This window comes from Micromesistius poutassou (assembly GCF_964030765.1).
Source record: "Micromesistius poutassou genome assembly, chromosome: 19".
Classification (NCBI taxonomy): Eukaryota; Metazoa; Chordata; class Actinopteri; order Gadiformes; family Gadidae; genus Micromesistius; species Micromesistius poutassou.
The window spans coordinates 15,100,150-15,162,649 of record NC_140289.1 but is presented as its reverse complement, the minus strand read 5'-3'; the positions used below and the strand labels follow the sequence as shown (position 1 = coordinate 15,162,649).

Below are 62,500 nucleotides of genomic sequence, written 5' to 3'. Positions count from 1 at the left end.
CTAATAATCCGATCTTTTTTAACAATATCAATTAGTCTACATTTGCACTTCCGGGATCTGAAACACCACCCACAGCGTGACGTCTTTGAAGCTGAAAATGCGTGCATCCACCACGACACGGTTTGCGTGGCCATCTCACGGAATTTGGACTCATTGGCTTTCAGTGGAGACTGTTTCCGTGCTCCTTTTCACGTAATTTTAACACATTACGTGAAAGGAGCACGGAATCTGGTACTAGGTGTTCGTGGTCATTTCACGCATTTCTGTGAGATCAGGTTGGATTTTCAGAGCGAGAAAAGCATGTTTTGACCCACAATGTGTTTTTGACCCTGACACGTGAATTGTGCTCAAAACCAACGCTCTCCAGTTCCAAATGGTGCGCGATGGCATAAATAACCCTATTTAAGCTCAGTTACACGTTTGCATTGAAAGTGACTGAGTTATTCACTTTTCCAGTTTTTATGCGTGCAAAATGCTTTTCAGAGCGAGAGAATCACTTTTTGACCAAAAATGTGTTTTTGACCCTGACACGTGAATTGTGCTCAAAACCAATGCTCTCCACTTCCAAATGGTGCGCAATGGCATTAATAACCCTATTTAAGCTCAGTTACACGTTTGCATTGAAAGTGACTGAGTTATTCACTTTTCCAGTTTTTATGCGTGCAAAATGCTTTTCAGAGCGAGAAAAGCATGTTTTGACCCACAATGTGTTTTTGACCCTAACACGTGAATTATGCTCAAAACTAATGCTCTCCACTTCCAAATGGTGCGCTATGGCATAAATAACCCAATTTAAGCTCAGTTACACGTTTGCATTGAAAGGGACTGAGTTATCAACTTTTCCAGTTTTCATGCGTGCAAAATGCTTTTCAGAGCGAGAAAAGCATGTTTTGACCCACAATGTGTTTTTGACCCTAACACGTGAATTATGCTCAAAACCAACGCTCTCCACTTCCAAATGGTGCGCGATGGCATAAATAACCCTATTTAAGCTCAGTTACACGTTTGCATTGAAAGTGACTGAGTTATTCACTTTTCCAGTTTTTATGCGTGCAAAATGCTTTTCAGAGCGAGAAAAGCATGTTTTGACCCACAATGTGTTTTTGACCCTAACACGTGAATTATGCTCAAAACTAATGCTCTCCACTTCCAAATGGTGCGCGATGGCATAAATAACCCTATTTAAGCTCAGTTACACGTTTGCATTGAAAGTGACTGAGTTATCAACTTTTCCAGTTTTCATGCGTGCAAAATGCTTTTCAGAGCGAGAAAAGCATGTTTTGACCCACAATGTGTTTTTGACCCTAACACGTGAATTATGCTCAAAACCAACGCTCTCCACTTCCAAATGGTGCGCGATGGCATAAATAACCCTATTTAAGCTCAGTTACACGTTTGCATTGAAAGTGACTGAGTTATTCACTTTTCCAGTTTTTATGCGTGCAAAATGCTTTTCAGAGCGAGAAAAGCATGTTTTGACCCACAATGTGTTTTTGACCCTAACACGTGAATTATGCTCAAAACTAATGCTCTCCACTTCCAAATGGTGCGCGATGGCATAAATAACCCCATTTAAGCTCAGTTACACGTTTGCATTGAAAGGGACTGAGTTATCAACTTTTCCAGTTTTTATGCGTGCAAAATGCTTTTCAGAGCGTGAAAAGCATGTTTTGACCCACAATGTGTTTTTGACCCTAACACGTGAATTATGCTCAAAACCAACGCTCTCCACTTCCAAATGGTGCGCGATGGCATAAATAACCCTATTTAAGCTCAGTTACACGTTTGCATTGAAAGGGACTGAGTTATCAACTTTTCCAGTTTTTATGCGTGCAAAATGCTTTTCAGAGCGTGAAAAGCATGTTTTGACCCACAATGTGTTTTTGACCCTAACACGTGAATTATGCTCAAAACCAACGCTCTCCACTTCCAAATGGTGCGCGATGGCATAAATAACCCTATTTAAGCTCAGTTACACGTTTGCATTGAAAGTGACTGAGTTATTCACTTTTCCAGTTTTTATGCGTGCAAAATGCTTTTCAGAGCGAGAAAAGCATGTTTTGACCCACAATGTGTTTTTGACCCTAACACGTGAATTATGCTCAAAACTAATGCTCTCCACTTCCAAATGGTGCGCGATGGCATAAATAACCCCATTTAAGCTCAGTTACACGTTTGCATTGAAAGGGACTGAGTTATCAACTTTTCCAGTTTTTATGCGTGCAAAATGCTTTTCAGAGCGTGAAAAGCATGTTTTGACCCACAATGTGTTTTTGACCCTAACACGTGAATTATGCTCAAAACCAACGCTCTCCACTTCCAAATGGTGCGCGATGGCATAAATAACCCTATTTAAGCTCAGTTACACGTTTGCATTGAAAGGGACTGAGTTATCAACTTTTCCAGTTTTTATGCGTGCAAAATGCTTTTCAGAGCGTGAAAAGCATGTTTTGACCCACAATGTGTTTTTGACCCTAACACGTGAATTATGCTCAAAACCAACGCTCTCCACTTCCAAATGGTGCGCGATGGCATAAATAACCCTATTTAAGCTCAGTTACACGTTTGCATTGAAAGTGACTGAGTTATTCACTTTTCCAGTTTTTATGCGTGCAAAATGCTTTTCAGAGCGAGAGAATCACTTTTTGACCAAAAATGTGTTTTTGACCCTGACACGTGAATTTTGCTCAAAACAAATGCTCTCCACTTCCAAATGGTGCGCAATGGCATAAATAACCCTATTTAAGCTCAGTTACACGTTTGAATTGAAAGGGACTGAGTTATCAACTTTTCCAGTTTTTATGCGTGCAAAATGCTTTTCAGAGCGAGAAAAGCATGTTTTGACCCACAATGTGTTTTTGACCCTGACACGTGAATTGTGCTCAAAACAACTGCTCTTCACTTCCAAATGGTGCGCAATGGCATAAATAACCCTATTTAAGCTCAGTTACACGTTCGCATTGAAAGGGACTGAGTTATCAACTTTTCCAGTTTTTATGCGTGCAAAATGCTTTTCAGAGCGAGAAAAACACTTTTTGACCCACAATGTATTTTTGACCCTAACACATGAATTATGCTCAAAATCAATGCTCTCCACTTCCAAATGGTGTGCGATGGCATAAATAACCCTGTTTAAGCTTAGTTACACGTTCGCATTGAAAGGGATTGAGTTATCAACTTTTCCAGTTTTTATGCGTGCAAAATGCTTTTCAGAGCGAGAAAAACACTTTTTGACCCACAATGTGTTTTTGACCCTAACACGTGAATTATGCTCAAAACTAATGCTCTCCACTTCCAAATGGTGTGCAATGGCATAAATAACCCTATTTAAGCTTAGTTACACATTTGCATTGAAAGGGACTGAGTTATCAACTTTTCCAGTTTTTATGCGTGCAAAATGCTTTTCAGAGCGAGAAAAGCATGTTTTGACCCACAATGTGTTTTTGACCCTAACACGTGAATTATGCTCAAAACCAACGCTCTCCACTTCCAAATGGTGCGCAATGGCGTACATAACCCTATTTAAGCTGGCCCGGTTCTACGGGGGTGCATAAGCATGCATTGCACCCCCAATTAAATTGTGTGCACCCTCTATTGAAAAAAGGATAATGGATATCCGAAAATGGCTAAATAAGAACACTGCAGAATCAACGTCACACATTAACCAGAGCAGGAAGGATGGAGACAATTTGGATCACCGAACAGTTGACGTTACTGCGGCTTCTGTCAACTTCAACGTTAGGATCGCCGTTGTGGAGGCTAGCGAGGCTAGCGCTAGCAACACTAATTCACTCTGGTTTATTTTAGTAATTCATTAAAGCATTATGTTCATAGCACAGAAACAGAAGATTAACCCATATTTGCCAGTTGTGTCGTGATTGTATTTATTTACAATCTTGTGAAAGGCACCATTTATTACTGATTACTTTTTGTGAAAGTAACATTACTCATTGGGTTTTATCTGTCAGCATTAAAAGTTTGGGTAGCAGGAGTTGGAAAACTAAACCTAAAAATGCAAGACAGAAAGGCAGTACAATAAGCACTGACATTGACATTGAAGAGTATTGACATTTAGTGGTTCACATATATAAACACAGACAAATTCAAAGTTTGAAAGGGTTCTTTCCTTGTTCTTTCCTTGACTAATTTTAGTTTCATTTTTAAGATACAATGTGAATGAAAATGTAAAATTGTTTGCTATGTCAAATATCCTGCCACAATTTATTAAAAAGTGGGTTATTTTTGCATTGCAGTCACATGTGTTTTTTTTCAGGGTAGAATTCTGTTCTTTTTTATACCTCAGACATATCAAAAACCTTTCTCATATCCAAAGCTTGGATATCAATAAGCTAATGTTGCAACTGAAATGTTCTCCACATCACAAAGACATGATGTGTACCAGCTTTTAAGCACAGTAAATATTATTGTCCCAACATGTGAGTACAACTACCCAGAAGTGCTTGTCAATCTACTGGTAGAAAGGCCTAGTGTAAAAAGCGAAGTCTGAACTGAAGCTGGGTCGCTGGTTTTAGTATAGTACTGGTGCACCCCCTCTAATCTCAGATGCACCCCAAGTCATTTTGTTCTGGAACCAGGCATGCTTCTCCGCCACCTACAGAGTTTGTTATGTACGATAATTTAAAAACCCCATGTTATTTCCCATAGACAATTGACCGAGGGAACCGGAGCCTCGGAGGCGGGACTTATTCTTCAGAGGTCTATAGTAATTAGGGTGAGGGAGGGCCATCAGACCTGTCACTCAAACCTTGCGCCAATTGTAAGGGGGAGATTTCTTTCACAATGTATTAGTCGAGCTGGCATTGAATGGACATAGTTCTCCGGTTGATTTTCTTTGGGTAAAACATATTTCAAGACATATTTCAAAACATTTGATTAGCTTTTTTCTTAACGGTATTTACTTGTACTTTTACTTTCAGCATAATAATAGCATATAATATCAGAAAATTACCATTGTTATGTACAATTAATATCAGATACTTAAAGATTTTTACTCAAGGTCAGGGTCATTTTCTGGGAAGATATCTGTACTTTTACTCAAGTATGGCTTTCGGGTACTTCTTCCACCACCTGCTGTTGTTTGTGTGTCAAAGAGTGTGTGTCTGCCATTAAGTATAAGATATTCGTATACATCTATAAACAGACACAAGAGAACAAAGATTTCAGCAAACACAAATTTTTTTATTGTATTTACATGAATTGGGCGTTGAGCCCAGGTGAATTGAAACAAAGTATGTACGTCCAACATCTGATGGGACACAACTTAGTCCACATCGATGTGACATCCCACTGGAGTGAAACCACAGCTTGGTCCCAGCGCAGGTGAATTTAAACAAAGTAGTACACACCTCAGTGTGATCATCGATGAGGACTTGGTTGAGTCCCATCAGATGTTTGACTACTTTGTTTAAATTCACCCGAGCTCAGAAAAAGCTGGGGTTTCACTCCTGTGTGATGTCACATCGATATGGACTTGGTCGGGTGCCATCAGATGGTTGACATACATACTTTGTTTCAATTCACCCGGGCTCAGACAAAGTATGTACGTCAAACATCGGATGGGTCCAGACCAAGTCCACATCGATGTGACATCCCACTGGAGTGAAACCCCAGCTCTGTCCTAGACAAGGTGAATTCAAACAAAGTAGTACACACCTCAGTGTGATCATCGATGAGGACTTGGTTGAGTCCCATCAGATGTTTGACTACTTTGTTTGAATTCACCCGGGCTCAGACAGAGCTGGGGTTTCACTCCTGTGTGATGTCACATCGATATGGACTCGGTCGGATGCCATCAGATGTTTGACGTACATACTATGTCTTTACATTTTTTTTCAATGCACATCTGCCCCGCACCGGAACAGGGCAGACACCCTTGACAGGGGTCCCTTCATCCTGTTCAGCCACTTGTTGAAACGAGGCCTGAGGCCCTTCCCCTCAGCCTCCTGTGTGTCTTCCTCCTCAGCCTCAGTGACGTTCAGGGGGGCGTTGGCGGCCTCGGGTTCAGCCCAGGCTATCTTGCGTCTGAAGGGGTTGGGTGAAGGGGGGCCCAAAGGCTTCTCCCCCTCCTCATCCGGCCGGGCGATTGTTGCTGGCTGAACCCTCCGCTTCCTGAGTCTCCTCACCCAGACCCTCATGCTCACCATGACCTGGGCCAGGTCCTTTCTGGGAGGCCTGTCTGCTATCGGTGGCAGCCAGGCCTCGAAAGGGCCTGAGCCTTCCACCTGGTGTCCTGTCAGAAATGAACAACAAAACTGTATTTAATGATGAGTGATGACCATAGTGGCTGTTGTGTGTGTTTGTTGCTGTTGTGGGTTATATATCAGTGACTTTTAATGTGAGAGGCGGTCAGTAAATGTTTCGTGATCATGCTGGCATAGAAAACTCAAAAGATAAATGCAAACCACACACACACACACACACACACACACACACACACACACACACACACACACACTGCAGTGAGCTCACCAGGTTCATGGGAGGTCTGGCCTGGGTCCGGGGCGGTCTGGCCTGGGTCCAGGGCGGTCTGGCCTGGGTCCGGGGCGGTCTGGCCTGGGTCCGGGGCGGTCTGGCCTGGGTCCGGGGCGGTCTGGCCTGGGTCCGGGGCGGTCTGGCCTGGTTCCGGGGCGGTCTGGCCTGGGTCCGGGGCGGTGTGGTCCGGGTTTGGGACTAACAGATGCGGCTCACACGCCTCCTCAGTATGACACCATCTGGTCACCATCTAGGACACAACACACCACGTCAGGAGCTCACCGGGTTAACCATGAACCCACACTGAAGACCCAGGAGGGGAAACCAAAAGACGTCTCAGTCGGTCCGCGTTGGTGTCCTCTCCTTCCTCACCGTTCTCAGATGTTCATCCGCTGGCGGTGAGGTGGAGAGCGGATAGGAGGAGGTGGAGTCCTTAGAGGGGGAGGAGGAGTGGTCATCGGCGGAGGAGCAGGTGTCCGCATAGGAGGAGCAGGAGTCTGGATAGGGGGAGATGGTGTCCTCCTATAGAGGAGATCATCACCGTTAGGTTTCCTCACCCCTCTCTTGTCTCTCTTTGCTAACTTGGCTAACTGGCCGCTGTGCTCGCCCTCTGACCCCCAGGCGACGCTCCCCGCTCCCCTCTCTGACCCCCACTGAGCGCGGGGCTGAGGAGCGGTGACTTATAGAGAGGAGCGCGGCCCCCGTGATGTCAGAGGGCCGCCGGGTTCCGCTGGCCAGAGGCGTCGCGGCGACGTAGCCGCGGCGACCAGAGTGTTTGTGTACACATTCTTTTGAAAAAGGCTAAAATTTGCTGAAGCATAAGTCAATCATTTTGATGTTTTTCCAATTGAAAAAGTTAAAGAAAAACATGCATAAACATATTTATATATCTATTTAGCCTACTGATATTAAATGTGTTCAATTATGAACAACCACAGGTTTTTAAAGAATACAAATGTGCACACTTAGAGTGTGCGTGTGCGGTTGGTGTCCGTGTCCTCTCCTTCCTCACCTGTTCTTCCACACCCATAGTATACAGCGTAACCACAGTGTATGGGGGTTTATCCTGCTCTCCCTCCTGTCCCATATGGTTCACCATAGTGGATCTCTCTCTCTTTGCAAGGTAACTAAATGGTAAGATGCCACGTTAGTCGCTCTCTGATCACCACTGAGCACTGGACCGAGGAGCGGTGACTTATATAGAGGCATCGCTATGACATCACTGAGGCGGTGACGTCATAAAGGCCCGCCGGGTTCCGCTGGCCAGAGCTGTCGTGATTTGATTGGCGTTTGATTGCACTCTTAAGAATATGGCTAGAAATAAGCTCAAATGGAAACCACTGAAATAATAATATTACTTTAATGCAAAAAGTTGACAAAAACTTATATTTACAAAGTTACAATTTCAAATTGGTTCTCCCGTGTCCATAAGCTGTTTCCAAGTCTATATACGTTTTATACCCAAACATTTTAAACACACACTGTTAGTAGTCTGTCTTTGATGAAATCTATTGATATTCAAACACAAGTTTGAGAGTGTCATTCTTGTAGATCTACTGGAGCAGACACACACACACACACACACACACACACACACACACACCTTGTGTGGTCCCCAACCCATATGACAACCCTTGTTTATTATCAGGTTGTGCAAAGGTGTGAAGGGTCTGACTGTAGTATGCTATTAGCAGGGGCCCATGGTGCACCACAAGGGGTCCGTCATTGGCTCGCAGTGAGGAACCTGCCTTCTGTTGCCCCCTCGTGGTCAATCGAATCATGTCAGCATTTTGCCCTGACTCACTAAGGTAGACGTCTTATTGGTGTTAAAATATGGATATGGCAGTTGCATATTTTTATCAACACCCAGACTTTTTCATCTATGTGCCTCCCCTCTCTCTCTTGTCTCTGTCCTCTCTCTCTCTCTCTCATCTGTCTCTCTCCTGCTCTCACTCTGTCCCCTGTCTCTCTCCCGCTCTCACTCTGTCCCCTGTCTCTCTCCCGCTCTCACTCTGTCCCCTGTCTCTCTCTGTCCTCTCTCTCTCTCTCTTTCCTCTCTCTCTGTCTCTGTCTCTCTTGTCTCTGTCCTCTCTCGTCTCTGTCTCTGTCTCTCGCTCTCACTCTGTCCTGTCTCTGTCTCTCTCTTGTCTCTGTCCTCTCTCTCGTCTTTGTCTATTTCTGTGTCGGTCTGTCTCTCCCTCTCTCTTTGCCTCTCTGTCTGTGTGTGTGTGTGTGTGTGCGTGTGTGTCACTCTGTGCGTGAGCTAGAGCCATTGTCTGTGTATGACAGTGTGTGTCAATCAGTGTGTGTGTGTGTGCGTGTGTGCGAGTGCATGTCAGACAAGACAGTATCCCTGTTGCGTAATGCGTATGCCCTCGCACATTGTTTAAATCATATGCTGGATGCTTTATTCTTTCTATTTAGTTTTTAGTTAATGATCGGGCTATAATATGACTACGTTGGCTATGTAATCGCTGACCACAGGGAACATTTCATAGTGGTTGGTGGAAACCGGGACATTTTAGCGTCCCGACAGGCTTTTGTCGGGACTCAGGACACACAACTCAAAAAAAAACAAAAAAAAACGTCTGTGCCGGGTGGCTCTTGATGTACTGCCTCCTGCCTCAGTCCACTCCCTATGAAGCTCCCACACATTTCTGAATGGCCTTTACTTGACAATCCTCTCAGGGCAGCAGTTATCCCTGTTGCTTGTGCACCTTTTTCTACCACACTTTCTCCATCCACTCAACTTTCTATGAATATGCTTGGATACAGCACTCTGCGGACAGCCAGCGTCTTTAGCGATGACCTTTTGAGGCTTAACCTCCTTGTGGAGGGTGTCAATCACTGTCTTCTGCACAACTGTCAAGTCAGCAGTCGTCCCCATGGTTCTAAAGTCGACTGAAACAGACTGAGAGACCATTAAAAGTCTCAGGAAACATGTGGCACCTTGAGTCTACAATATGGACGTTTTTCACAATATTCACATCTTATGAGATACAGAAATTGGGGTTTGCATGAGCTGTAAACCAAAATCATCATGATAATTACAAATAAAGGCTTGAAATATTTACATATTAGTATTGCTAGATTGTTGTTGTTTTTAGAATATGTTTGTTTACACAATCACTGAATGTTTCTTTTGGACACCTTTTTATTGTTTTTAGTGTGGTTATCTTATACTTAAAGTACACACATGCATACATACATACATACATACATACATATATACAATTACCCCAAAAATATGATAATTTAGGTGTGTATTTGTGTCCTTATTTGTGTCTGTGTAAATTACTGGAACTACTAAACCAACAAGGCAAAGCTGGCTTATCAAGGGAGGAAATCCTCCATGTAGCCTCTGCATCGATGGCGAACCCTCAACTCCCACCTCCTCCGGATGCACTTCCCTCCCCATTGTCTGCTCCAGACGCCGCTGCCACCGCTGCCGCGGCCGCCACTGCTCATGCTGCTGCTGCTGCTGCTGCCACCGCGGCTAAAAGCAAAAAGTCTGGTAGGAAACGTACCACGACTCCTTCAACTCCCTCCCGGTCAAACGCACGAGAAGGAAAGCTGACGTTCCAGAACCCCGGCATCCGCAATCCACCGTCCCACAGGTCCTCATTTCGGATATGGTGCAGGTCCTTCAATCCCTCAGCGAGTCCGTCAAAAGCCTCGATACGAGAATGGGGGTTATCGAGAAACCACTCTCAACCCCAGGAAGACCACAAGCTCCCAACCACGGCGGCAGCAGGTGTCACGGCGCCCTCCCATCTCCTGCCCGAGCTCTACACAACTCCTCCACCATCACGGCCGACGCACCAGCCACGGGGACTGTCATCCGGCCTGCTGTTGCTTCCGCGGCAGCCGCCCCAGCTCCAATATCCTTTTCATTATCCTCAGCTATACCAGTCCAGTATCCGGGTAGGACATTTATTACGCCCGCCGCGGCAAACATTACCCAGCATACGAAAAAAACAATATTCTCCAGGGGAAAGACGTCAATTTAGCCGGGTTACTGCTACCTTTCCCCTGCTACCTTTCCCCCCGTCGAGCGCAAATGGGCTGATTGTGGTGACGTGTCTGTCCTCCTAAAGACTACTGATCCCAGGATCACGTGCAACCTGTCTTTCGGCGAGTTTGTTATTACGTTCGGTATCTACAGATACATTTTGTGCCAAGTTTACCCTGAAAGAAGGGTCGAACTGGATGCTTACCTCGCAATTATTGCAGAACTACACCAGTGCTATGGGGGAACGTTTTTTTACGAGTACCATAAAGCGTTTCGGGTGGGAGTCCTCTCTTCTTTGTCTTCCAATTATGTGGCTAAAAATCTCCAATCAGCTCTGGCGGAACCCAAAGTCGTGTCTGGTCTTCTGGCCAAAGAGGTCAATAAAAACTACGTTATTGGCCCATTTGATTCTCCTCCCTTCTCTTAGTTTCGCATTAATTCTTTAGGCGTTGCTACTCGGAAATATTCATGGAAAAAACGTCTAATTTTCGATATGTCCTCTCCACACTCTGACACCGTCGCTAGTGTCAACGAAAGTATCCCTCCGGCACCTTTTTCCCTGCATTACGCCACCATCAATCATGCAATCGCGCTGATAAAAAGTGCGAGGTAAGGGTGCTTGGCTTGCTAAAGCCGACATTATGGATGCTTTCAAAATCATGCCTATCCACCGTGCTGACTGGCTGCTGTTGGGAGTTAAATGGCAGCCCAAATTCTATTTCGCAGTCAGACTAACATTCGGATGTAGGAGCAGTCCCCACCTCTTTAACCTGCTATCTGAGGCTTTGTGCTGGATCTTGTTGAATGTGCTGGATGATTTTCTACTAATAGACTTCCCTACGGACCAAACCAGAGTTCTAGATACACTAAAAGGAGTTTTTCGTGATATCGGCGTTCCCCTATCCGAAGAGAAAACGGAGGGCCCAGTCACTTCACTCAAATTCCTAGGGATTCGCTTGGACTCTGGCAGGATGCAAGCATCCCTTCCCGACGAGAAATTGCAGAGAATCAGATACATTTCTGATTCTTTTCAGTCATCTGCTGGAGTCACTGGAGTCTGCTGGAGTCCTCTGCGCTGTTTGAACTTTACCCCATAGCGATCGCTAGTGTCTTGTGGGGCCAAGAATGGCGTTGTAAACGCATAACTATGTTCTGCGATAATGAAGCAGTGGTGGCAATAATTAATAAAAAGCGCTCGCCGTGCCCCACCATCATGTCCCTACTCAGATGTATAACATGGCAGTCCGTCACTCTCAATTTTATCTTTAATGCTGAACATATACCCGGTCACTTTAATGCTGCAGCTGACTCCCTCTCTCGTTTTCGTTTCCAGGAGTTCAGACGCCTATGCCCCGCAGCGAACTCGGACCCGTTATGCTGCCCACCATTCCACAAACTTCGGTTGGCCTAGGGAACAGTCTAAATTCTCTGTTAGACTCTGCTAGCATGTACATGTCAAAAGCCTTAGCACCTTCCACCCTTGAAGCCTATAGCTCCGCATGGTCTCGTTTTAATTTATTTTGCATTTCCCTGCATGTACCAGTTTTCCCAATGTCGATTCCCATCGTCTGTGCTTTCATCATCCACTGCTTTGAATCCCGCAGTCTTAAATTATCCTCCATCCGCAGAAATTTAGCCGGTATCCAATTTTATGCAAGGTGCCAGGATCCTGGTTTTCCAAGTCTATTTTCGACTGCCGCAATTCGTCTTTTACTGAAAGGTATTACTAAGTCTCTGCCAAAAGTTCCAGACAAACGCTCCCCCATCGATATCTTGGAGAGATTAGTGTGCTCTCTCAGAGCTGGGTTATTTTCTCCATATTTTAATGCTCTACTAGAAGCAGTGTTTCTCACAGCATTTTATGGTTTTATGCGCCATGGGGAATTCACGTCACCCACTCTAACTTTTTTACCTACACAGTGCCTGTCTTTCTCCGACATCTCCTTCTCTTCAAGACATTTTTCCATCTTCTTAAAACAGTCTAAAAGCGATAGCCTAGGGGCAGGTGTAACCATTATAATTTAGAGAATTAACAATTCACTCTGTCCTTATGCTTCTATGCTTCACTACCTTAAGCTTCGCCAATGCACGTCCCCTGATTCACCTCTGTTCACTTTGCCTAACAGCTTGCCAATGACAAAGGAGTGGTTCAGGATACATCTCGCCAAGGTGGCGGAGGGCTGTGGCCTACCATCTCCTCTCTACACGCGTCACTCCTTCCGGATAGGAGCAGCAACTACAGCCGTGGAGCGAGGGCTGTCCGACTCATCCATCAAACGATTGGGAAGGTGGTCTTCCACGGCATACGAATCGTACATCCGAGATTCTTTCGCCAAGCGCAAACAACGCTCTCCAAAGTTGGTTAAGTGGTCAAGGTATTTGTTATGTTTGCAACTACTGGTGGTGGTGGTTTTACTTAGGCTGCTCGATTTTTATGTAAGATCCGGCTTTATACCTATTTGAAAGGTATTACTGTTATTTATGTACGATTATTGACCACGTCGGTGGCTCAACACTTAACCACTCAAGGTTCGCTCGCAGCAACCCCGGAGAGTGCATAGACCACGTCGGTGGCTAATCAACTAAACACTCAAGGTTTGCTCGCAGCAACCCCAGTGCGTGCATTGACCATGTCGGTGGCTCAACACAAACACTCAAGGTTCACCTGCAGCAACCCCGGCGAGTGTACTAACTTCACTGATTATGCAGGTGGTTTTTAAACTTAACCGTATTTTCATGTGTAATATGATTGTTTCTAATTATGTGTTGTGCATTGGGCGCGCTGTTTATCTTCTAGGTGGGGTCCTTGCCCCTTCTCTACGGCGGGTATGTATTATCTAATTTCTTTTTTCTTTTCGTCTTATCCCACTTCTTTTGGGGTAGGCTCTGTCCCTGCCAGTCCTGGCAGGTCATGCCGAGTTATCACTTACTCTTAATGTTAATTCCCATGGGGTTATTTCCTCTCTTTGGGGAAGGCTCCGCCCCTGCCAGTCCTGGTAGGACACGTCAAGTCCACCAGGATCCATGACGGGGCTTACGCCAAAGATTCCTCATGCAAAGACTTTTTCTATCATGTCTTTGTAATAAATCATTATTTATATTTCTTGGTGAATGAGTCTTTATGGGAGAACATTGAAACTACACCCAGGGGTAGGCAACCTTTACATTTTTGTCCAGAGCCACAAAATGTATTTTTCAGAAGGGCCCTGCCTCGTGGAGTCTCTCTCTCTCTCTCTCTCTCTCTCTCTCTGTCTCTGTCTCTCTCTCTCTCTCGCTCTCTCTCTCTCTCTCTCTCTCTCTCTCTCTCTCTCTCTCTCTCTCTCTCTCTCTGTCTCTCTGTCTCTCTGTGTCTCTCTCTGTCTGTGTGTGTGTGTGGGGAGGTCGATTGACGGGCCTAGGAAAGGCCTGCCTAGTCTGTGCTCGAGGCTGCTTCTCTCCCCTTGGCGTTTTGACTTTTTGTTTGGTTTTACAGGACTGATCTTTGCACCACACTTTTGGTTCCCTTCCACTTACTGATTTACACCACGCTCCTGTTACTTTATATTCTTATGTATTGTTATTGTTAATCCTTATCATTTAATAAATATTATTTATTTTTATTGATTTCACTTTGTTTTTTGTTTTTTCATCTCTGTCCTCCATGTATACCTCCACAGTAGTCTAGTTCTCTCTAGAGGGTGGGGATTTCAACATGCAGCATTTATTGATGTATATTTGTAAAGGGAAATCTTGCACCTTTTTTATTGCAAATAAATGTCACTTTTACAATACAATAATTTGAATTATTACTTGTTTAAACTTGTTTATTATATTAGTAATATTCCTATTATAAAAGTATACATATATCTCATGTTGCCATTCTGTATGCTGAGTTTTAGTAGCCCATATATTGATTTAACATACAGTAAATACCTTGTGCACGTGTGTATTTATTGCACCTATCTGTTCTGTTTAATGTTAATTTCATATGAAAACCCATGGTTATAATTACATAAATACATCTCTGTACAGGGTGGGGATTTCAACATGCAGCATTTCTTGATATATTTATAAAGGGAATATTTGTAAAGGGAAATCTTGTACCTATTTTAGATTATTCTATTTTTTAGAACAGGGTTGGTAGGTTGAAAATTGAGCAAGTTATGGTTATTTAAAAAGTACATGTACCACTACCATCACAATGTTATGGGTGAGCAGGCTGACTGTGGCAAGATGGCCGCCAGTGCGGACGTTCGACTCCATTGGCCAGCAGCGCGGACAAGACATCTAGTGTTCTATATATATCTATGGGTTTTTCGCCCCGTTTCGATTTGACCCAATAACGTTAGTATTAAGGGGTGGGGGATGGGAACCTGTCCAATAGACCTCAGAAGAAGTCCCGCCTCCAAGGCTCCATGGGGAGCCTTGATGATCATACATAACAAACTCTGTAGGTGGAGGAGAAGTAAAAGCTGCATCACGTTTTGAACTACACACATTTTCCATCTAGTTTCGACTATGTTTTTGGATTGTCGGTACCGTTAAAAAACGATTATTAATGCTACTTTAACGGTGCCAAAAATACAAAAACCCAGTTGAAACTAGATGAAAACGGTTGAGGTTGAAAACGTGACGCAGCTTTTACTTCTCCGCCACCTACAGAGTTTGTTATGTACGATCATTCAAAAACCCCATGTTATTTCCCATAGACAATTGACCGAGGGAACCGGAGCCTTGGAGGCGGGACTTATTCTTCAGAGGTCTATAGTAATTAGGGCGAGGGAGGGCCATCAGACCTGTCACTCAAACCTTGCGCCAATTGTAAGGGGGAGATTTCTTTCACAATGTATTAGTCGAGCTGGCATTGAATGGACATAGTTCTCCGGTTGATTTTCTTTGGGTAAAACATATTTCAAGACATATTTCAAAACATTTGATTAGCTTTTTTCTTAACGGTATTTACTTGTACTTTTACTTTCAGCATAATAATAGCATATAATATCAGAAAATTACCATTGTTATGTACAATTAATATCAGATACTTAAAGATTTTTACTCAAGGTCAGGGTCATTTTCTGGGAAGATATCTGTACTTTTACTCAAGTATGGCTTTCGGGTACTTCTTCCACCACCTGCTGTTGTTTGTGTGTCAAAGAGTGTGTGTCTGCCATTAAGTATAAGATATTCGTATACATCTATAAACAGACACAAGAGAACAAAGATTTCAGCAAACACAAATTTTTTTTATTGTATTTACATGAATTGGGCGTTGAGCCCAGGTGAATTGAAACAAAGTATGTACGTCCAACATCTGATGGGACACAACTTAGTCCACATCGATGTGACATCCCACTGGAGTGAAACCACAGCTTGGTCCCAGCGCAGGTGAATTTAAACAAAGTAGTACACACCTCAGTGTGATCATCGATGAGGACTTGGTTGAGTCCCATCAGATGTTTGACTACTTTGTTTAAATTCACCCGAGCTCAGAAAAAGCTGGGGTTTCACTCCTGTGTGATGTCACATCGATATGGACTTGGTCGGGTGCCATCAGATGGTTGACATACATACTTTGTTTCAATTCACCCGGGCTCAGACAAAGTATGTACGTCAAACATCGGATGGGTCCAGACCAAGTCCACATCGATGTGACATCCCACTGGAGTGAAACCCCAGCTCTGTCCTAGACAAGGTGAATTCAAACAAAGTAGTACACACCTCAGTGTGATCATCGATGAGGACTTGGTTGAGTCCCATCAGATGTTTGACTACTTTGTTTGAATTCACCCGGGCTCAGACAGAGCTGGGGTTTCACTCCTGTGTGATGTCACATCGATATGGACTCGGTCGGATGCCATCAGATGTTTGACGTACATACTATGTCTTTACATTTTTTTTCAATGCACATCTGCCCCGCACCGGAACAGGGCAGACACCCTTGACAGGGGTCCCTTCATCCTGTTCAGCCACTTGTTGAAACGAGGCCTGAGGCCCTTCCCCTCAGCCTCCTGTGTGTCTTCCTCCTCAGCCTCAGTGACGTTCAGGGGGGCGTTGGCGGCCTCGGGTTCAGCCCAGGCTATCTTGCGTCTGAAGGGGTTGGGTGAAGGGGGGCCCAAAGGCTTCTCCCCCTCCTCATCCGGCCGGGCGATTGTTGCTGGCTGAACCCTCCGCTTCCTGAGTCTCCTCACCCAGACCCTCATGCTCACCATGACCTGGGCCAGGTCCTTTCTGGGAGGCCTGTCTGCTATCGGTGGCAGCCAGGCCTCGAAAGGGCCTGAGCCTTCCACCTGGTGTCCTGTCAGAAATGAACAACAAAACTGTATTTAATGATGAGTGATGACCATAGTGGCTGTTGTGTGTGTTTGTTGCTGTTGTGGGTTATATATCAGTGACTTTTAATGTGAGAGGCGGTCAGTAAATGTTTCGTGATCATGCTGGCATAGAAAACTCAAAAGATAAATGCAAACCACACACACACACACACACACACACACACACACACACACACACACTGCAGTGAGCTCACCAGGTTCATGGGAGGTCTGGCCTGGGTCCGGGGCGGTCTGGCCTGGGTCCGGGGTGGTCTGGCCTGGGTCCGGGGCGGTCTGGCCTGGGTCCAGGGCGGTCTGGCCTGGGTCCGGGGCGGTCTGGCCTGGGTCCGGGGCGGTCTGGCCTGGGTCCAGGGCGGTCTGGCCTGGGTCCGGGGCGGTCTGGCCTGGGTCCGGGGCGGTCTGGCCTGGGTCCGGGGCGGTCTGGCCTGGGTCCGGGGCGGTGTGGTCCGGGTTTGGGACTAACAGATGCGGCTCACACGCCTCCTCAGTATGACACCATCTGGTCACCATCTAGGACACAACACACCACGTCAGGAGCTCACCGGGTTAACCATGAACCCACACTGAAGACCCAGGAGGGGAAACCAAAAGACGTCTCAGTCGGTCCGCGTTGGTGTCCTCTCCTTCCTCACCGTTCTCAGATGTTCATCCGCTGGCGGTGAGGTGGAGAGCGGATAGGAGGAGGTGGAGTCCTTAGAGGGGGAGGAGGAGTGGTCATCGGCGGAGGAGCAGGTGTCCGCATAGGAGGAGCAGGAGTCTGGATAGGGGGAGATGGTGTCCTCCTATAGAGGAGATCATCACCGTTAGGTTTCCTCACCCCTCTCTTGTCTCTCTTTGCTAACTTGGCTAACTGGCCGCTGTGCTCGCCCTCTGACCCCCAGGCGACGCTCCCCGCTCCCCTCTCTGACCCCCACTGAGCGCGGGGCTGAGGAGCGGTGACTTATAGAGAGGAGCGCGGCCCCCGTGATGTCAGAGGGCCGCCGGGTTCCGCTGGCCAGAGGCGTCGCGGCGACGTAGCCGCGGCGACCAGAGTGTTTGGGTATACATTCTTTTGAAAAAGGCTAAAATTTGCTGAAGCATAAGTCAATCATTTTGATGTTTTTCCAATTGAAAAAGTTAAAGAAAAACATGCATAAACATATTTATATATCTATTTAGCCTACTGATATTAAATGTGTTCAATTATGAACAACCACAGGTTTTTAAAGAATACAAATGTGCACACTTAGAGTGTGCGTGTGCGGTTGGTGTCCGTGTCCTCTCCTTCCTCACCTGTTCTTCCACACCCATAGTATACAGCGTAACCACAGTGTATGGGGGTTTATCCTGCTCTCCCTCCTGTCCCATATGGTTCACCATAGTGGATCTCTCTCTCTTTGCAAGGTAACTAAATGGTAAGATGCCACGTTAGTCGCTCTCTGATCACCACTGAGCACTGGACCGAGGAGCGGTGACTTATATAGAGGCATCGCTATGACATCACTGAGGCGGTGACGTCATAAAGGCCCGCCGGGTTCCGCTGGCCAGAGCTGTCGTGATTTGATTGGCGTTTGATTGCACTCTTAAGAATATGGCTAGAAATAAGCTCAAATGGAAACCACTGAAATAATAATATTACTTTAATGCAAAAAGTTGACAAAAACTTATATTTAAAAAAACCAATATGACAACCCATGTTTATTATCAGGTTGTGCAAAGGTGTGAAGGGTCTGACTGTAGTATGCTATTAGCAGGGGCCCATGGTGCACCACAAGGGGTCCGTCATTGGCTCGCAGTGAGGAACCTGCCTTCTGTTGCCCCCTCGTGGTCAATCGAATCATGTCAGTATTTTGCCCTGACTCACTAAGGTAGACGTCTTATTGGTGTTAAAATATGGATGTGGCAGTTGCATATTTTTATCAACACCCAGACTTTTTCATCTATGTGCCTCCCCTCTCTCTCTTGTCTCTGTCCTCTCTCTCTCTCTCTCTCTCATCTGTCTCTCTCCTGCTCTCACTCTGTCCCCTGTCTCTCTCCCGCGCTCACTCTGTCCCCTGTCTCTCTCCCGCTCTCACTCTGTTCCCTGTCTCTCTGTCCTCTCTCTCTCTCTCTTTCCTCTCTCTCTGTCTCTGTCTCTCTTGTCTCTGTCCTCTCTCGTCTCTGTCTCTGTCTCTCGCTCTCACTCTGTCCCGTCTCTGTCTCTCTCTTGTCTCTGTCCTCTCTCTCGTCTTTGTCTATTTCTGTGTCGGTCTGTCTCTCCCTCTCGATTTGCCTCTCTGTCTGTGTGTGTGTGTGTGTGTCACTCTGTGCGTGAGCTAGAGCCAGTGTCTGTGTATGACAGTGTGTGTCAATCAGTGTGTGTGTGTGTGTGTGTGTGTGTGTGTGTGTGTGTGTGTGTGTGTGTGTGTGCATGTCAGACAAGACAGTATCCCTGTTGCGTAATGCGTATGCCCTCGCACATTGTTTAAATCATATGCTGGATGCTTTATTCTTTCTATTTAGTTTTTAGTTAATGATCAGGCTATAATATGACTACGTTGGCTATGTAATCGCTGACCACAGGGAACATTTCATAGTGGTTGGTGGAAACCGGGACATTTTAGCGTCCCGACAGGCTTTTGTCGGGACTCAGGACACACAACTCAAAAAAAAACAAAAAAAAACGTCTGTGCCGGGTGGCTCTTGATGTACTGCCTCCTGCCTCAGTCCACTCCTTATGAAGCTCCCACACATTTCTGAATGGCCTTTACTTGACAATCCTCTCAGGGCAGTGGTTATCCCTGTTGCTTGTGCATCTTTTTCTACCACACTTTCTCCATCCACTCAACTTTCTATGAATATGCTTGGATACAGCACTCTGCGGACAGCCAGCGTCTTTAGCAATGACCTTTTGAGGCTTAACCTCCTTGTGGAGGGTGTCAATCACTGTCTTCTGCACAACTGTCAAGTCAGCAGTCATCCCCATGGTTGTAAAGTCGACTGAAACAGACTGAGAGACCATTAAGTCTCAGGAAACCTGTGGCACCATCAGTCTACAATATGGAAGTTTTTCCACAATATTCACATTTTCTGAGATACTGAATTTGGGATTTGCATGAGCTGTAAACCAAAATCATCATGATAATTACAAATAAAGTCTTGAAATATTTGACTTTGGGTGTAATAAATCGATATAATGTACATTTTCCACAATTTTCTAACTTATTGACATGCACCTGTATATAGGTATAGGCCTACACACAACTATACATTTGAATACAGTACTAACAAACAATAAAATGACATTGATTTGTTGTTTGATTAAATATAATTAATTTTAGTTTAACAATTAAATCAGGCTGGAGAAACGTTTAAACTGGTTGCTTTACACTCATACAGAAAACAAACAACTACATAGTATCAGTTAGGCCAGTGAATAATTGACAAGCACAATGTTGTTCATAAATATGATTACCCTTGGTGTTGCAATTATTGGGAAATCTAAGTGGAATGTTGATTATAATGACATCTTTCATTCAAAGTGTGATGTCAATGTACTTTTAAAGAGAAAGAATATTTAAAATAGCATTAAATGCATTTTAAGGATATGCATTTTCCTTTTGGTAAAGGATCAGAGAAGTCATTGCCCACGACAGAAGTCATGGGCTTCCTCTAGAGGGCGCCGTAAGCTCGCCGTTTCAATCAATTGCCTCCTGTACAAGTCAGATAGTAGCCTAATTGAATTAAATATAATTGCTTTTAGAAGGACACATGACTGTCCTGTGATGAAAGTCTTCATCTATGTTATTTCGCAATCCAGATAGTTAGTTTTCTCTTGCTCGCTGCTCGATGCAGTAGGCCTACCACTACACGCCCAGTGCAGCGCACACGGGTAGCTCCTTGGTTTATTTACAACTGTTCATTAATACCATAATATCACCCGCTTCGAGCATTATCACTCCATTGAATGGACATTATCAGTGGTCATCAGCCCCATAGCTATGGGTCAGTAGGGGCCTACTCCACCTAATTAGCGGTAGTAATTAACCTTCTCGCCCTCTACATAGTTACTGGCGAACACATCCTTAATTAATAGGTAAATTGTCTATTTGTTACATTATACTGGCACACATTTTTGCCTGAATTGGATCGCCTGTCCATTTAATGCTCTCCTGGCCGCACAGAAAGTTCAATATTTGAACTTGCTATGCTGTAAGTTTCACAGTGCACAGTGCACGTTTTGAGTTGTTGGCCTAACGTGGACCCTTTTATAATGTTAATAAACTCCCCCCGTAGGCCTACAATACAAAACAAAAAAGAATATTCTGTTCTCAACCTAACTTTATTGTGATTTAAACCTCTTGTCCTCATTATGGAGGGGGCCATTATTACACTGCATTATTGATTGATTGAATAAAATGTCTACTTTTACTTCGATAAATTGTCCCTTTGCACATCCGTTACTCGCTACAAAAAATGACTTAGAAATGTCATGTTGTGGGAAGTATGAACAGCAGGTTCGGCCAATCACCGGCGGTCCTAGCTTAGCCAGCTGCCTAGCCACTAAAAGGTGGCGAGCTAGCCACCTTTTATTTTTATTTCGTTTTTTTTCTTCTATGCAGGTCCCTCTGTACATAAATTGCCAAGTTCATTTACACAAAATATATAAGCAATAAATATATGAATAACACACATATCCATAAAAACCTAATTGTGTCATTTTTTTTTGCACGAAAAATCACAGCAGAGGGCGACCAACAGCCATACAAAAATAAGGCCTATGGCATGCTGGGAAATGAAGTTTATATTTCAGTACATGTTAAGAGTTTGATACGCGTTTCATAATTAGATATATTATCTTTGATAATTCTCATTATGTGTTTTATACGTGTTTAAATCTAATTGAACACGTCGGTTTAAATAAACCGTTGGTTTGTTTCTGGAACATTCTCGTAAACGCCGCGTTTCCCAAAAGCCACTGCGTCACTAGCCGGGTTTACCCACAGTGCAACACTACACTTCCTTTCTTCTCAGTGGCGTGGTAGTCAAAATGTCGCTATTAGACGGTCCGTTAAATGTGCTCGGCCAGAGAACGACTGGCGAGTCTGTTCGCACTCAAAATGGTAAGGCGTCTCCGTGATCACTTCGTGCTTAAGGCGGTTGCGTGTTTCGCGGCGACGGGCGGCTCGAGACAACCACCTGAGCGGGGGTCCCGTGCAGCATGTGCGGATCATGCTAGCTAGGATTATGAGAGCTAATGCTAGGCGGCTACCGCCGCGATGAGCCAGCACATATTCCGTAGCACGTACATGATGTAGCCGTACTTTTCCTTCATTCGCATTCACTTCGGTTTCGTGTGCAAGCACTGCCGTCCCGTTTTAATCCCGTTCATTCATTGAACGGCTGTTTACCGGCTATGCTAATGGTATGTAACGGTACTCGCTGTCATGCTACGAAGGTGTGGCTCGTTTGAATGGGATTTGGTTCCGCAGTAACAACACGTTCATTGTTTCACTAGCGTAAACTCCAAAAGCTTCTTGGTATGGAAAGGGTTTTTTATGTTAAACCATGCAATCGCCCTTCCAGTGATGGCTGCATCCGCCATCGCCAACATCGTCAAGAGCTCCCTGGGACCGGTGGGGCTGGACAAGATGTTGGTGGACGACATTGGGGTAGGTCTAACTTTGATCGTGATGATCGCCTCTCAACAAAACTACAATAAAACATATGTAGGGACTCTTGTGAGTGGCCGAAAAAAATACTGAAGTTCGAAGAACTGTAAACTATTACGTGATAGATCTTTACTTTATCTTAAGTTGTTGCTGCTATGTTGGCTGTTGAGGAACCAAGCCTACTCTTGTGTACTCTTTTGTTATTCGGATTAAAATTGTTGTTGTAATGACAGGATGTGACTATCACCAACGACGGGGCCACCATCCTGAAGCTCCTTGAAGTGGAACACCCTGCAGCCAAGGTCCTGTGTGAGCTGGCTGATCTGCAGGACAAGGAGGTCGGGGATGGGACCACCTCCGTGGTGAGTAATGACATCAGCCTCCTCCAAAATAAAATACCTCAGTGGTCTGAATGAAGATTTGGATGTGTTGAGCGATTTTGTGCTGTGATCATATATGGAAATCTATAGATAATACACTTTATTTCAGGGCGTCTTTCAAAACTCACAACTTAACTTACAGTTAAGACAATCAAAACAATTTAAAACAAATAGTTAAAAAACAAAATGCATTTTAAAAATAAACAATGCAACATATTCATTAAATTGTCCGGTAGGTGGGGTTAAGTGGGGTAGGCCAGTCGGAACAGGTGAGCTTTGATAGAGGTTTTAAAGGTTCTGGCGATAATATGGGCAGCAGAGTTCTGGACCAGTTGCAGTTTACGGATAGACGTGTGGGGTAGACCAGAGAGGAGGGAGTTGCAATAGTCAATACGGGAAGTGACGAGGGCGTGTATGAGAGTTGCAGTGCTTTTGGGTGTGTGGTGGACAAAGACGGTGGATAGATGCATATGAAAAAACCCAAACAACCATCCTGTTTTACTACCGCTCATCTGACTCCCCAGAGATGAGTGGCTATGCTAACGGGATAGAGTGACTGTCCATCGTTGTCTGAGGAGGTTTTGGCGGCCTCCATTCCGCTGCCTCTAAATGCAATAATGGCACATGTTTAGTGACCATAGACCTCTGAAGAATAAGTCCTGCCTTCAAGGCTCCCGGTTCCCTCTGTCAAATGTCTATGGGAAATAACATGGCGTTTTTGAACAATCGTACATAACAAACTCTGTAGGTGGAGAAGTAAAAGCTGCGTCACATTTTGAACTACACACTTTTTCCATCTAGTTTCCACTGAAGTTTTGGATTGTCCGTGCCGTTAAAGTAGTTAACTATTATGAAGAAGCATTATTCAAAACGTGACGCAGCTTTTACTTCTTCGCCACCTACAGAGTTTGTTATATACGATCATTCAAAAACCCCATGTTATTTCCCATAGACATTTGACCGAGGGAACCGGGAGCCTCGGAGGGGGGACTTATAATTCAGAGGTCTATTATAGACCGCTAATCAAATTAGATTACATCTATTTAGAAAGAATAATGGCCAAACGATGGTGGCAGATAGATCACAGCATCCTTACATTTGTCAATTAAAGGGGTCATTATCATGGGCTATAGCTATCTTGATTGACTACTTAATATAATAATAAATGAGACCTGCACCCTTTAAAGTTATAGCACAAGCGCAACAGTTATATACTTTGGTAGTAATAGTATGCATTAAAGGATTTGTTACATTTTGTTCCAAGAAATCTAATAAATTAAAAGCCTGGGTCCACCAAAAATGTATTTCCTACAATTATTTAGATTGTCTTCCATAATCTGGCTACAGGTTTTGTATAAAGCCTGTGGAGCAGCACTAGGTTTATAAACACCATAAACAAACAATGGCCCCAGTGTTGAAGGAATTTGTGAAAAAGCCTGGACATACTAGCCATTATTTCACTGAAAAAACATCGGTGATCAGAATATCATCAAATCACGTACAAACTCAATCGTCCCTTATTGGACAAAACATATACCGGTGCATCCCTAGACATAATTGTAATAAAGATCAGCTTTACAATCCATGCATTATCTAACTATTTGGAACTTGAGATAGTTCCAGACATATTTATTTAAATATATTCATTTTAAAAAATCTGCCACGGAAGGAGTCATCACTGCATTCTTTTTTCAGGTGATCATGGCAGCAGAGTTGCTTAAAAGCGCAGACGAGTTGGTGAAGCAGAAGATCCACCCCACGTCAGTCATCAGTGGATACCGTTTAGCTTGCAAGTAAGAATACACACATCCTGTGGATGTACGTTTGTGCTTTAGCCACAAGTCATTGGTTATTCATCCACTGTTTGAACATGCAAAAATGGTGTGTTTCGTTGACGTTTTCCAGAGAGGCTGTGCGCTACATTAATGAGAACCTGACCATCGGAACAGAAGACCTGGGAAGGGAGTGTCTTATTAACGCAGCCAAGACCTCCATGTCTTCCAAGATCATCGGAGTGTATCCTTCCTGCTTCAAATAGCCACGTAGGGTTTCTACCATCAAGATGTGGGGACTGAGCAAGTGCAAAATGGCTTGGGTGCTTGATATCAGAGATTGTCATGCTTCAGTCATCCCATTTAAAATTTGCTGTTATACTTGCACAGTGGTGTACACAGTGATACGCGTGGGATAAAATATACCCGTCTTTGAGTGAAGGCTGCAGCTGCACTCTGAGCTGTTCAGTCACCACTTGTGATGGGACACATTGTCATTCTAAACTTTTGCGACGGCACATCAGATAAATCCATGTGTGCTAAATTATTGTACTAGAATTTAGGATGTTTGTGACGGTTAACCAGATGTTTTGTTGACTCATGCCTAGAAATCTTCCAAAATTGAGTACAAACATTTACATTTAGGGCATTTAGCAGACGGTTTTATCCAAAGTGACTTACAATAAGTACAAGAAAATGAAACAATATATCGCTGTCGGTACAGAAGGGATGTTCATAGAACCAAGTGCAAAGCACCAATAATCGCTAGGTTAACCCATTCCCGTATTCAACATAAATAGCTATAAGATGCTACATAACTAAGTACTCTAACTGAATACGACATACAATTAGTGCGTACATTAAGTGCCAGAACGTACTACAAGTTGGAGGGGACCTCTCTGCTTAGCCACCCCGGCTATGGAGTCTAGGTGAACTCTGAACAGGTGAGTCTTGAGTCTTTTGCGGTAGCTGCTGAGGGACTCTGCAGTCCTTACATTGGCAGGGAGCTCGTTCCACCACTTCGGTGCCAAAACAGAAGAGTCGTGACTTGGCTTTTACTTGCTTTTACTTGCTTTTAGCGATGGCAGTACCACACATAATGATTTAAGCCAAACATGGCAAAGATTTACACCAAACATGGCAAAAAACCTATTATGAGAGCCTTTTGAAATGCTTCGTTTAATGTTTTTGTGACAAAATACTACTCTAAGTGAGGCTGGAAATGTACACATTTCAGAGGTTATCATGGTTTGAGCTTCATGCTTTTTCAAAAAATTTTGGGTCACGTTCCTTGACCAACACCCCTAAGTGATTCAGAGTTCTTTGCCAATATGGTAGTGGATGCTGCGTTGGCTGTGAAGTTTGTGGACAACAAGGGAGTGGCCAGATACCCCATCAACTCAGTCAATGTGCTGAAGGCCCATGGACGCAGCCAGAAGGAGAGTTTCCTGGTCAACGGGTATGCAGTGAACTGCACCGTGGGATCACAAAGTAAGTTAAATTTGATGTAAAACGCACAGATGGTTTATACTATACATGTGTGTGTGGGTCTGTGTGTGTACAAACCCTGTATTGACTCCCATGAAGTTTGCCGTTGTGTCTGTTTCTTGTGGCACAACGGTGAAAAACATGGGAGATATTACCCTGACCGTGAGACTGATATAGTTGCAGTTATTCTCCGTAAACTGTGACTCCCTCTTATGGCCGGACAAAACTCCTATTATTAAAGTGCATAGCCCAGTAGTTTATGCCCTGTTATATTGGCCTGACTTGATGTGATGTCATCTATCCAATTGCAGGCATGGTGAAGCGTGTGGCCAATGCCAAGGTCGCCTGCCTGGACTTCAGCCTTCAGAAGACAAAGATGAAGATGGGCGTCCAAGTCATCATCAATGACCCAGAGAAGCTCGACCAGATCAGACAGAGGCAAGGAACATGAGGCCTTCTCCCCTTTCTTTGTATTGTTTTTCACTCGAGTCTTCCCATTTAAAATTTGCTGTGATGCTTTCCCAATAGTGTCACAGTGATACGCGTGGGATACAATATACTCGTCTGAGTTGAGGCTGTAGCTATACTCTTAAGCTGTTCAGCCACTTATTTGGACTGGACACCTTTCAGCAATTAGAATTTGTACAATTATATGAATGCGTATCATTGAGCAGACTTTTTTTTGAGCTATTACAGTAAACCAGGTTATTTTGAACTCAAAGCCCTCAAAAATACAAGTCTTTCTATTCAAGTTAGTCTTATGAATGCATTTTATTATGTATTTTGGTGAAATTTGGAAGCAGGATATATAATTCACTAGTCCTTTGCATATTGTTTAAACTAAAATGGGTTATTTCACTAATGTTAAGGTAGCCGGTAGGTAGCTACCGGCTACCTACTCAGCCGGTAGGTAGTGTTTGTCAATATGGGCCGCCTGTAAGGAACTGCTGTATTTCAGCACAGCGCTACTGTCTGGTTCTGTAAAGAATCCCACATCTTAATAGCAGTTTGTAGTTTGAGTGTAATTTTTCTTTTTAGTATGAAATGTTGGCTATACAACAAATATTGAATATTGTGAATGTAACCGGTTCAACTGAAATCTCCACCCTAACCCAGTACACAAGGACTCATTGAGATCCTGACAGAACCCATGTTGGAAGCCATCTATTTATTATTCTATGGGCCATAAGTATTTAATCCTAGCAAGACTTGTCCAAGTAGGCAAACTGCAATATTTTACACACCGCTTTTTATGCTAGACAAAATAACTCATGCGACATCACCAGAAGCAGTTTTATATATTATTTTTTTCTTCACAAAACAGTCACAAACTGTATGTGAAATTGGCTATGAAAGAATGGATGCCGCCCAAGACTAGAATACATGCCAAACTTCCAATGAACCTGCAGCTCTATATGGCCTGTGCAAACCGATATATGCAAGATTTATTTGTACTTTGTGTAATGGGGTCCTTGTTTTAATTTCAATGATTTGTGGCTTTGCCAGGGAGTCTGATATCACCAAGGAGAGGATCCAGATGATCCTTGCCTCTGGTGCTAACGTCATCCTGACCACCGGGGGCATCGATGACATGTGCCTCAAGTACTTTGTTGATGTCGGAGCGATGGCCGTCAGGAGGGTGCTCAAGAGGGACCTCAAACGCATCGCCAAGGCAACCGGAGGTAAGGCCCGAGTAGCTAGAATGATCTCATGGTTCCTTTTGTTGTTGTTGGGTCATTTATATGCGGAGCATTAGGTATTATATATCAGTTTAATGTTCGTGTCATCTTAGCGACCATCTGCCCGTCCCTGACCAACCTGGAGGGAGAGGAGACCTTCGAGCCCACCATGCTGGGGCAGGCGGAGGAGGTGGTGCAGGAGCGGCTCTGTGATGACGAGCTCATCCTCATCAAGAAGTAAGAACCCCTGATGACGTCGCAGAGCTAGTTTCACACGGAGAGAGCTCTGGGGGTAGGGCTGCGTCAGCGGATGTTATATGGAACCGTGGCATTCACAACGGGACCAATCGTTAAGGGATACACGATCCACAAAGAAAGTTGGCTCTTATAATTGATTCTCCCTGTTCAAAGAGCTGTGACTTTAGCAAGTGCTACTTTATAAATGTAACCAGAGAAAGGCTTGTGGAAGGTGGTTTGGGAAACTGCCCTTTCTGTACTCTTGCCAGTCATCCCATTTTAAATTTGCTGTGACGCTCGCCCAGTAGTGTACACAGTGATACGCGTGGGATAAAGTATACCATATGTGAGTGAAGGCTGCAGCTACACTCTGAGCTGCTCAGTCACCACTTGTGATGGGACACATTGTCATTCTAAACTTTTGTGACACTATATCAGATATATCCATGTATGCTAAATGATTCTTCTAGAGTTAGGGCTGTTGGTGCAACTTACTTCTGATGGTTAACCGGATGTTTTGTTGACTCATGCCTAGAAATCTTCCAAAATTTAGCACATACCGATGGTTAAAAAAAAAACTCTTGTAAGAGCAATTCGAAATGCTTAGTGTAATGTTTTACTTTAAATTAGGCTGAAAACAGTAAACATAAAATAACAAGTAAAGTAAATATAGTGGATTATTGTTTCTTTAGTGTGAAGTGATGGACAACTGAACGATGTTCCCAGGGCACAAACAGCGGAGGTCTGCAGTGTGCACAGCCGAGGTCAATATCCGGAGCACAAGCTTGTTTATCCAGCCATAGTTATTATATCGGCATATCTTAAAATGGGCATTTAAATTCAACCATGAAAAGGGCAACTGATGACGAACAGCAGCACACATGCTGTTACCAACTGGGGTGAAGAGTGCTGTGGGGAATGGTGAACCACATTGAATGGAATTATTTAATTTCATATTTGGGAAACTACGTTTTGTTTAATTCCTATTTCAATCAATAGTATTATGATTGTAATTTTATATATATACCCACAGAAATGCATTTCATTCAACCATTCAGAGAAAAGGGGTGTATAATCAACTGCTCTTAAAGGGGTTTTCTGGCTCAGACTGGGCCTTGTGGGGTGACTACGCACATCATTAAGCATGATCAGTGAGTGTGCAGTAAAGGCAAAAAGTCTTAACTAATTTGTCAGGAATTGCATTTTTCTGCATGCAACATGGGAAGGACCAAGCAGTGGTCAGGATGATAGCGCTGTAATTGACTGGTGCCAAACTAGTATTGGTCTCCAACTAACCTAACAGGAACGTCATGTTAAATTCCTCAAATGCCCCCCCCTCACTGAAAATGGTGCAGATTGTTTCTTAAAGGTGTCATTCCCAGAGAAACCGCTAAGTACTTGTTTCTTTTCAAATACGATAGGTCACTCCTCTGAGTTGCATATGCATGCTGAACGTGAAAATGTTCTACCTCGATTGCCTGCATTAGCAAATTAAAGAAAATAGACTCACAAACGAGCGAATCAGAAAAGCCTCACCAACTGACGTCATTTGGTGAATTAGTATTCATGGCGTCGCCCACCTTGGCTTGCGACGGCCAAAGGGAAGACCGTATTGAGTTTGTGCCTGTGCTATTTGTGGCGATAATGCGTTGCATCTCTTGGCCAAGAAAGAAGAGTTGAGGAAGAAATGGTTGGATTGTACATTACCACTATATCAACATTTACGCGGCCCAGGCACGGCGATTGAATACAGAAAGAAGAGGGAGTCTGGGAGCTCAACCAGAAACCCCCAAGGAGCCCAGTGGTTCTGTCTCTCTCGTTCTCCCTCTCTCTCCTTCTCTCTGAGTCTCTTTTGAAGTTTAATTGGTAAGAGAGCCAAAATCATGTCGTTCCTCCCCGCCCAGCTCCTCCACCACACTAGAACAGCGTGAAACAGGAGCACCACATTTTTTTTCACCAAAACCGACAGGGCATTCATTGCTACTAGTGACCACCGCAAAATGAATGAAAAAACGATGCAATGACACCTTTCAGTATTGGTGTTTGCAAAAACTAGTAGTGAAAGTTTTGATTCGTAAAAAATATTTTATTGTTGAACAGCCTTTACTAGAACTAGACAAATGTATGTCCTGCATATTTCCATTTGGGGAGAGGAACGGGACATGGTCATGCTTACTATTCACTGACTAGAACTACTGGCAGTACTCTTTTCATAACTCTTCTCTTTTCTCTCAGCACCAAAGCGCGTACGTGTGCTTCAATCATTCTGCGTGGGGCCAACGACTTCATGTGTGACGAGATGGAGCGCTCTCTGCACGACGCCCTGTGTGTGGTCAAGAGGGTCTTGGAGTCCAAGTCTGTGGTGCCAGGAGGAGGTGCTGTGGAGGCAGCACTGTCCATCTACCTGGAGAACTATGCCACCAGCATGGTGAGCCCCCCCCCAGCCCTCTTCATCTCCTCCAAAAGACTTCAGTGGTCTGAATGAAGATGTGGATGTTTTAAGCTGTTGTGTGCTGTGATCATGGATAGAAATTTGTAGATGCATATAAAAATATATATATACCATTCCTGTTTTACTACCGCTCATCTGACTCCCCAGAGATGAGTGGCTATGCTAACGGGATAGAGTGACTGTCCATCGTTGTCTGAGGAGGTTTTGGCAGCCTCATGCCACTACCTCTAAATGAACTGATGGCACATGTCTAGTTACCTCTTCAAAAAACACTCCGGATTTTGTCTTTATTCAGGAAGTGGTGGTCATGCTATGGACATACTTGCATGGTTTTTGCATTAAGACTGTTGTTTCTTCAGGGTTCCCGGGAGCAGTTGGCTATTGCAGAGTTTGCCCGCTCCCTCCTGGTCATCCCCAAGACCCTGGCTGTGAACGCAGCACAGGACTCAACCGACTTGGTGGCCAAGCTTCGTGCTTTCCACAACGAAGCCCAGATCAACCCTGAACGCAAGAACCTCAAATGGTGAGTGCATTGTCCGGCGAGTGCCTCCAGTATCGAGCATCAAATCGTATTTTCATAACTAATCACTTCACAAGAGTAGAATTTGGTTAAATGGGTACTTGCCTACATCTTAAAGTGATGGACAACTTGCTTCAAATGATGTTCAGGGTGATGGAGGTGTGCATTAACAGGGTTTATCCTGACTCGAGAAGAGGCCATCCTTGTGACACGTTCTGTACTCTTGCCAGTTATCCCATTTCAAATTTGCTGTGACGCTCGCCCAGTAGTGTACACAGTGATACGCGTGGGATAAAATATACCCGTCTTTGAGTGAATGCTGCAGCTGCCCTCTGTGCTTTTCAGTCACCACTTGTGATGGGACACATTGTCATTCTAAACGTTTGAGACAGAAAAGAGGCCAGGTGGTACCATCCTGATAGGTGTTGCATGACTCGACGTTTCAGACTTTGAGCAAGTAGAAACACAAAACGGAGTGGGGGGCGGGGATTTAGAGATAACATATAATCCTGAGTAATTCCAAGACTGGGTTGGTGCTAACTTGAGGTGTATATATTGGTAAACCCTTTGATATTTTAACACTATACGGTAGGTGTGCAGTGGCTACATCCCTCTGTGATACGTCGTGGTTATTTGATTCTTGATCTTAAACTGGCTCAAGCATGTATGTTCTGGAACCTCACTCAACGGTACCCGCCTCTTTCGGTAGGATCGGTCTGGACCTGGTGAATGGCAAGCCCAGAGACAACCGCCAGGCCGGCGTGTACGAGCCCACCATGGTGAAGACCAAGAGCCTCAAGTTTGCCACGGAGGCCGCCATCACCATCCTGCGTATCGATGACCTCATCAAGCTCTTCCCCGAACAGAAGGAAGGCGGGCCCTCATACAGTGACGCCGTGGCGTCTGGCTCCCTCGAGGGTTAGAGCGGCCCCCTGACCACCACCTGCCACACGTCCCCGTGTGTTGTATGTGTATTTATACGTCAGGAGCTTTATACGGCCCTGTTGTCGTTAGTGTTGGCCTGCACTTTGCTCGTTAGTCTTCACTCCTGCATTCATGTCGCTGCCTGTTACTGTGGGGATTGTAACAGATTTGTTTTGAACACTTGGAAATAAACCCTCAATGGTTGTAGACTGTTGCTTTGTTAACTCAATTTGTTGGGTCTGCTGTCTTTCTGAAATTTAACTTTTCTTTTTTTTGGAAGAAAGCACCCAGGAAGAGATTAGGTTGGAATTGTTTATTAATATTCCTGTTAGTAAACATTTTCACTTTGGTATTATTAGTAGTACATAAGATAAATATCTCCAAGAAAAGCTGCAGCAATGTAGCCTAGGTGCAGGGACACCTATACAAGGAAGTAGTGATTTAAGATGAAAGGACATTGCCAAGACACTGAGTGGAATGCTGCAGAGGATGTAAGCTTCTCTTTGGCACAATAAGGATGGATTAGTGTTTAAGAGGCTATTGTCTGGTCATTGCTAAGTATTTTCCCAGCTCTCCCTTGAGAGCTGGTCAGTTGAAATAAATATTCTCAAGGCCTTGCAAATTGGCTGTGTACCAAAACCCCAGCTCTCCTGTGAGGTCATTCACCACTAAGTCATTAACCTGCTACAAAAGCCTGATAACTTTAACAATCGTGCTGGAAAAAACATGACCATCCAGGATAAGCAGCACATGTCACAAGATAAGATGGTAGAAGGTGTGATAACATCCATCAAGTTGTCCTGCCATAGAACACATCAAGGTCAGCCCCCATAAATAAGTTACCAGTTACCAGATAGTGTGTAAACAAATACGGTTACATCCTGTACAATGATCTACACCCTCTCCACACACATGGCGATGCCCATCCCACCCCCGATGCAGAGGGATGCCACGCCCTTCTTTCCTCCTGTCCTTTGGAGTGCGTGCAGCAGGGTGACCAGCACTCTGCAGCCAGACATGCCTATTGGATGGCCTAGAGAGATGGCTCCTCCACTCACATTCACCTGGCGAGGAAGGTAGAGTTGATGGGACAGGATTACATTCACATTTAGGGCATTTTGCAGATGCTTTTATCCAAAGCAACTTACAATCATTAATTCACACATTCACACACCGGCGGCGGAGTCAACCACGCCGGGCGACAGCCAGCTCATCAGGAGCAGTCAGGGTGAGGTGTCACTCAGGGAAACCTCCACACTCAGCTAGGAGGAGCCGGGGATCCAACTAGAGACCTTCCGGTCAACCCACTCTACCTCCTGAGGTACTGCCGCCCTGCAGGATCAATCAATTGTTTGCTTGTTCATGCATCCCTCTGCCTAGAATTGTGGGGACTGCTTATAATCTAAAGATGGCTCACCTTGTCTGGATTCAGGCCCAGCTCTTTCACCACAGCGATTGATTGTGCAGCAAAAGCTTCATTGATTTCAAAAAGGTCAACGTCCTCCAGCCTCCATCCTGCTTTCTCCACCTGCACCACAATCATAAATAAATTAATCGTACAAGGAGAATTAAAGATGAATTGAATTGTATTATGCTAAATATCCAGTTCAGCTCTCACCGCTTTCCTAATGGCTGGAATGGGTCCAGTCCCCATTATCGATGGGTCAAGGCCCGCTTGAGCCCAACTGGAGATGCTGGCCATGGGTTTCAGGCCCCGCTTGTCAGCCTCTGATTGGCTCATGAGGACAGTTGCTGCTGCTCCATCATTTATACCTGAAAACATGAGCCCGAGTTAACCTCCACACACCGATGGCAGCCAGCCAATTGACATTCGGGCGGCCTTGTACCTGAGGCGTTGCCGGCGGTAACGGTCCCGCTGCTGTCCTTGATGAAGCAGGCTCTCAGCTTGGACATGGCCTCCATGCTGCTGCCGTGGCGAGGAAACTCGTCTGTCTTCACCTCCACGGAACCTGAAGGAAAGACGTAGTAACCCCTATTCAACACTGTTCCATGTGTAACAGATGAAGCATGTACACATAGTTTAGGTGTCAGGAGAGCAACCCTTGCCTTTTCTGGACGGCACTAAGACCGAGACGATTTCCGCTTCAAAGTGTCCAGCCTTCTGAGCAGCCTCGGTTTTATTCTGCGAATGAACTGCAAATCTGTCCTGCTCTTCCCGAGTAACGCTCCACTTCTCTGCCACGTTCTCGGCTGGTAAGGAATAAAAAGGCCAATTTAGGTGAAGTGTGAGTGACAGCCTTGATGACAGAGTAGTTGGATCATTGGCAAGAGCGTATTGCTGGTCGTAGTTCATTGCTGCATAGGAAAGGAAATCCATAGGACACACTGACAGAACAGTGTTTAGTGTGTTGTGTTGGCTGTCCTCACCCGTTATGCCCATGTGGTAGCCGTGGAAGGCGTCTGTCAGGCCGTCGGCCACCATGGAGTCCTGCAGAGCCGCGTCGCCCATCTTCACCCCCGCCCTCATCTGCAGCGTGTGAGGAGCCTTGGGCAGAGACAGACCATTCCTGACCAGACACCCAGGTGTGATGAACACTTTGGGTTTGTCTTATCGACGAGTACTTCTAGAGACTTGTATTTTACATTTAGGGGATTTTGCTGATGCTTTAACCAAAGCGACTTAGAACCATTAATCACATGTTCACACACGACGCCGTCAGGAGCAGTTACGGTGAGGCGTCTCGCTCAGGGACCCCTCGACACTCAGCTAGGAGGAGCCGGGGATTGAACTAACAACCTTCCTGTTACCAGTCAACCCGCTCTGCCTCCTGAGCCGTTGAGCTACCGCCTACCTACCCTGCTCATGCTCTCCATGCCCCCCGCCACCACCACAGCCGCGTCCCCAGTCTGGATGGCCTGGGCCCCGAGGCACACGGCCTTCAGCCCCGACCCGCACACCATCTGGCAGCTCCAGGCGGGCACCGGGTACGGGATGCCCGCCTTGACACTGGCCTGCCGCGCCGGGTTCTGCCCGTGACCTGGTTCAGGACGGGACGGGGACAGGAAAAAAGAGAAATGACTTCTGTGTACTGTTCTAGCACATGCTTTCATCCATAGCCATCTGCAGTGTTCTTGTTTGTATACATCAGGGGTGCCCAATATGTCGACCGCGATCGACCGCAAAAGTAGTGCAGATAGGCGGTGTGACATTCCATTCCATTATTTTTTAATTATTATTTTTATGAATAAAGAAAGAAAGTATCATCCCGACGGCATTTACCACTTGATTGACAAAAACTGGAGCACAGTCTGCTGTGGAGGATGAGATTTTTTTGATGATTTTTGATAATATATTATTATTGAGCTTAAGTTCAGGGAAAAGTGTTGGTGTTGCAGACATTGGAGATTGACTCTAGAACCTCTGGGCGGGGAGTCAGGCCCTCTCCCCACTGACTGCCCCGCCCACCCCAGGGTTACCCAATCAACAACTATGCCATTTATCTGTGCGATGGCGTCAGCCCTACCTGCTGTTAGCACATGTCCCATGATAACCTCGGACACCTCCTCCGGCTTCAGCCCTGCCCTCACCAGGACGTCCTTGATCACCACGGAGCACAGGTCAGGCAGAGGCACCGTGGACAGGCCACCGTTGAAGGAGCCTTAGCCAAGAAAAAAAAGCTTTTGTTATTTATGTTATCCTTAAACGGTCCTATTCTTTTAGTTAACTCAAGAGAGCACAATGACTCAATCAATAATCAAAAGGCACTGTAAACAAAACGATGGTGATTATAATTATATATAAAATAAAATAAACGGTAAAACGGACGTACGGTAAATAGTTATATCAATAGATCAGCTATAACCAATAGATTAAAGTGAATGCATAAAATAAGTGTAACGAGTTTTACATGTTGTTACACTGCCAATAGAACTTAGGACCAGTCGCACTACAGCGTCTCAGCCAATCACTGCCATGACAGCTATCAGTACAGGCTGAGCGGCCAATCAGCGGACCGCAGGCGCGAACACGCTCTAACTAACGCGTAGAAATACGCATTCAATTGAACAAAAATGAAGAATGGAAAACAAATAATTGTTTAGTTTGAACATTTCATTTGATACGCGATTTGTCTGTCAAATACAACGAAACGAACAACTACAGAAGGGCAATATTGTAGTAACATACGTATACAAATAATTATTACGATGAACGAAACTACGTTAGCGATATTGTACTGTACCAATTGCCGTTCTTGCAGCGGAGACTATGACAACCGTTTCAGGATTCATTTTAAAAGGATGCGTCGGGCTGCTTCCGCGTCGGGCTTGTTGCTCGGTTCTTCTCCGGTGGGACTGGATGGTGCTATCCTCTGAAGGCTGTGGACTGAAGCGCTCTACCCCAAGTAAAGTGACAATACAGGACTGTAGGAACTAGCGCCCCTGTGCGACCCGGAAGACCAGCGTCATTGGTAAAGCCCAGAGCTCTGGGAAAGCCTCACTTATACAACATCCCCTGGAGAGGAATCACAAGGAGAGGACGGAGTGGTGACAGCGGGCTTGGAATGAACAAGTCCTGGAGTCTTGTTTGTCATGGTGGTTACACTGCCCTGTACAACAATAGTCGAACAGACATGCATCTCCCCCCCCGCTGCCTTTAACAGAGGAGTGGTGAATCTGGACCGGCCTGCTGGCAGGCTTTCCTTCCACAATGTAGGAGGGTCCTCAGACACACATCCACACCTTCCATTCCAGTCCACCTTCAGCCAGGAGGTAAAAGCCTTTTTTTTTTTTTTATCAATTGTGTCCTTTATAGGTCGTTTTTTTTAAACAAATGATTCTTCACAATACTATTAAAAGTATTTATTGATATTTGGTCAATACATGAAAAGGATTTGAAGTCAGAATAATATGAACAAGGTACTTTGCATATAAACTACACACAAGTCAAACAGAATCTATTCAACAGGAAACTCCTTAAAAAAAAAAAAATAGTTAAAAAAAAAAGAAAACCACCAACATCTTAAAAAAAAGAAAGAAAATTTAACTTTGCAAAGCTACTGTGATTTAGTGAAATGGTCACTTGCAGACTTATTGACAATGGGTTACGCCGTTTGATTTTCAGATAAGCATATGCATTTTCAGATAATCAAGCAATAGAGGAAAAAAATAAAATCTAACCTTGAACATACACCTGCTCAAATTGAGTTGACCAACATTACCGTGTCATGTAACATTCCTGCTGAACAACGAAAAAGGGGCAGAGGCCTCACTAAAGAAGAGGGGGAGCGGGTGCAAACTGAGTCGTTTCCTGGACAACAGCACTGTTACATACTAAGCCTTTGTGATCATGTTTTGTATTTAAAAAAAAAAGAAATAAGGACCTTAAGATGTGTATACAAAGTACATAGACTGAACATTACAAAACCGCACCGCTGCTCGCGCCCGAGTCCAGGCCGTTCTGAGCGTGCCGTGACCCCGCAGTCCTGCTCCCCTTGACCACCAGCGCAGCCTTGTCCTCCTGCGGGTCCGTGTTGGAGTCTGTGTCGTTAGAGTGCTGGGTCAGGGACGTCTCGCTGCCTGTCGGCGAGTCCACGCTCTCGTACCCGGCGCTAAGCTGGCTTCCGAACCCGCCCGCCCGTCCTCCTCCCGCCTGGCTCCCGGTCGCCTCCTCTTCCGAGCGCCGCGGCCGCTTGGCCTCGCTCTCGCCGGGGCTGGAGGCCGCGGGGGACATGGGGAAGTCTTCCTCAGTGCTGCTGACCTCGCGGTACAGACTGGGCGTGGCCGTGTCGCTGCGCTGGGAGGAGTTGCCGTTGCTGGGTCCGTTGGAGACTCGGCCCCCATAGTCTTTGCCCAGGGAGTCGGAGGGCGTGGCGGGCTGCTGGCCAGAGTTCTCTGCGGAGGAGTGGGAGGCGCAGGGGGACAGCCTGCTGGGGGCGGCGGTGGCCGGGGTGCCGGGACCGGCTGACAGCTGCTGCCGAGTCTCCTTGAGCTGCTGCTGCAGCACCAGGATGGTGCTCTGCATGCCCTCCACCTCCTCATCCAGCTGGATGATGAAGTCATTCAGCTCTGGAGGGGAAGGAAGCCATACAATGAACAAAGTCAGAAGTGTTGTAGCTGGATAAAATAACATTATACACAAAAAAGAGGAGCAGAAAATGTGCGAGAAGGAAGGGAGCGTTCGCCAAAGCGAGCCTCTTACCGTCTTGGCTGCCCTTGAGCTCCTCGCTGTACTTCTTCTGCAGGGCCAGCTCAGCCTCCAGCTGGGCAATGCGTCCCTGGGAGAGCTGGCGGCCCAACTCCTGGTTCTCCTGGATCAGCATGCGACACTTGGCCATCAGCTTCTTGCCCGTCTGGCTGCAAGGGAGATAAGTCTCACATCACACAGTGAACCAGCAGACAGAGCGTGTCCAGGGGTGAGAGTAGGAGGCCCTACCGCCTCCCAAAGACTGAGCCTATCCACCAATACTAATCTAATGAGAACCACTTTAAAGAGTGTTCATCCAAGACTAGACAGGGTACACTGTCCTACTATAGAAAGGTACATATACCATGTCGCACCCAGCAAAACCTGAAATTATTTGCCAATTTGTTCAGATTCTAGTGGATTCCTACAGACTAGGTTTCAAAATAGAGTCATAAGGATTACCACTGTAAAACTGAAACAAACAAACTAGGTTACCTGTTAACTATACTGCGAGACCCTTAATAAATAACCAGGGCCCACATCTCTTATGTGTACAAGTACAGTGTGAGAAGGTCGGAGCATTCTAGAACGGGATCTTAAAGCAATACAGCCACAAAACCCTCAAAGTAAAACTGGCTGGAGTACTGCATGGAGTACTCTGCATTCAGAGTATAAAATAGCTTTGGAAGCATCAATCATTACAAACACAAAGTACAAGCTATACTTTGAAAGACACACCCTGGGCCCACGGACAGGATGAACACAGCAGAGCCCCACAGTGACTTAAAGGATTAGGAATCAACCCTGAACTGCAATAACGTTCAACATAAAACAGAAAAAAATCATGAGCACTAAGAACTACCAATGCCCTCTCACATTTGGCCCAATGGCAGAGTTACCATGGCCAGCCTACTAGCATAGTGATGTGGACTATGTGCTAAAATGGATTTGCAGACAAAGCTGAAAAGTAAGGATCTCATGTTAGGGTTTTAAATACATGCGGCCATTTTATCTAGAAAATATGCTAGGCATCAATAAAAAATAATGTATTTCTTGAAGTATAGAAGGGATCTTTTCCAGTGTATATCGTTAACTTATCAAACTAGGTCATTAAAAACTAGTCATGATTGTAGGAGTGCATTAACATTACATTCACATTCTATGACCTATAAGACAAATGTTTTAAAAAATCTGTTTTTTAAATTTAAAGTACAGTCCTGATGGATTACCACATTGGTGAGAATGAAAACTAGATGGGGCTGCTCATTACGACTGAGGGGTGGATGTGACGTCAATCACAAAAATATACAGATGTATACAATTAATACATTGGCACCAACTTGAAACATTGCTTAGTTAAGACATTTGCATTTAACAAGAGCACTCGCACCCTCAGCAGTGTGTCCCATTGAACGCTTGGCGAGGCGAGGCCTCGTGAAGCTTCATTCATTACATCTTCTACCACTTTTACATTGCAGTCAGTAAGAGCAGAGAAATGCTTTTGTGCCAATTGTTCTAGATTGTTCACACACTGCAGTGAGTGCAGAGGGGCTTTAGGGAATAGAGAGAAAAAGGAAATGAACAGCAACATCAACAACAACATCAACAAAAGAATAAGTCACAAAGAAAACATGGAAATACACTCTACCCGTGTGTCGGCCTGTGTTCAGAGACACAGGCGGTCGGACCGTCGGGCCTCAACCATAGTCCCTTCAGGACTGGGGGTCTGGCTCCGCCTCCACAGTCTTAAGCATTCTATTGGCTCCTCCCCAACAGTCTCACATCATCACTACCGGCTCATCCCCCAAAGTCTCACAGAACTCATCCTAAAACCTTTTTTGTTGCAAATTATTGCAATGTACTCTAGACTGTGTCCCAGAATGTCTTTTTAAAAAGGTTCTCAGGCAACCTATCCCACAGTCTTTTACAAAGTGGTACGGGGACGGTCTGTCAAGAGTTCAACTGCTGATTTAGGCCTAGGAAAGCCGCTTGCTTCAGCCAGGATTCCCTCCCCCAAGACTGACTCAATCTCCACCACAACTCCATCTATATTAAGTCAACTGTCTGGTCTGGGTTTGGGGGCATATCCATGTAGGAAGTGAGGGACCACCTCTTCACAACAAACAGTCCCGACTCCTGCAGGCCCTTGGGTGGTGAGGGGTTAACGGGGGGTGGGGAGGGGGAAGAGATCTGAAAACACAAGTGTCACCTGACCATACCGTCTTTTTTCCAAGTTACATTATGTGATGTGTAGCTGGCACAGTGCAAGAGTACATAAAAAACCCAACATGGCAGTTTGTTTCTGCAGTGTCTGGCTTTCAGTAAGAGTCTGAGTCTCGTGGGGAGTACCTCTGCCTCCCCTCCACCTTTAGTCCCTGCATGCCTGCAGTGAGAGTGGGGTCGTGAGGAGGTCTTGACTTTTGTTTTTGGGAGGGGAGTTATTTTTTGTTTTTTTGATTGCCTTTACCTATCAGGTGTAAATTTCCAGGCACTCAGTTCATTTTGGGCCTGCTCCAGTTTGTCTTTAGTCTGTTCCAGTTCGCCCTTCATTTTGAGGAAAAACAAGTTGATGGCCGGGTCCACCATGGACGTTCGCAACTGGGCGGCGCTGGGCTGCTGGACTTGCTTGAGGTACTGGATCTGGGTCTGCAGGCAGGAGAAAAGGGCCATCAGTATAGTCACAGGATACAGGACTACACACTCTGTAGTTACATCTCCAGCCCCTCATCCTATTCCTTTTAACCAAACAGCATATAGAAGCCACATCTTAAGCCACATCCTGGCATCTTCAAGCCAGGATCACAACTTAGAATCAACGTCATGTCAGCGTTAGACCATTTCATCCACAATGCAACAGGCATTCCTTTTTCATGAAAGCAACCATAAGTGGAGGCGCAAACTAAATCTGCTGCCAAGAAGAACGATTATACTCAGAAATCAATCACATCTAAAAGAACAACATTTGACTACACCTCTAAAAGACAGTAGATGGGCACCAATACCTCCATTACTCACAAGCTAAATTCACAGCAGGGTTTCACTCCCCCTCACCCATCATCTTTTCAGAGCAGACAATGCTAACCAATGCATTACCGTGCAATAAAGATATAAAACAAAAAGGATACTGGCAGGTCACCATCTACCTCCAATGGTATAACAAGAGAACCCGCCCTGACCCCTGCGAACAAACTGGATGGAAATCAGCTGGCACAGGGCAGCGATTGATGGAGAGTGGCAATTGCAGGCGTAAAGTAACTAGGTGATCCACTGAAATGACAATCTCATGAACGCAGAATGGGGACCACCAGCCACAGGGTTTTTATAGACCTTTATGGCTCATGTGGTGCAGAGCAAGGTTAGTTCCACAGTGTGATAGCAAAAGGTACATCTACAAACTGCAAGGAAGAATACAACGCTTGTTACAACTTTGTGATTGGGCCGATAGTAGCTCAGGAGGTAGAGCGGGTTGACTTGTAACCGGAAGGTTGCTAGTTCGATCCCCAGCTCCTCCTAACTCAGTGTCGAGGTGTCCCTGAGCAAGACGCCTCACACTAATTGCTTCCTACCAGCTGGCTGTCGCCCTGCGTGGTTGACTCTGCCATCGGTGTGTGAATGAATGGTTTTAAGTGGAACAAACAATTTAATAATTGTTGCTAATTAATGGCTAGACTTATTTTTCCTACTAGTTAATTTCTGCTGTTGAATAGGCATGATTCATGGCTTCAGCAAACCACAGGTGTGGGTCATCTGCAGGGACACCAGATGCTTTAATAAGCGGCACAAAGGTTAGATGGAGAAGCACATACCGTGCATTCTTGCATCTCCTGCTCCTTGGTGGCAAGTCTCATGACCAGGATGTTCTCCCGGCGTGCCGACTCCTGCTGCTGCTGCTTCAGCTTCTCCTCAGACTCCTTCAGCCCCGTCACATCATTGGCTATGACGGTGCACAGAGGAAATAAGATGCATTAGAATATGGAAGCTATTCGTGCGACATGCATTTCAGTCAAATACATTTACTATTAAATCAGGTGGGGGTTTGCAGCATAAGGTACAGGGAATAGTTTGAGTTTAATTAAAAAGCGTTGCACTCACAACTCAAGTCTGCATATTTCGCCTCGAGGACCTGAACATAGGTTTCATGTTGTTTCCACCTATAAAAAGATAAAACGTTTGAACCCAGTGTTAAACAGACGAAAGCTTCGTCACCACACTAGCTCACAGCCCAGCAGTGTTCAGTTGACCTACCTGACACACAGTTCCTCCCTGGTCAGGGTCTTCATGTCGGATTCACTGAGGCGAACCTAGACGAAGAGAAAGTCAATGCATCAATGAAGAGGCCCCGCCATAGCGCCAGAGGACACGTTTCTGGGTGTGTAGGCCGGGTTTTAATCGTTGAAGCGCATAAAAACACTCACCTTCTTCGGAAGAGGCTCCTCGGTCATTCTTAACTCTGCAACACATAGAAGTAGAAATGAATCACAACCGAGTGGGTGAGCTCACGTTATGAGGCTAAGCTCGGGTCTTAGGACACCGACACGTTGTTTACGTGGTCGTGACGGCGGACAAGACACCCTGTCACATAGTGCTGAGAAGTCTGGAACACAAATTATTATCTATATATATATATAGCACATATCTGAAATAAAGAAGTAAATACTCTGAAATGCAGTGACGTGCCTTGATGGACTGGTGGACAGACGTCTGCGCTAAGGCGCGTGCGTGGAGCGCACAGGAGCACGAAATGTAAAAAAACGTGAACTCGCAAATACGTACGAAATATATATTTAACCTCAAGTTCACCACAAGTCGCGTACGGTATAGCTTAACAAGTTGGCCAGTGTTCAAGCCGAAGAGCGTGTAAATACTGGCTCCGTTTCGGCTTCTTGTTATCACAAAATGGCGGTGAAGGAAGAGGCTCCCTCCCTGGCGCTCCTTTTCCGGAGCCTAGCGGGCTGCTGCTAAGCAGACTAAAGCTCCACTTACCCGCTCCGTTTCCTACAGATCCGCACACTGAGGTCCAATAATCGACGATCAACAAACGCGAAGTACGGCCCCCGTGTTGGTTGTGGTGAAGCTAGTTGTAATATCCGTGTGTCGATACAGTCGCCATCATAATTAGCACGAAAAATATATGGCGGCAGCCGCAGAAAGCCCGATGCTCCGTCGCCGTCCTTCGCCCGCACTGGTCCGCGCTGCAACCAGGGATGCCAGATTGGGCAAAATTTCCCTCCCAATCTGGCAACACTGGTTTTAGCGGAATGAACCATTTTCACGAGGCAGGGGTGGACAGTCTGTCTGACTCAAATATATGTGTACCATTTTTATTATTTTTTATTTTTACACTTTACCTCTGATCAGTAGCTGCTGGTGGCTAGTCTCAAGCAGGCTTCCAAATTACCATCAGTCATGGGGGAATGGTATTTAATATACTTAATAATATTCATGTCGGAAAAGGCTGACTGGCATAATATAGTAGAGACAAATAATCCAGTGAAGGAGGTAGAACATTTTCTCATGTTTTGTGGGTAATTTCCAAAGTTTCCCACGAGCCCTGGATTTAGTTTATACTGCCAAAATCCTCCAGCCAGTGTTGCCAGATTGGGCAGGAAATCTGGCCCAATCTGGCAACACTGGCTGCAGCCCGCTGCAGTCGACGCTCACGTGATCACTCACTCTGCGTTTGAGTTTCTGCATTTCATAGGATTAGCGAGGTTACATAATAATAGTTATTTTTAATGTAAATTTACATCCACATTACCAGTAAGAAATACAGCTTAAATGTTTAAAACAACAACCAATTTACAATTTTTTCATCTATATCGGTACTATGAACAGTGGGACAAAATAAAACAAACAAAAAAATAATAATCACATCGCTGTATCGAATATCACTTTCATAGAGCCCGCATTTCAAGTATGTTTTGTGAGAATGAAATCAGTGGGTAAAGTGTAAAAAAATAAATAATTGACAGACTTGTCCACCCCTGCCTCGTGATAATGGTTCATTCTGCTGAAGTGACGTCACATTTCCAAGGTTAGCCAATCTGTGAATGAACTTGTGCCTCCAGTGCTGGAGACTGAACACTGGAATCATGCTCAGCAGAGTGGGCCAAATGCACAGGTAAAGCTACTATCACCGTCGGGTGTAACGCACATGTTGTCAAGGAGCATTGGGAAATCAAGACGAATTTATTTGTAGCTGTTCGTGATACTCAGAAAGACACGAGAATAGGCTAGTTAGCCTGCATGCTATTGTAGCCTAGCATCACAGATGTCACAGTCTGACATCACACAGGTTAGCTTGTGATTATTCAAATGCCATTTGACAACTTTTAATCGTGTCCCTCTAGTGGAATACATACGGAGCACGTAAATAGTCAGGGTTGGATGAGTTGAGATGACGCATTCAATGTTTCAACACTATAGGACATTTGAGAGTCCCAGTCCCAGCATGTTAACAGCAGATGCCAAACATACGCAGTTGGAACATAATATAGATATCATGAGGAAATGTAACGTCACCTTAAAAAAAGGTGTAACCAGAAAACCACTAAAGAAATTGGACATTTCTTTAGTGTGTAACCATCCTTTATTAAGAGGCTTAATGTTCTGTCTGTAGACTAACACTATCCCTTGCAAACCATTACAAAATACAAACGGTTTCCTATAGATACTTAGAAGTAAATGCAGAATATTAGTTTTTTTCTCTTATCTATCTAGTCTTATTCCTTTGCAGATGTTGCTACAGAGCATTCAATGTTTCTACTATCTATTGGGTTTTAGGTGCACAGCCACCGTAAGTAAAGCTGTGGGACAGGTGTTGTCTGTCAGACAGAAGCACGCGCTCCCTGATCTGACCTACGACTATGCTGCCCTGGAGCCCCACGTCAACGCGGAGATAATGCAGCTGCACCACAGCAAGCATCATGCCACCTATGTCAACAACCTCAATGTTACGGAGGAGAAATACCAGGAAGCTCTTGCAAAGGGTATTTAACTTTGTCGCATGGTGTTCATCCTTATCTTCAACCGCTTATCTGGGGTTGGGTCGCGGGCCAGCAGCTCTAGCAGGGGGCCCCAGACTTCCCTTTCCCTCGGCCACATAGACCAGCTCTGACAGGGGGGATCCCGAGGCCTAACCCTAACCCAGGCCGGTGTTGATATAATCTCTCCCCCTAGTCCTGGGTCGTCCCCGAGGCCTCCTCACCACCGGTCGTTCCTGGAACACCTCCCTAGGGAGGCGCCCAGTGGGCATCCTCACCAGATGCCCGAACCATGTTAATGTACTATTTAGTCATTAACACCTGTAACACTGTGTGTTACAGTAATGCATGATCCATTTGATCATCACATTTATGTGTAGGAGATCTATGCATGTTTTAGCATTTTGAATAGCTGATTGATCTCTTAATTTGTGTTATTCAGGAGATGTGTCCGCCCAGGTTGCCCTGCAGCCGGCCTTGAGATTCAATGGTGGAGGCCACATTAATCACAGCATCTTCTGGACAAACCTCTCCCCCAACGGCGGGGGGGAACCACAAGGTGAGGGAGGATAACTTTCATATCTTAAAGCCGGCCACACACCGCCGCTGAAGCGCTGCGGTGCGCAGTTTCCGCACGTCAAATGCCGCCCCTAGTGGCAGCACTGCAGCTTGTGGTTATGTTTTTAAAGCAGCAGATCAACAAACATAGTCGGTACAGGCTACCATTACATTATACGAGTTGTTTTATGACATACATGGCCCTGATGCCCATGATCCTCTGTTTGTGCTTACAATGATCGTCACATTAATTCATAGTTACTTATGTCCTGTTGGGCACTTTGTTTACGGTTTAGTCACTTTATTTACTCATTAATTGCTCATTAATTTATTTTATTTTAATTTTGCATTGTGGAATTATTCAGCTACTGCATCAACAATCTTCAAATGTACAGGACATTGTATCAAGCCGGGATGTAGAAAATAGCTTTAAAAAAGTGCTTTTTCACGAGCGCCGATGCTAGGGAATAGAACGTGGCGTGAAGCCTAGCGGTGTGGTATGCCGATGCGCGCTTGCGCACGTCAAGGCACCGCCGGTGTGGGCTAGTACGTCGGAAATAACGGGGGCGTTCTTTTTTATGCTGTGCTGCGCTGCGCTTCGGTGGCGGTGTGTGTTGGGCTTAATGGTCCAGGGATTTGAGACAACAGGGTGGACTTTATGCTTTTGAAACTGAAACAATGACTTTCAAGTAGAACTCTGGATATTATGAACATGAAGGTTATGTGTGAGTGTGACAGTGTGGGGTACTTGCATGGTTCTGCCATGTATAAAAGTGTGGATTAAAATGATAAATACTGTATATGTATGTCATGTTGCTCCCCATTGACCATCATCTCGTGCCCTCAGGTGAGCTGATGGCGGCCATCCAGCGGGACTTTGGCTCCTTCCAGACGCTGAAGGAGAAGATGTCTGCTGCCACGGTGGCCGTGCAGGGCTCTGGCTGGGGCTGGCTGGGCTACGACAAGGAGAGCGGCCGTCTGCGTGTTGCAGCATGCGCCAACCAGGACCCCCTCCAAGGGACCACAGGTTAGCTCCCCAAATGGCTACGCATGCCTGCTTAGCTTCAACAAGTTATTTAATATACTTCAAGTTAAATTGAGAACTAACTTTTGGATAGTCAACGTATAGTCAACGTAATATGAATTTGCAAACAAACTTGCAGAGGTACTGAAGAGATCACAATCTGGCGATATAAAAAAACGAATTCTTGAAACTTTTTTTGTGTATCAGCTCCTCTGTTGTTAAAATGTACTTATCTTTTAGTAAAACAAATGTATTAACTGCCTGAGTGGAAGACGCTACCGGCTAAGCAATTGTTTGACGTGCAACCCAGAATCATTTTACCAAATGGTCAAATCGGTCCACCATGTGTTCATCCTATTTAATATATATTTTTAATCTATGCATGTAAACATGATGTGTTCTACTGCAGTTGTGTACTGAAAGCACTATATAGAGCAGATCTGCTTGGTAGATCTTCATAGCCGGTCTTCTCCGTGATTGCCTAGGTCTCATTCCCCTGCTTGGCATCGACGTGTGGGAGCATGCCTACTACCTTCAGTACAAGAACGTGCGGCCCGACTATGTGAAGGCCATCTGGAATATCATCAACTGGGAGAATGTCGGCGAGCGTCTCCAGACTGCTAAAAAGTAGCCCCCCACCCTCCCCATACAGCACCCCCACCCCCTCTGTCCAGCCCCCACCCTCGGCAGGACTAGGTCAGATGGAACTCAAACTGCGGAAGCGTTTGGAGCCATACTAAAGAATCGCTTAACGCACAATGTAAAGCTAATTAATGTTGAACGCATAGAACAACACAATCCCCTAAGTTGAAGGCATTTGACATATGTTCCAGGTTTACCAATCAATCACAGGTCACTAGGCTGGCTGTAGGATTTGTACACCAATAGCACTTGCCATATTTCTACATGTTGGAAAACCAAAACACAAACATGTATAGCCCAGTGAGTTCTGTTGTGGTTGTCTCAACTTATTGCACTTAAAATCCTATTATTTGATTCAGCTTTTGATGTTATATAATAAAGATATAGGAATTTAATTAAGGTCCGCTCTGTATGTGTCCTTTCATTATTGTTATGATTATTAATACTACTTTTGAATTTTGATAATGTTGGACTTTTGAATGTCTTTTTAAATACCCAAAGTGCTTTACCAGAAGATATCTAAAGAAAATGCTGACTACGCCTTCACCACATATTCAAGGTTTGAGAGCTTCTCTCTACACCAAGTGAGAGCTGTCCCAACCAGTGTCTAATGTAAATGTGGATATTAGAAATGCTGAATTGGAAATGGACACGAGAAAATGATCATCACTAACCGATATACACTACCGTTAAAAAGTTTGGGGTCACGTAGACAATTTCATGTTTTCCATGAAAACTCGCACTTTTATTCAACATTTTTCAGCTGTGCTGAAGACATTTCCAAGTGACCCCAACATTTTGAACGGTAGTGTATATATATTTTCGGTGGTTGTCTGGAGAGGTTATAGTTTACTCCAATATGAAGCTGTCATACTTAAAGGTTAACGGTACGACCTCCAGGTGGCAGTGTTCTCCAATGTTTTCATCTCTTTGGTTTAAATCATCCTCCAATGGACAATTATTTTATAATCTGATATCTAAATGACCTGGAATTCTAAAACAAAGACTTTTCTGTCAAATTGAGGCTAATTGTTTTACTTGTTAAATGTGAAAGGTGCTAGGTGTACATTGACATTTCATCATCACTCATTTGCAGAGGATGATGCTGATTTAATGTTTTTCAGTAGCAAATGTCCACTTTTAAGGACGTCTTTGGACAGATGCCGAGACTTTATGTGAACTAAATGTCAACTGAAATGGGACACTCCCGGCACAGAGAGGAAATTGAATTTAGCAAAAATGTGAAGTACCAACCTTTTTCCAATTTAATTACAGTCAGACATCTGTCGATTCACTGTATTTGAACTTGTCATCGTGTAATCTTAGGTCAGCCTATTAAATCAATTGAGACTATTTAAGTAATTTGATTTCTGTGTGTTTGAGTTGACAAGCTCAATTTTAATTGGTCCAAGCTGTTTTGGAGCATGACTGCCATCAGGCCGTCTGTCAAATGTTAGGAGTAGTTGGTGACTCAGAAGGAGCTTCCATCTATCCAACCCTCTGCCTCTTTTGCTGTTTGGGATCGTGACCTTGGAGGGATCTGCTGTGCCAGTTGATGTCGCCAGAACAACCCCTCAGCGATGCCACCTTTACATGATGCCTGCAGGTCGCCTGCTCATGGATCATCCAAAGCAAAAAGTGGATTCACTATGTTTTGTATGATTGATACTTTCGTCTTCTTGTTGCAAAACTAAACCTTTCTACAATGTCTGCATATACTATGTGTGTCACCTTAGTTTTCATGGTGTAATGTCCGGTCCTTAAAAAATAATCCAAGAGACAAAACGAGATCTGGCTTTGATCTACCTTTTAGTGCATAAATAACTTAACTATACTGCACCATGCAATAAACATAAAAACATACAAGCTAAAACCATTTAAATAAGGGGACAGTTTAAGTTGTTGGGCCCTGCCTTGATGATGGTATGTCTTAATGTAGCTATTTTTTTCCTCTATAAAAGGCTGGGTGTGCCAACAAGATTTATCCCTATTTTCTTATGAAACCTTGAAGAGCGTGCTCAGAATAGAGCTGCTTAGTGTCTGAACAAAGTACTGAGGGAAGTATAGTGAATGTCTCAGACTAATTTTAACTCTAATTAATAATGTGGACAGGGTTCACAAACCCTTAACCCTTACCAACAAATCATGCTCCACAAATTAACCTAATATTTCTAGTTCCCTCCAGGTTTTGTATATTGATATCGTAACACACACACACACACACACACACACACACACTTACTTTGGCAAATAGTCTTGTGTTGCTGTGGTTATTCAATGCATCTGGTAAAGCAGTGAGCAGCAGTGTCTGCAGATTCCATGCTGTGTTCCTAACTGTCCACATTATGGCTTGGAAACATCTCATAGTCTTGAGATGTGTGTGCTTAACCCTGTTGATTGATGTTTTGATGAGAAGTATGATTTGACAAAGAGAGGAAAATTCATACCAGCTCACAAGAATGTAACTATTGTATTACCAACATATATTTGTTCTTTCTGGTCTTTTCTCGGTTAACATTGGCTTGGGTTTCGGAAGCTCAGTAAAACTTGGCATTTGTAATTTTCATACTTTCTGACAATTTCGTTCCCTCTGTCGTCTGTCGGTCTTTCTGTCGGTTGGTTATATGGAAAGTATTTGGTCATTATTTGAATATGTGAGTCCGAAGGTTGAGTCTGTAGTTTGACAGTTGAGATTCTGTGTCGTCCCATAAGGGCCAATCAGATCTTGGAAATATTCTGAACTCTGGCTGTAAGATCTAGTAACAACAAAACATTGTTCTGTGGTCTCTTCAGGCCAGTTAAACCGTACAGAGCCCAATGTACATCTGTCCTGGAGCTTCTTGCCCACCTGCCGTTCAGTCCCTCGCCCTTCACTGCTAAACACTGTTTGCCAAATTAAGTTTCCACAAATTCTCATTAGTATTCTTCAATGAAACACAAGCGTGACGCACGGGCCGCTGCTCTGCAACAGGCCGGAGAACTGAACAGAACATCTTATTACAAGAACACAAGAGTAAAATTCTTAGGGTTGGTTCCTCAACAGCCACATAGCAGCAACAATACAATATAAAGTAAATAAAGATCAATAGATCACAATAATAAATAATAATACTAATAAAATAAAATAAACTAAGTAATAATAAGTAGAGAAACTTATGTTATATTTTACATACGAGGGCGTGCGGTGCAGCCGGAGGTGGTAATGGGGGGGGATGATGGCACTGGATGGACAAATCGTTTGTCACATCAACCCCAGTGCAGTCAGTTGAACAAGAGGGGTAAGGTTGATAAGCAAGCTCCTTCGAAGGTGTGTGCGCTTCATTAACACGGTGCACATTGTCGGTAGTCTATGTGTGTGTGTGTGTGTTTATCACTTGGTAGCATTGTAGCCTCTTGAACATCCAAGTGCAGAGAGTTCATCACAACAAGCTAGTGCCGTTTTCACACTGTCTAATTAATTCCCGCATCTCAAAATACTCTGCCTTGTATGGATACAAAACTTAACAGCAGTTTGTTGACATACAGTTCAGCTGAATTACATAGCTGCATTTTCAGATTATCTGCAACATGCATCTTTCAACATCAGTAATATTCAACTATTTTCTCTTTAAAGCAATTGCATGCTCTTCTAGAAACACCATAGGTAATCAAGTTCATGGGATATCTTAATACTTTCCAAAAAAAACATATGCTTGGAAAACCTCAGCTTCGATCTACAATGAAGTAAACAGAGCCATCAGTTTTGTGTTAGCCTTACTTTCTCAGTTGTGTTCTCTGATGTTACTGCTGCTACACTGATTCTGTTGTAGTCTGCAATTTTAAATAAGGGGACATGGAATTAGGAATTTCATTGTTTCAAGTAAGGACACGCAGATTCGATTTCCCATTCAAAGCCATGAAGTCATGAGGGGGAACCACAACATAAGTGTTGTGTTGGAGAGGATCTCACTGAGGGGATCTATATTGTTAAATAAATAATAATAAATAATTGTTACTACTACTGCGCCTAAAGCATCACCTCTGGACCGGATTAGTTTAATTGTGAATCACTTGTACTTGAAAATGGGTTTGAATTAAGACGCAAGTTTATGAATGGGATGTATTGTGTAGTTAAAAGGAAAGGCTGTGTGTGTGTGTGTGTGTGTGTGTGTGTGTGTGTGTGTGTGTGTGTGTGTGTGTGCGCGCACATTCCATGTACACTGATGCTGAATGTATATGTGGCATGAGTGTGTGCATTTGTTTGTGCTCTTTTTCCTACAATCCATTCCCTCTTGCTTTCTTTCCCTCATCTCATCTGTCATTATTTTCTATTTCCTGGAGCTTCCTTCTTCCTTTCCGTCTCTGTATTCCTCATCTTGGCAATTAGGCCTCTTGGAAAGAGGAGACAGCTCTCCCATTGGATTTAATCAAGTGAACGCAGGAGAAAAGAGAGGTGCTGTGTCTTTTGCCAAAGTTTCACCAGGCAAAAAACCCAACAAAGTCCTCCTCTCTGCTGTATGGTGAGAGTCAGACCCGAGCCCAGACCCTGCTCGTTGGCCAGGCCCAGCAGGATGTCAGGCCCAGACACTGTAGAGGGTGCTGGGGACTGGAGGGTGTTGAGACTATTGAGGACGCCCTCAGACAGGATGTAGTAATGCCAAGAGGGTGCTGCTGCCATGGGCCGTGGAATTGTTCTTTCCTGTCTCCCCGGGGGGGGTACAAACGGGAAATGAAAGTTTTCAGAATTATAGTACTTTAACAGGCTAGCAGCCAGAGGTTGTACATGTAGGATGTAAAATGAGTCTTTGAAATATTCTCTCTTTTTTCTAGAGCGGGATTTGCATGCAATTCATCATTGCCTTCCTTGTTGTCATCAACTCCACAACGTCTGCTTGTAAATCCTATTTTCAAAACAAAAGCTTCTCCTGAGGGGTTGCTCCTCTTCCAGATCCACTTTCAGTTTGAGTTGCAGTTATGCTTTGCAGTGCATGTTATCGTACAACCTTGTGTTCATCTGACCATTTCTAAGGGCTGATGGGGAGAACGGGGGGAAGGATTTTCTCTGGATTGTCAGGGGGAGGGGGATAGAGGAGGCTGAGAATGCACAGTGAAACGACCCCTGGATTTACTGAGCTGGGGAACCCCATCAGTAAAAAGTGTTATCTGATTCACAATTATTCTCCACCGAAGGAATGATTATGCTCGCTTCAGAGGCTAAGGGGGGCTTCAGACTGCCAAAGTTAGAGTTGGGAAAAGAAAACATGATTTAATTCTATTAGAACAGATGTAACTATTTTAGAGTGAAGAGCACTTAAGAGTATAAACCTTTTCTTTCTGCATGGGAAGATCCGTTCTAATTCCAATTCCACAGACTAGGTGGATCATCTGGAGTTTATTGTAGAGTTGGTCACATTGTTCGAGAGCACATACAGCAGAGTGTAGGAGGAGAGCCTCATCTCTTCTGGTGTGATGAAGTGAATGGCCCAATATGATATTTTATTATTACATTACAAAATTCCTCAGTTAAAATTTGCAGATATACCAGAATATTTCATAATTCTTATTAATAATAATAAAAGTCTTCAAAACTACAATAACTCTATTCACATCCACATTAACAATCAAGATTTGCATTTTTTGTGACCATATTCAATAAATTGTGTAGTTCAAACCACCACCTGTTGTAAAGGGGGAATTTCCGATCTCTCACAGGCTTCTAAGTGTGTGTTTGTGTGTATGTTGATATGTGTGGGAGTGAGAAATCATACATCATCCCTTTTCCAAAATATCCCAAAATCTCATCAAGCAGTTGTTTAGCCTTGTTATCTGGCCAAAGCCCAACATGTTTGTGGCCAGCAGCACACAATACTTCCTCCTTGTCTAGTAATCAGTGGCTGGACTCAGAGACCACCTCTGAACACCAGCAAGTGGATCATGGCTGGAATACAACAGACTGAAGCTGTCTGCTCATCAGACTGAAGCTGTAGGCACGATTACCATCGTTTTAAAGAGAGGGAGAGCAGAAAAGATTTTGAAACTGAACAACCCAAAAATGTCCCCTCCCTCTTTCTGTATCTCCACCAGTGAGATTTGTTGTATTCACGCCCCTGTGATTGACAGGCAAGATGGATTGCCTGAGCTGATCAGGGCAGAGATGCCCTGATTGGCCAGAATTGAGCAGTGAGCAGTCTACAATAGAAATGGGATGTCAACTCAACACAGATATTCTCACAGCACATTTCACTTAACAACAAGTACAACAAGTAATGCCCTCTTACGTTGTAACCCCTTCAAAATGATCATCCAACCGCAAATATTTTATAGTTGGATCACTCTCTTAAAATAACCCCAATATTACATATTATTGTTTTATAATATAGATATTGGTTGTTTTTACTGGTGACGAAATATTTCTCCTACTGAATCGAACAAATTAGCACAAACCAACGACAAATAGTTTGGGCATATCCTGCAATCACTTTCCCAATCAATGTCTTCCTAATGTCCTGGTAGCAGCTGGAAAACAGCCTGTCAGAGCTGATCAGTAAGGGGGGAAACATCAAGACCCTGCTCATGGCCAGGGCAGTAAAAGCAGGCAGCACGACGGCATAATGTTAGTCGCTGCCCAGTTTCCGTGTAGGCCTTTGTTCCTGAGGTCCCCTTACGTCTGCTCCTGGGTGAGTTCTAACTCAAGTCTGCTTCCCTCCTGGCAGAACATTGGCCCCTGTGGTGAGTATGAGCATCATACAACATTATGCTGACTCAAATAGGAATTAACTAATGTTTAGGAAATCTCTGGAATAGGTTCCATACAATGAAGGCAAGATGAAATGGATGGAATACAAGTTTTTACTCAGGGGTAGCCTGGATGTGTTCACATACCCGTGGGATTCCTGTAGGAACCTCAAACATTACACACAACACAGTTTTCCTTATAAACATTTTTGGAATTATGAAATAACACAAGCTCAGTTTGAATCTTAAAAACTCAAATCAAATGAGTTCCCATAACTTCTCTTCTATTCTGGATTACAAACATCTGCAATGCAGCAGAATACAAATCGGTTCTTGTCCTGAACACAAACCAAAACTGACAGACTTTGTGAAACTCAATCCAGTACACTGAAATCCAGAGAGAAGGCGAGTTGGTGGATATTTTTCATTCTGAACGTTGCATCACAAATAAAAGTGACATGTTTGCACGTCTATCTGACGTGCAAAGAGAGATGGAAAGGAAAGCTCTCTCCCCTGTTTCTTTCCATGCTTCACCTGTACTAAGCCACACTGATAACAGACTTGGCTCTACTCCCTCTCAGAGCAGCGGCACATGTCTGTTCACGGTGATCTCATCGCATGGAATTCTCTTCACAGCCCACCGGCCGGGGAGCACGGTGCTTCTGAGGCGTGTGCACGAGACCTGAGGCGTGTGCACGACGAGTCAGTCCTGAGGCGTGTGCACGAGACCCGAGGCGTGTGCACGAGACCTGCCTCACGCGTACTGGAGCCTGAAGAAGAAGTTCTCCCCAGGGCTGTGTTCAGTGCTGCCTGTCCCCTTGGGACTCTCTGTCACGTCTCTCTGTTTTTCTTTTGATTGTCGCAAATGTTGGACATATATTTCCTCTGAACCATTTCTTTTAAAAAGTAATCAAACAGACTTCCCCCTCCCTCCCCCAGCGCTGTCACATGACGGTCTGTTATCCATCGATAACTTTGTAGAACCTCGGCTTGAAAAGGAGATCTCAGGGTTTTCAGTTCTCTATCTAAACTGACTAATTAAATGTGTGAAGTCTCCCTGATGAAGTCATCCAGTCTGCCATACATACCACAGCGGCCCGTCCAAACAAAGCTCTTCAAACTGCTCTGGAGCACTGGGAGTGATAACCAAGGCTGGAAAGAATGACAACACAGGATATTTTTAAAATCAACCGAAAAATCTAAAACAAATGTTCAGTGTTGCTTATATGGGGCTTTTATTTTTAACATCTTGTCCAGAGAGTATCAAAGGGGGTGATAAAGATATGAGTGTCATTACATAGAATAAATACACATATATCTAAAGGTTTATTTGGATGGGATGGTGGCAGGGATGGGAGGATGAGGAGCTCTTTTCACACACGGATGCGAGCACACGTTTGGCGATGGTTAGCTCATGGTGAATGTTGTGTAAAACGGGCCCACCGCAGTGAGATCAACCTTCTCAGGTCCTGATGGATGTTGTCTAGACCACATCACCCTGACAACAAACAGCCATTAATAGTAGGAAAGGTATAAAAGGGGGGTGGGGGTTGTGTGTGTCTGGGTGATGATCTGTTTCTGTGATGCGGGGGAGGGGAGGGGTAGGTGGGCATGGTGGTAGTTGAAGAGACAGCAGGTGCTGTGGCCAACGGTGCCCCCCCCCGAGGGGTGAAAAGGCAAAGTCAGCCAAAATGTTGAAGAGCACACGTTTGAGATGTGATCGTGTCTGTCTGGCGGAGGCAGTCCTTGTCAGGGGATTTTCCATTGCTTTGGCCATACCCATCAACAGATGCAATATTGGCAGTCAGAACAGCAGACGGGAGAGAAAAAAAAGATCCTTCGCAGCATTTTTCCTTCTTTCCCGTCTGATCTTACACACAGCCACTCTGTCGCAGATATATCTTTCCTTTTTGCACAAACTCCTCGACAACCACTGCCACCACAGGTTAACTCTGTCAGACCTGTGGTGAGCCTGTTCGAGTTCCTCTTCCTCTTTCTTATTGAGCTGTCAGACCCAACAGGAGAGTTCAGCCTCTCTGCTGTCTCCTCTCCGAATCAGCACCCATGGATGCAGTCACAGGTACAAAGCGGGCTCTTGTGTGTGTTGTCCCCAAAATAAACCTGTGATGTTTCGTTAAACACTTGATACTACACAACCTGAATTCACATCTGGACATTACAAAAAGCTCTTAAATTAGAGGCACAGCGAGGAAGATGACCTGCCCTGATACAATCCATCTCTCAGTGTCTCTCTTGCCTTATATCACTCTCCTGCCCCGTCCCAGTGAGTCTCTGTCGACCAGAGGGTGGTCCATCTAATGCTTAGTGACACATGTGTATGACCTCATCCTCTTCTTCCTCACATGTGTTTTAACACCCACCACAGACCCCCCCCCCCATACAGCCCCAGGGAGCTGTGCTCTGCCTCTGGAGGAGAGCACACATGCCATGACTCAGTGGATGGCTGCCTTTAGGTATTGCAGGTGCCTCCATATTGCACACACATGTCAATATACGTGGAAGCAATCTTTAGACAAACACACCCACGTACACATGCGCACTCACGCTTGCACACACACACACACACACACACACACACACACACACACGCATACACATAGATTCTCACTTTCAGACACACACACACACACACACGCGCATACACATAGACAACAACATTACACAACATTACAACAGTACAACAGTACAACATTGTTCATTCTGAAGCATCCAAAAACATATAACTTTCTCCCTCCTTGTCCCTCTTCCTCTCGGTGCGCTGCTGTCTGTCTATTGGCTCCCCATGTGATGGGACTTTTCCATCCTCAGCCGTGCGCAGCGGCAGCCAAGTGGCCCGAGCAGAGCAGGACTTAATCCTTCTCGGCATCTTCTGGCTGGAGGATGTGGCTTTTAATACCGGGTGATTGAGGAAAGTTTCCATGTATGACTCTCCCCTCTTTGGTACGGGAGATGGCTTTTCAAGATGTGTTGTTGTTGTGTGTTGCCGCTGTTGAGATTTAGGAGGGTGCTGCGGTCGCCAGCGGAGGAGGAGGTGGAGACCGGCGCATACTTCAAGTCCCTGGTCTCAGATCCATCCTCGCTAGCATCGTCTGGGGGCGCGCCGCCGCCGCCGCCGTCCACAGAGCCCCGCCTCAGTCACGTGCGTGCTCCTCGTGTGCATGTGTGGATACGTGTCTGGGTGTGATTTTGACGGTTTGCGTGTGGGGCGACGTGGACATGTGGAAGTGTTTGGGTTTCCGTAAGGGCCTGTAGATCCGTCTGGCCCCGTGGGCCAAACCATCCAGATCCCAGCGGAGCCTTCCTAAAGGCAAGCGTTACTAACAACGTCCATCATGAGTATAAGGACAGGACTGATGTCTCCACTGTGCTGCCACAACAGTCACCCGTGACTCCAGATGTTGAGTGTTTTCTCTCTCTCTCTCTCTCTCTCTCTCTCTGCTTGTCTCTGTGTCTCTCTCTCCCTGTCTCGCTCTCAGGCCTTTCATTTCAGTCTGTCTCTCTCTTGGATGCTGTTTGCATCAGAGGTCGTCCAGTGGGAGCCGAGGGGTTCATAGGGTCACAGTTAGTGCTCCAAGTATGCTGAGGAAATACACTGGTCCATTAATTGGAAATGAGCGTTGCAACATTAGAGTACATGCCAACGGACTATTGCTAGTTTGTTTCCTCTCTCTTTGATATCTCCAACCTTATATTTTGAATTTATGTGAAAAACGGTTTGCGTGTTTTTTTTGTACATTGTGTCAAATACTATCATCTAATCATAGGTACTTAATCAGGTATCTTTACTTGGTCGCCTAAAGAGGAGGAATGATGATGATGTACAGCGACTGAAGAGCCTTCATCACAGATGCATGTTCAAAAATAAATATCTGGGAGAAAAAGGTTCAAACCAGTCGGAGGAGTGGAAACGTCCCAGCTGCGGTGGATCCTATAGCACCTGGTCTTTCAAAGCAGGTTCAAACAAACACCAATAAGGATTCCCAACTGCTCCCTGAGTCAGGCTTGGTCACGGTTGATTTGGTTGAGAGAGCCCAGGAACACCGAGACACACACTTATCCCACAGCCCCCCGGGCATAGGCTCCGAATTCCAGCGCAACAACGCAAAGATTCCACCTTCCCTGTAACACATGGCATGGAGAAAAGTGTGGGCCCATGTCAACCTGGTCTGCCGGTTTCATGGGGGGGGGGGGGGGGGGGGGGGGAGAGGGAGGGAGGGAGGGGGAGGGGGGAGAGAGGGGGGGAGAGGGAGCAATTAAAGGAAATAAAGGCAACCTAACACTTTCCATTCTATGACCTCTTGCAGAGAATGACGAGTGTGTCTGCAAAATGCAACTGCTTGTCAAACCTTGTTATTTTTGTGGCACGGAGGGAAATGGGGAGAGGGGGACGAGAAGGAGGTGGGGTTGGGGGGGTCGTGCTCCATTGCCAAGGGAGAAAGGACCCCCTTTAATTGCTGCAGGGGAGCTGTCCCGTCACAGCTTTCACGGGCACCCTCTTTTCTTGGAGTGCACTTCTTCTACAAGCCAGCCTGCCATATTTACTTTGCGTCGCCTGCGCTCACAAGAGGAGGAGGCGGTCGGATTCGTTTCACCGGCAGACCACAATGAAAACAGGGAGCGCGTGATGTCTCACCTTCACTTCCAAGAAGACCTTTGTTTGACTGTGTTGTATTACCGGGCCGGGGCGGTCACTCACAGCCCAATCACAGGGGCCCCCCCGGGATTCAGGGTATGCGGACGGGAGTCCGGAAACGGAGGGGAAAGAGGAGTAAACTTGTGGAGTTCAGTGCAGACTGCTGGGAGGAATTCAACAGCGAGGGAATGAGCTATGAAGCCTAAACATCCCTGGCATCTAATGCCAAGGTGCCTCTGAGCAAGGCAGCCATTTCCTGTCAGGCTGCAGATCATTGTTAGACTTTCTGCAGCTCTCTAACATTGTGTAAAATGTATGTGTGTTTGTGTGTGTGTGTGTGTGTATGTGTGTGTGTGTGTGTGTGTGTGTGTTAAGATAAATGTTACCAGTGTGTGCTGCCTTTCATCAGTTGAATATAATGGAATCAAAGCTACACTGTTTATTGCCTTGACTGATTGGTTGGAAATAACATCACTCTAATAACATTACTCATCACCAAAAGGCAAAGGAATGCTGGAAAGGCAGAGAATGATAGCATCCAATATCGTAGATGTATGCAACTGATGCAGTACTTGCCAACATTTGAAAACCTGTTACTAGCATCATAGTTCATTGGCATAGACTTTCCAATGAGGTATTTGTTTGTTATACACAGGTGGAGGACCATTCCCCGAGCGAAAGAAGAGGAAAATGCTTTTGGCGCAACGCAAGAGGAGTTGTCTAGGAGTGCAGTTGGTTTAATGACCGCCATTCCAGCACTCTGTAACCACGCCAGAGGCTGAGACACACGCTGCCGCCAACCACAGCAGACCCAGCCCACTTCATCAGGAAGGCTTTAGTAACGTAATATATTACAGCAGTATATACATACTGGCCTTCCACTGTCCCCCCCCCCCCGTTATCTGTTCCATTGATCTCTGGATGGTATAATCATCCGTACTCTTCCTCAAAAACGGTTTAAAGTCAGAGTCAACTATTTTCCCAATCCTAGTTGACCTACTCCCAACACAACTCAAGAACTTTTCATGGTTAATTATTTGCCACGGAACAGTTGCATGTCCACTCAAATGAAAACTGAACTTATTGGCTGTTCCTGATTCAAACAGCCACGCAATAAGGCTGCCCTACATTCAGTCTCCAGATATCCCCCCCTAACAGCTGTAAATGGAAAATCATATTGAATAATGAAAGAAACTGGTGCACAGTGTTTAGTTTTGGTCCTTACTGCCCGGGAACATGTGCGTGTGTGTGTGCGTGTGTGTGTGTGTGTGTGTGTGTGTGTGTGTGTGTGTAATGTGCCATTTCAGTGACACCCCATTGTTAAAGCTTGGCTGAATTTGTCAGTTGCCTCACTGGTTTCCCTGCATTTGATGGCTTCTTATAGCGATGGCCGCCCTTCTCTAGTGCGGAGATCAGCCAGACAGACTTGCCTTCCCAATGCAGCGATTCTCTGTGTGTGTGCCAATACATGACAATGATTTATAACTCCCATTAAATGGTCCTAAACAGTCCTCTCTTGTCATCCTCTGATGCAAAAGACAAATAGCTGAAGGAGCGACTGAGCTTTTTATTTCTGTTATTTTTGAACTACAAAGTTAAAGTGAGACCAAGTTCTACAAAGGCAGTTTTTCTATACCTCTTTCTAGTGGTGGACATTTTTTTTGCCCATTGATAAATCGCAATGTCTGAAATGTACTTTATGAGTTTATTAGATCTGGTAAAGATTGCTGTGTTTTTACCAGGAAATGGATAAGAGAGAGAGAGAGCAATGACAGATACACTCATAATGCATAGTATCATGAATTTAAGACCAAAAAGCTATTCGATTTATAAAAGCACATAGTATGTCATAGTAATTGTCATAGTAATTGTTAACACATTCGATTCTTTACATTACAAAGACATTGTGCAGGTTACCTGTTTGTTGAACCACATGACTGAACAAATACACACACACACACACACCTCCCCCCTCACCTCACCCCCCCTCTCTGCCCTGTCCTCCCCCCTCCCCCTCTCTGCCCTGTCATGGGGGAGTTGGGTAAATACAGTGTGGCTGAGGAGCCCCACAGAAATCCCAGGTCTGTTCCCACTCAAACCACCGCCATGAAGAAGTGGTTGAAGGGGAGGGGACGCCTTCTGTTGTTTTGTTTATGACTCTGGTTTTCAAGCACTTTCAAGCCCCCCCAACCCAGAAAAACAGCAGTTACCATGGATACAACTCATCAGAATCCACAGTTTAGTCAGCTTATTTCACACAGCGCCTCTCAAAGTGATCCCATGCTTTATATTGTCATCGTTTTCACATTCAGACCTTATGAATCCATCCAGAGAGCGACTGTTCTGTAAAATGTGAACACATTTTAGCCGGAAAATAACAAATGACCTTGTGTGTGACAGATGTAATCATCTCACCCCACCGATAAACTCTTTGATGTAAAATCCAAAGCAACATGTTTCGAGAGCAAAAAAACATTGAGTAAAACGCTAAGCTGTTATTACAACTTCCTGTGTGTTAGCCGGGGTGGCGACAGTGACATTGTACAGACATAGATTACTCACCAATGGGACATACTTCTACATTATATTCACATGTTGAATTTCAAGGACTTTATTGTGGAACATATGAATACAGCAGCCTGATGGCAGTGGATGGCTGTCCAGTGACACAATGTGAAAGGTAGTTTCCATCCCAGCTGGTTTTCGTCAAATGTTCCTTTTTTGTATTTGTCTTTTTTCCAAGAGTTTGAGCTCAACATGACACCAGTGCATTGATACCAGGGTAGGCTCATTGAGACCAGGGTAGGCTCATTGAGACCAGGGTAGGCTCATTGATACCAGGGTAGGCTCATTGATACCAGGGTAGGCTCATTGAGACCAGGGTAGGCTCATTGAGACCAGGGTAGGCTCATTGAGACCAGGGTAGGCTCATTGATACCAGGGTAGGCTCATTGAGACCAGGGTAGGCTCATTGATACCTGGGTAGGCTCATTGATACCAGGGCATCACTCTGGCTTTTGTGAAATCATCAATAATCTCTATGTTGAAAAGTAATTTAATAGTAAATAGAGAAACAGATTTCCTCTGCTTTCTTTGTTGCTTTCATTCCCTTACTCTTTAGTACTATCTGGAAGAGGCTCCCACTAAAAGGCATATGAGATATATTTGTTTTAACATATGTATCAATCATTCACCGCACATTCAGCTTTAATGTCTTCCAGCTTGAACAGAAAATGACTAACTGCGATAAAGAAAACTAAAAAACTGGAAACTGGAAAATGATTTGAAGACTGACATTTTTCAGATGCAACTGAAAATAGCAGTCTGATGAGGAAGCCTGCTCTGAAATACCAGTTCTGTCCTTCTCTCAAATCGGGCATTGAGGTCAAGCCCAGTATACACCGAGCGATGGTGCAGCTGGTAGCATCTTGCAAGCATTTTCGATACAGATCTAAAAAAGAATAGGCTGGTTTATTTGATAAGATGAAGGCAGCGTCCACGTGTGGAGATCCCTGCGAGGCCTGGAGTCAATCAGGCCTGCGTGGCCTTTCGCCCTCCTTTTATAGAAAGCATCGGCTGCCTGTACGGCTCCCAGACCTTGACTTGAGATCAGCGCATTACAAACTCTTAGAGACTCTGACAGGGGCTGGAAAAAGCGCTGAGATGTGATGTGCTCATGCCGGATGGTTTGATCACCATGGACAACGGACGTCCAGAGAGCTGGCCCTGGTGGTTCCGTACAGAGTCAGTTGAAACGGTGAACCACTTCGGACTATTTCAAACAACGAGGTGTGTGTCTGTGTGTGTGTGTGTGTGTGTGTGCGTGTGCGTTTTCAGCCTGGCGAGGGTTTCAGTATGCTGTGAGGGTGATCTCCAACAATCC

The 62,500-nt window shown here is 44.9% G+C and overlaps 4 protein-coding genes and 1 non-coding gene across 6 annotated transcripts; 3 read left to right on the top strand and 2 right to left on the bottom strand.

Moving 5' to 3' along the window:
* The first annotated feature begins 21,768 nt into the window (after positions 1-21,768).
* On the top strand, positions 21,769-32,126 carry tcp1 (t-complex 1). Its single transcript, XM_084484027.1, has 12 exons — positions 21,769-21,896; positions 22,360-22,445; positions 22,679-22,807; positions 24,521-24,618; positions 24,731-24,841; positions 25,907-26,088; positions 26,397-26,523; positions 27,592-27,767; positions 27,878-28,001; positions 30,237-30,429; positions 30,813-30,976; positions 31,683-32,126. Exons 1-12 carry the CDS (start codon positions 21,824-21,826, stop codon positions 31,894-31,896), a joined length of 1,677 nt encoding a protein of 558 aa, XP_084340153.1. The 5' UTR covers positions 21,769-21,823; the 3' UTR covers positions 31,897-32,126.
* LOC311364399 (small nucleolar RNA SNORA29) lies at positions 30,566-30,707 on the top strand. Its single transcript, XR_014639207.1, has one exon. It is a non-coding gene; the product is annotated as a small nucleolar RNA SNORA29 (small nucleolar RNA).
* A 504-nt stretch (positions 32,127-32,630) lies between the features above and the next one.
* Positions 32,631-36,225, bottom strand: acat2 (acetyl-CoA acetyltransferase 2). Of its 2 annotated transcripts, XR_014639109.1 has the most exons (10): positions 36,100-36,225; positions 35,383-35,517; positions 34,715-34,896; positions 34,286-34,403; positions 33,965-34,108; positions 33,745-33,867; positions 33,516-33,670; positions 33,315-33,425; positions 33,072-33,229; positions 32,826-32,961 (listed from the first exon to the last, which is right to left on the bottom strand). XR_014639109.1 is itself a non-coding variant. In XM_084484028.1 (9 exons), exons 1-9 carry the CDS (start codon positions 36,146-36,148, stop codon positions 32,791-32,793), a joined length of 1,188 nt encoding a protein of 395 aa, XP_084340154.1. In that variant the 5' UTR covers positions 36,149-36,163; the 3' UTR covers positions 32,631-32,790. The 2 variants fall into 2 exon arrangements, 1 of the variants encoding a protein (XP_084340154.1); XM_084484028.1 differs by lacking the exon at positions 33,072-33,229 and having other exon boundaries at positions 32,631-32,961; positions 36,100-36,163.
* A 478-nt stretch (positions 36,226-36,703) lies between these two features.
* Positions 36,704-43,221, bottom strand: wtap (WT1 associated protein). Its single transcript, XM_084483699.1, has 8 exons — positions 43,026-43,221; positions 42,458-42,492; positions 42,288-42,343; positions 42,135-42,193; positions 41,849-41,976; positions 40,510-40,688; positions 38,058-38,212; positions 36,704-37,924 (listed from the first exon to the last, which is right to left on the bottom strand). The coding sequence occupies exons 2-8, from the start codon at positions 42,482-42,484 to the stop codon at positions 37,275-37,277; spliced, it is 1,254 nt and encodes a 417-aa protein (XP_084339825.1). The 5' UTR covers positions 42,485-42,492; positions 43,026-43,221; the 3' UTR covers positions 36,704-37,274.
* Positions 43,222-44,054: 833 nt separating this feature from the next.
* Positions 44,055-47,649, top strand: sod2 (superoxide dismutase 2, mitochondrial). The gene is made up of 5 exons (XM_084483887.1): positions 44,055-44,163; positions 44,826-45,031; positions 45,468-45,584; positions 46,431-46,610; positions 47,093-47,649. The coding sequence occupies exons 1-5, from the start codon at positions 44,093-44,095 to the stop codon at positions 47,236-47,238; spliced, it is 720 nt and encodes a 239-aa protein (XP_084340013.1). The 5' UTR covers positions 44,055-44,092; the 3' UTR covers positions 47,239-47,649.
* Positions 47,650-62,500: the final 14,851 nt, after the last annotated feature.

Bases quoted from the DNA above. Each gene is read 5' to 3' on its own strand.
- tcp1 (XM_084484027.1), top strand. From the start codon at position 21,824: ATGTCGCTATTAGACGGTCCGTTAAATGTGCTCGGCCAGAGAACGACT. The intron at 26,524-27,591 runs GCAAGGAACATG...TGGCTTTGCCAG, and splicing joins CTCGACCAGATCAGACAGAG to GGAGTCTGATATCACCAAGG. The intron at 28,002-30,236 runs GTAAGAACCCCT...CTTTTCTCTCAG, and splicing joins GAGCTCATCCTCATCAAGAA to CACCAAAGCGCGTACGTGTG.
- acat2 (XM_084484028.1), bottom strand. From the start codon at position 36,148: ATGAATCCTGAAACGGTTGTCATAGTCTCCGCTGCAAGAACGGCAATT. The intron at 33,671-33,744 runs GTACAAGGCCGC...TCATGTTTTCAG, and splicing joins TACCGCCGGCAACGCCTCAG to GTATAAATGATGGAGCAGCA. The intron at 32,962-33,314 runs GTGAGCCATCTT...CTTCCTCGCCAG, and splicing joins TGGGCCTGAATCCAGACAAG to GTGAATGTGAGTGGAGGAGC.
- wtap (XM_084483699.1), bottom strand. From the start codon at position 42,484: ATGACCGAGGAGCCTCTTCCGAAGAAG. The intron at 42,194-42,287 runs GTAGGTCAACTG...ATCTTTTTATAG, and splicing joins AGGGAGGAACTGTGTGTCAG to GTGGAAACAACATGAAACCT. The intron at 38,213-40,509 runs GTAAAGGCAATC...TCTCCCTTGCAG, and splicing joins TGGAAATTTACACCTGATAG to CCAGACGGGCAAGAAGCTGA.
- sod2 (XM_084483887.1), top strand. From the start codon at position 44,093: ATGAACTTGTGCCTCCAGTGCTGGAGACTGAACACTGGAATCATGCTC. The intron at 45,032-45,467 runs GTATTTAACTTT...TGTGTTATTCAG, and splicing joins CCAGGAAGCTCTTGCAAAGG to GAGATGTGTCCGCCCAGGTT. The intron at 45,585-46,430 runs GTGAGGGAGGAT...TCGTGCCCTCAG, and splicing joins CGGCGGGGGGGAACCACAAG to GTGAGCTGATGGCGGCCATC.